This window comes from Nymphaea colorata, chromosome 1 (genome assembly GCF_008831285.2).
Source record: "Nymphaea colorata isolate Beijing-Zhang1983 chromosome 1, ASM883128v2, whole genome shotgun sequence".
In the NCBI taxonomy this organism is placed as follows: Eukaryota; Viridiplantae; Streptophyta; class Magnoliopsida; order Nymphaeales; family Nymphaeaceae; genus Nymphaea; species Nymphaea colorata.
The window spans coordinates 9,928,984-10,001,072 of NC_045138.2; the positions used below are offsets into that span (position 1 = coordinate 9,928,984).

At 36.7% G+C, this 72,089-nt stretch overlaps 4 protein-coding genes across 4 annotated transcripts in view; 2 read left to right on the top strand and 2 right to left on the bottom strand.

The window, feature by feature from the left end:
• Positions 1-9,000: 9,000 nt before the first annotated feature.
• LOC126409836 (uncharacterized) lies at positions 9,001-10,786 on the bottom strand. The gene is made up of 2 exons (XM_050076335.1): positions 10,660-10,786; positions 9,001-10,080 (listed from the first exon to the last, which is right to left on the bottom strand). Exons 1-2 carry the CDS (start codon positions 10,757-10,759, stop codon positions 9,590-9,592), a joined length of 591 nt encoding a protein of 196 aa, XP_049932292.1. The 5' UTR covers positions 10,760-10,786; the 3' UTR covers positions 9,001-9,589.
• A 111-nt stretch (positions 10,787-10,897) lies between these two features.
• LOC116254641 (uncharacterized) lies at positions 10,898-32,763 on the top strand. Its single transcript, XM_031630172.2, has 8 exons — positions 10,898-11,709; positions 11,887-12,010; positions 30,272-30,401; positions 30,493-30,526; positions 30,622-30,856; positions 30,981-31,116; positions 31,214-31,312; positions 32,165-32,763. Exons 1-6 carry the CDS (start codon positions 11,479-11,481, stop codon positions 31,082-31,084), a joined length of 858 nt encoding a protein of 285 aa, XP_031486032.1. The 5' UTR covers positions 10,898-11,478; the 3' UTR covers positions 31,085-31,116; positions 31,214-31,312; positions 32,165-32,763.
• Positions 27,371-28,819, bottom strand: LOC126409835 (uncharacterized). Its single transcript, XM_050076322.1, has 2 exons — positions 27,685-28,819; positions 27,371-27,579 (listed from the first exon to the last, which is right to left on the bottom strand). The coding sequence occupies exons 1-2, from the start codon at positions 28,817-28,819 to the stop codon at positions 27,371-27,373; spliced, it is 1,344 nt and encodes a 447-aa protein (XP_049932279.1).
• Positions 32,764-61,634: 28,871 nt separating the features above from the next.
• LOC116254775 (brefeldin A-inhibited guanine nucleotide-exchange protein 1) overlaps positions 61,635-72,089 on the top strand; it is a 23,649-nt gene continuing 13,194 nt past the window's right edge. The window contains exon 1 of the mRNA XM_031630347.2: positions 61,635-62,923. Coding sequence (XP_031486207.1) covers positions 61,947-62,923 — 977 coding nt within the window. The 5' untranslated portion in view covers positions 61,635-61,946. The remainder of the gene's footprint in view (positions 62,924-72,089) is intronic.

Sequence of the window (72,089 nt, forward strand, 5' to 3'; positions counted from 1 at the left end):
CCTCCTGGTCCATGGCTGTACTGAAATTTGAGCATAGAAATGATACATCATCAACTTGGTGTCATCACTCGATACCATTAGCCCATGGAGTCTAACTGAAGACGTGGGTCTTCACCGTGCCATTGCATGACCAGTAATGTTATGCCTGTTAAAGTTTCATAACTTTTTACTCAAGCTAAGGATTTTACTTGAATTTACTTATTTCTTGGCAATGATGTGTATCGTAATCAAGAAACACAAGTGGCTGATTTTTAATTTGTATATTTAATCCAATAGTACTTGAAACGTAATTTACCGTAGGCATGTTGAGCCTCAAGACTTTTTGTGACAAGCATATATTCAAGTGTGCATTTCTAATCATAATAATTTTGAACTCTAACTACTCTATTGTTGTGTTTGTCTTTTCTTTTTCCTTTTCAATTACATTTAATGATGTCCAAGCAAGAAGTGGGTGTCACCAAGATTGTTAGCGCACACACATATATGTGCGTATGTGTGTGTGTGTGTGTGTGTGTGTATATATATATAGTGAGAGGGAGAGAGAAAACAATTGGGCCATATAACCTGATTGGAACACACCAAACAACTCTCTTTTTCTCTCCCAAGCGAAGGTCGAAAAGTTTACTAAAAGCACCTTAAAAGACCGAAAGGTATACTTGCGAGTCATATATAACCTATTAAAAGTTGAGGAGAGATGCTTGGGTGATCTATTGATCTAAAGATTATGAAAACAAATATCTTAAAACATGATGACAATTTCAATTAATTATGACTATATTAATCAAACTGAATGATTGATTACAAAGTATCCTGCTTAAGATAACATTCTTTAAAGTCAAACTTTTATTGAATAAATGCTTCAAGTCATTTACATTTGTTGCACACTTTAAGTTTTGCTTCAAGGTTCAAGAATATATCCATATAAATGGATAAAATTTTAACGTAAAATATCTGTAAGGGGTGTTGTTTATCTCTACCATAAAACCTTCAGGATTTGAGAGGCATGGATCTACGATCAGACCCTTTCCCCATTCGACTTTGAATCTGACATTTCTCAAGTGTGGGTCTTAATTTTAATTTAAATCCTTAGTTTGATGAACTATGGATTTTACCATGTATTTTTTGCCATACCAGTAACAGCATGCCACATGAGATAGATATATATCGAATCCATGGATGTTAAATTCTAATTAATAAAATGCCTCCTAAAAGTTTCAAAAAATTAAAGCTCTTATCCTTCTCATTTAAAAAAAAAAAAACAATCTAGAGAATTTTTTGTTAATTTTTGTATTTGTATACCATTATGCATTCATTTATATGGTTAGTTTTATGAAAAAAATTTAAAACATTGGAGGACACACTTATGAGGCATGAAGTAATTCTTACATTATGTGTTCCTAAATATATTTTTAGGTGCTTCTTAGTATGTTTTAAGTTGTTTTTGATAAACCTAACTGCATAGATAAGTTAACATGTTCAAGAACTGTATGAGTAAAAAGCCAATCATGAAAATCATCATGTAGCTTACATATTACTTAAAAGAATATAAATCATTATTTTTTTATTTTACATAAAATCTGATGGACATATATGGGGCTTTCTTGCTTGTCTAAAGATTAGATATAAGCACTTCACTTTCATTTGTATAGTTTAAATTTGTATAAAACGACAAACGTTATATGAAAAATTGGTATATCCCAAACCACACAGGGACAAAAAGCACACCTACTGAATTCTTGTCCAAATTGTTCTGAAAAGAATACAGAAATTCTACTATGTTTGTGAATAACAATTCAACATAAAACTTGTATTATTTCAAGTTGTTTTTAAGAAAAACATTTACTTTTCAACGATAAAAAAAATCATTGTCATAAAACCAGTTCAGTTTTTTTTATTAATAGAAAAACAGGTTAAACTAAACACATGCCTGACGTAATGTATAATTCTCATTAAAGCAGAATTAAGATCATATTTATAAGGCTAAGTTATACAAAATAATACTTTAGAAATCAGTTTTAGATTGTCTAATTTTTTGTCACTGACCTAGTGATCTGGGATCTACCGATTATTCTACATTATATACGGAGAAACTAGCAAGGTGAAGATCCTTAGGTGCTAGACTTATCAGGAATAATTTGAGCCTCTAATTTTTTTCACATTGACATTTGAGAGAAATAGGAGGTGGAAAAGTTTTGAACTTATATTAGCTGACCAAATGCCTTATCTTTGTTTATCTTTTTATCTCAACCATTGATTTAAACTAAATCAAGGGTGTCCAATGTCAAATATTGTCATATGCCTAAAAATAAAAAATATGTCGCTAAAAAATAGTTATTACAAAGGGCATCAATGAAGTTTTATGGTTTTACAATGGTTTAAGATGTTTTTTTTTTACTAACTACTTATATTGCATCTAGTGACAAATTTTATAATTTTAGCCATTTACAAATATATGCCATCCGATGAATTTGAATTCTCTTATATATATGTACACACACGTCACATAGACCACTGTTAATGACATTTAGTAGACCAGATCTAAGAATGAAAAGTATAAAATGGGTAAATAATGTTGAAACATATAGTGCCCATATCTTTCATTTTTAGTGGGGTCATTTCAAGCATAATATAAGCTTGAATGCCCGTATCGCTCTTTTATCTCCTATTAATAAAATTTTGTTCATCGTATTAATTGTACAATATATGGTCCATAGAATATATAGCCCGTTTTTGAAATTCTCATAAACATGCCGACTTTTATAAGGACTGAAGACCAACACTTTTATATATATTGAAAACTGGTCCTCATAAAATCACATTAATAGGCTGAATTTCATCAATTTCCTTTTCCAAGATGTCGAACTTTTGAAGAGTGGACTGCTGGCTGCTGGCGCAAGTGGCACAATCTATGACGGTCATCCCACCTCACCTAAAGTCTAGATCTCGTATATATAGTCAATGAATTTAACACTTCCCCGTTTATGGTATGGCTGTCCAACCGGTCTTTTTTTTTTAATCTGATTCATGATGAAATTTGAAGGTTTAAGTTTGTAAGGTATGACGATCTCGTAATATTTGAATTGCATCTCTCTCTCAATAAAATCTAATATTTGAATATAGTCTTCCCTTATGCCAATAACTTGGTGTAGCGGGCGGCCTCCTCTGCGTCGACGCAATGGGCGTCCAGTTGCTGCGAGGAGGCACCGTCGTCTACCCTGCGCAGCTCCGGCGATGCTTGTCGGGGCCTCGCCGGCGGTCGACGACTCTTCCCACAGCAAAAAAAAAATGCAGTGGGGAAGCACCATCGCCTCCCCTGCGCAGCTCCGGTGATGCTCGCCAGGGTCTCTCCGGTGGTCGGGCCCGTTAGACCCCTGAGGCATCGCCGGAGCCGGGCAGGGAGGCAACGGTGCCTCCCGACTGCTTTTTTTCTTTTTTTTTTTTTGGCTGAGGAGAGGCACCGCCACCTCTTTTTTCTGAAGGTGGAGGCGGCCGCCGCTTCCTCCTTTCAAAAAAAAATTGCTCAGGAGCAAATCTTTTCAGAGTAGCCAACTGCATCTCTCCCTACAAACGGTAGGGCATCAGACTTTTTTTTTTTTAAGTTCTTTTTTCCATAACAAGTGGCACACCTTGCTCAAAAACAAGTGGAGTAAAGAAAACGTTTTATATATATATATATATATATATATATATATATATATATATAATTTGAATTGGATGTCTGATGGAATCATTTCAAAAATTTTGGTTATGGAAAAAAAATTAATATCAGATTAAAAAATCTGATTGCTTGGAATTTAAGAAATGAAATGCGATCAGATGTGAATTCGGATATAAAAATATCCGATCAGATTCGGATACAGATTAGATCGGATTTATTTTTAAACAAATATCTTATTTCTAATGCACTTCCAATGCAATCCTGTTGGGGGGAAGGCCCCCGACCATTTTATTGAAGAACTCTGGACAAAAGATACAAAAGAGTGGAAGAAATGTACACAAAAACGTCACTTATAGAAAAGGGCTATGCAACGAGTTCAATTCCATTCACCAGAGGAGGAGTCCCAATGAAGGAGAACATTGGATTACAAGGAGTCAGACAAAATGATATCCAGCTCCTTAGATGGGTTACGACAGCAAAACTTGAGGTGCGACTTCAGCCTACGTATGTTTTGAAAACCTAGTTGTAGTTGGGTTTGATTGCGAATCACCTGCCACATGACTTTAATCCATTGCATGTTGCTAGAAAGAACATGCACTGCCCCTCCATCTGCAACATGGACAGTATATGTTCCAAACAAGAAGTTTCATGGAATAGAGGTTGGGAATAGAACGTAAACATGAAACCTGGAAGTGCTTCCATGTGTTGAATCTGCCTTTTGGTAGATATCAGCGCCCCAACCTTAATGTAGTCATCCACTTTTAAAGTGGTTATTTGGATTAGAATGTCATAATCTGCTTTGAGGAGATTTAGACCAAGAAGGAAATTTGTTTTCACTCAAAGAGAGATCTCTTCTCTGATTTGGTGGCCAAGTGAAGGATTGGTAAATCAAGCAGCATTCCTTTCAGATGTTGTTAATATTTTGTTGTGGGCAAATGGAGCGGTCTTCAAAGACTATTGAGTTTCTCCATGCCCAAACTTTCCAGATCACCACTAGAAAGGTTAGTTGCCAGCACCAGCTCAGCCATCCCCTCTTAAAATAGACCTGAAAGTCTGAAAGGATTTGTGGAATTTATTGAGGATGAGCTGCCAAAAGCCATTAGAGACCGAACAAACAAAGAACAGGTGATTGATGGACTCTTCGTCAGACAGGCAGAGGAGGCATCTATTCGGCAAATGAAACTCTCTCCGTTAGAGGTTGTCCATAGTGCTCAACTTTCCTTTGCTGGCGATGTAGGAGTACCACTGGGCCCTTGGGGGAACAACAACATTCCAAATAGCCTTTTTCCAATAGAGAGAGTTACCTTTCTTTCGGACACCCTCCCAAACAAGCTAGCAAGATACATTTTCCCAATCTAAACCCTTCCATTGCATTGAGTCTTGAGATTGAGAAAGGTAGATAAGGCTTAGATGGGGAAGAACATCCATAGCCAAGCAGTTAACATCAAAGTCATAGTGTTCAACTTTCCTTCGTTGTTGATGTAGGAGTACCACTGGGCCCTTGGGGGAACAACAGCATTCCAAATAACTTTTTTCCAATAGAGAGAGTTACCTTTCTTTTTGACGTCCTCCCAAACAAGCTGCCAAGATACATTTTCCCAATCTAAACCCTTCCATTGCTAGGAGTCTTGAGATTGAGAAAGGCAGATAAGGTTTAGATGGGGAAGAACATCCGTAGCCAAGCGGTTAGCATCAAAGTCATGCTGAATGGAAGTCTTTAAATCTGCAACAGAAATTAAACGCATGACCTCTAAGATATAGAACTTAGAGGAATGGACTTTGAACAACAAGATGCCCTCCCCCCAGTCATCCAACCACACTCGAGCTATAAAGCCATTCCCCATAGACCATCTGACCTCTTTTTTAATGGCATCCCAACACCATTCTATTCCTTTCCAGAGCCATGAGTCTTTAGTCTTGCCCTTACATGTCCAGAGACTATGGTTCATGAGATATTTCTTCGAGACAAGGGACGCCCAAGGAGATGTCGTATGACCAACTTGCAAAGCTAGATTTCCCAAGCATGTTCTATTTAGGTCTGTGATGCTTCTCAAGCCTACACTGCCCTCCCCTTTTGGTTTGCAGAGCTTTTTCCATGCAACTAGGTGATGTTTGTGGCAATCTAGTTTAGAGCCCCATAAAAAATTAGTTGTTCGAGGTTCGACTACCTGAATAATTTTCTTTAGAAGTTTGAAAGGAGAATACCAGAAAAATATTAGGGGTATGAAGGAAGATTGGAGTATACATAACTTGCTCGCATAGGAGAGTAGTCAGGCCTTCCATGCTGCCAATTTCCTTTGAACTTTAAGGACAAGGGGTTGGCAAAGTTGAAGACTGAGTTTTCCCACAAAGAGAGGGAGCCCCAAGTAGGTAAGTGGAAGGGAGGCAAGGGGCCAGCCGGTGGAGGCTACAACCAAGTTGCTCAGGTCTTCATGAGCATTGAAAGTTACCATTCTTGATTTTGCATCATTAACTCTCATACCAACTTTGATCTTGAAATTTGCCATAATACTTTTGATTTCTTGGAGAAACTCAACCTTGAGTGGGAGGAAGAATATTATATCATCAACAAAAAACAGTTCCACCGACGCTTTCCCAACCCTTGGAAGAGTTGGCCCACAAAGCTTTTGAATGTTTACAATGTGCAGAATACACCTATGGAGACACTTCATGATAACAATGAAGAGGAGGGGTGACATTGGGTCACCTTGTCTAAGGCCTCAAGGACTATTAAAGTATTTACCCACAACACCATTGACTAAGATCACAATTGAAGTTGTAGAGACACATGTCATAATGTGTGCAATCTAAGTATCATGAAAGCCCAACGAAAGTAGAGAATTTCTGAGAAAATTCCAGTTCACTCGATCATAGGCCTTTGACAAATCCAATTGGCAGCACACTGACGAGGCATAGTGGACAAACATGGAATTAACAACCTCATGAGCCATGGCAACCTGATCTTGCAATTTTCCGCCATTGGTGAACGCTCCCTAAGAATCTGCAATAATTCTAGCAAGAATAGGTCTCATACGGAAGCAAATGACTTTGGTGATGAATTTGTAAAGGGAATTATAAAGTGCAATCGGCCTCAGGTCCTGTGGCGAGCAAGTGCCTTGATGCTTAAGCATAAGCACTAGAATGGACCTGTTTATCTTCCTGACTAGGCGTCCTGTTTCAAAGAAGCCCTTGATCGCCCTGGAGACATCGTCAACAACAATGTGCCAATAGCGTTGGAAAAAGAAAGCCGGGAAGCTGTTGGGCCCTGGAGCACTGTTAGCCTTAGAACTAAAGACTACATGTTTGATTTCCAAGTCAGAGATAGTGGGACAAGGGCTCTAAGTTTTCCTCCCTAGAAATAGTGGGACAAGGGCTTGAATGAGCAAATATAGAGTCGGTGGCAGCATCATCACAAAGTAGTGCTTTAAAGAATTTGGTACATTCTTCATTGATCTGATCCTGAGCCTCAATAGCAGAAAGAGATTGCCTAGATTTTCTCCCAAATGCAACCTGTTGATAAAAATTAGTGTTTCTGTCGCCATTTCTCAATCAATTAATTCTGGCTTTTTGGGCCCAGAGCAGCTCTTCTTCCTTTAAACTAGCTTATAGCTCAAGCATGATGCAATACTCGAGGTCAGATAGGGATAAGTCCCCACTATCCATTCTGGCTTGGACAATGTCAGCTCTTTCTGTGGGGAGTCAATCTTAGCAGAGATGTTACCATAATGCATATGGTTCCAGACCGAAAGCTTGTTACGAGCAACCTCCAGCTTGCCCAGAACACGAATGAAGGCACACCCTGAGGTTTGATAGCTCCAACCTTCTTTAATGACTTCCTCATATTCGCCTCTCAAACTCCAATTCTTGAGAAACTTGCACTGACTTCTTTTAGGTTTCCTGCAAGAGGTTTTAACAGCTCGGAGGATGAAGGCACTCTGGTCTAAAGCACATCGAGGTAAGATCTGATGAATATTTTGTTCTCCAACTTGAAGCACCCAATCAGCATTAACCATGGCCCAATCCAATTTGCACATGATCGTATCAGAGTTTTTCCTATTATTGTTCCAGGTGAAATGCCGTAGGGGGTCGTCTACAATGCTAAGGTTGTTGTTTGCTATGAACTGATTAAAATCATTACATGAGGAGGAATTTGGAGCTCGACCACTTTTGCATTGCTATCTCTAACTACATTAAAGTCCCCAAGCACAACAGTAGGGAGGTTCAAAATTCCAAGGGAAGTGCCAAGGGCACGGAGAGCATCTTGGCATGCAAGTTGATTGGGGCGGAGGTAAACCCCGAAGCAAGCAAAGGTTGGGGAACCATGACGCTCCTTGGCAATTAGACCAATCCAGTCCCTGCAAAGAATAACATCTGCAACTTGGATGGTTATGGGATTCCAACCGGCAATAACATGAGTCTGACCATCCGCCTGATCGTGGTTGGATACAAAATTATACTTGCTATGCCTATTAAGGAAAGCAGTAATGTGGCGACTAGAAAGCATGGAGTCTAGAAAAAACACTATGTCAGGATTTTGTTCCTACAGAGAGTTATAAATCGCACGTTGGGGTTCCTTTCGGACAAGCCCTCTGATATTCCAATTCAAGATCTTCACAAGAAGTGTAAGGCGTTAGGACAGTACCTTTAATCAGCAAGGCAGATATGGATCAGCCAGGGGGAACTCTATTGCCTCCTTCACAAGAGGAAGGACAGGCTTGCTACCAGCACTCGAATCGCCAGGATTGACTTCCATAATGGGGTCTTGGCTGGAGAGAGTACACAAAATATTGTTATGCACTTGTTTGCCTTTGATCGGAGGCAGGGAAGAGACAATAGATATATCTGTGAGCTGGATCCGGGTGTCGCCTGGGTCAATTGGCCATGAGGAGGGCGCCTAAGAGGTGAGGGCCATTTGGGAGTCAAGGTCCTTCCCATGGGAGGAGGCCTTTTCCACATGCTTCTTGAGGGTGGGAGAGGAGAGAGAAATCCCTGAGCCACCATCCTTGAAGCTCCCTGCGATTTTTTGTGAAGGTTTGGAGTGAGATTTGTGAGCAGAAATCTTAGGATTGTGCAGGGCATTAGAGGGGCAGTATGGTGTGTAGTAGCTGAGGCCAGCTAGGGAAGGCCAAGTGGGCGGCATTTCTTATTTGAGCTAGTTGTGATACTCTATTCCTCTCCAGCAATCCAGACTGCCATAAGGTTGGGTTGCTTTGGTTTGGCAACCATTTGTTGTTGTGGGCCAGGTTGAGGAGAATGGAGACTTTCTCCCTCCTCAATGTTTCTTTAGAGTGCCTTGAACCTATTACTATCCAGAGCATGCTTAGAGGCCTCCTGCACAGCCCCAGGGCATTTCAGATTCGTAGCTTTCTTAGCAATTCTAATTTTAGTCCATCCATTGAGTTTGCAAAGATTTGTTCTCAACCTCCTATGCAGAGCTCACCCTGGACTGGGTACAATTCGAATCCAAATGAGTAAGTGATCCACAATGGCGACAAAATCTGATCATATTTTCATAAACAATCTCAATCCGGATGAAATCCCCGTTAGTTCTGTGCAAGAAAATTTCTGATTGGGGGGAGAAGTAGAGAGGAACTTCAATGCACAATCAATTATAGCCCATGCGAACCAGTGAGCGAGTGAAAGGATCAACGCTGACGACTTCACCTCCCAAAGTCCTCGTAATTCCATCCAAAACCGATCAATTCCATAGTTTAGACGCCAGGTTAGGGATTTGAATCCAGATTGGAATCCATACAGTATGGTCAACCTTCATCTCCTTGCTAGGGCTCCAACGACTGGCAACAAAAGTTTTAGCACCGATGCGCCAAGAGTTCCTCTACAACATAAGTTGTAGTTCAACTTCTGAGTCCACCCTGATGAGGTATAACCCTTTGCCCAAAACAGAGAAACGTTGATAAAACAGACTTATTTTCACTGGTGTCTTAAGTTCTTGAAAACAAAACTATGTTCCATACTGGCTTTGGAACCTCCTCCATAAAAAGCGCCGATGGCAGCAAACCTAAATGGCTTGGTCATTTCCTCATACACTTCATCTGGGATGAAGAGAAACTTGCGCCATTCTCCTCCCGTATCTCTAGGTCCCCAACTTGGGGAGATCCTGTTGATGCTGTTACCAACTATGGGGGCCCCCCTCTTGAGAGGGGATTGGAGAGATGTCTTTGAGTGCTCCTCTATAACTAAGCCCTCAGTTGAAGGGAGGCGCTGCTTTCTTCCACCAGCAGAGTACGTCTCAGACTGCAAATTCAATGGAGCCTCCATCTCACGGTCCTTCATGGTCACCTCTCTTGATGGAGCAGGACTATCCTTACCTGTCCAAAGCTGACGAGGAGCGGCTGGAGGCCCAAGTGCATTTTCTACTAGTGGCAGGGGATTAGAATCTCGTCCACCAACTTCCGAGCAACCTGGGGAAGGAGAGGCGGCCGGCGGCCATGAGGAGAAGAAAGGAAATACAAACCCTAGCGTTATCCCCCTATTTCTAATGCACTTGTAATTTGAAAATGAGCTAAATTCAGTTCAAAATTTGGAATCAGATGTGAATGTATAGCTAGATTTAGATTATGAAATCAGAATTTGGATTTGAATTCAAATATGATTTTTTTGTTCATTGAATCCAAATATGTGAATATCCAAAAATGCAAATACAATTAAGAATATATACAATTTGAATCCGATCCATTGACATTCCAGCACTTTTTTATTTAAATTATATATATATATATATATATATGATAAAATCTTTAAAATAAAATCTTTGGATTGTGAATTTAAAATAAAATCTTTGAATTGTGAATTTAGATTCAGGTTGAGATAGAGGATAGGCTTTTTTTTCATTTGTATTTGAATCCAGATACATAAACGTGCGGACATGTAAAAAGAGTACATCTCATTAGAATCCTATCCTAACATCTCTACCTCTAATCTCAAAAAGCACCGTTAACCGGCAGCACGATGTCAAGGATAATAGTGCTGACTTCACTTACAATATATATAATGTTGCGACGAATAGAAGGGCTCCTGTTTTGTCAGATTGCACTTATTCTGATACCATGGGGCAACAACGTCGTGTCTTCTTTCGGCCATGAGAAGCGTAAATACGTCATACTTATCTTCCGCAGAAACAGCGATGGGAAATGAGGGGAGTTATAGGGGAAGTAAGCCTCTCTGGTTGGGCTCGTTAACCAGTTGCAATAGGGGGAGGGAGGGGAAGCGAAGGGTCAAACTCAAACAGGGGAAGACGCGTTGTCGGATTGTAAGGGTTTAGGGCTTTACGGGGAAAGGGAAACGGGGTTTCTTGTCGTGTGAAAACAGAGTCAGACTGCTCCCTACGACCGACCCCACCATCTCTCTCTCTCTCTCCATAGATCGTATTCGTGGCTCCCTCCTCACTTTTGCCCACCAAAATCCCCTCTTCCTTCCCTCTTCTTTTCTTTTGGCTTCCTTTCTCAAACCCAAAACGGCAAAGGAATAGAAAAGAAAAACCCAAAATCTTTCCTTTCTCTTATGAATTATTGCTCGAGCCGAAACAACAAATACGCCCCAAGATTCCTACTCTTCCGCCCCCTTCCCATGATCGGCTTTTTTGCCACCCCCCATGTTAGATTACAGCCATTTCCAACCAAGCCCTAATTTTTTTCTCTAGGGTTCCTTCCACCAGTGGTGGTGGCCGCCCTTTTGCTGCTCGTGCTTTAAATGATCAATCAAGAACCGACCAATCAACCAAATCGAGACCCCCGTCGTCTATTGTTGCCAAATTCATTCGAGCTTTATTGTCTTTGGTGTCCCGAAAGTAATCCTAGCTCATGGCCGGCCATCAGCATGCCGCCGGCTCGGTTTCCGGCTCGAGCTCCGGACAACCGCACTTCGTGAATTCTCCCTTTGGGGACACCACCTACACCAAGGTGTTCGTCGGAGGACTGGCGTGGGAAACGCAGAGCGAGGCGCTGCGCCGGCACTTCGAGCAGTACGGCGAGATCCTCGAAGCGGTTGTGATCACTGATAAAAATACCGGCCGGTCCAAGGGCTACGGCTTCGTGAGTGGTTTCTGTTTGTTTTTTTAAATCTCATCCAAAATTCTTCTTTTTCATTTCTTATGGAATAGTTGATCCGTTAGTTGGACTGTTACAGCGCTTATTTGTGGATTTAACTTGATTCCTGATTTGGGGTTCTTTGCTTTTCGTTTTGTGGGTTTTCTCCTGTGGAGGGTGTAGGTCACTTTCCGAGATCCTGAATCGGCGAGGAAGGCGTGGGTTGATCCGAGCCCTGTTATCGACGGTAGAAGGGCAAATTGTAACTTGGCATCCCTTGGTCGCCCTCGGCCATCTCCGCCTTATGGTGAGTGATTGATACTCTTTCTTCCAAGGAAGATTGCTTATTTGTTGATTTTGTTATCCAAAATCTATTTTTCAGACATGGAAGTTTCTTTGATCTTCTTGCTGACCTTCCCATTCTTCTTATTCTGCATTCCTGGTTCTGAAAAAAACTTCGGTGATCATTTGAAGTTAATATTACGCTTGGGATTCCACAATTGAGTGGTATTGTGCATTTTTGGTGTGTCACATAGTTCACATTATAGTCTATATTGATTGGCAAAAAATTTTAATTTGTTACGTGCATTTCCTGTTCTACTTTCTTCTGTGGTTCTTGTGGGTTGTCCGAGATGTTAAATGCAGTAGAAACATGGCATGCAACTTATGTGTTGGACACAGAGATTCGTGTGATTATCTTTTGCAATCGGTGGAAACATATTCGTTTCCTTCTTCTACAAATAGCTGTATTACTGATGTCCGTTATGATGGGCTAATCGTAGACACAATGTGATTCTTGCTACTGATGCTAGCTGTTGGCATGCAAAAGAGGTTCTGAGTACCTCTTGTTACTACTATTTCTGTTAAGATGCCAACTTCTAGGGCGCCAAGAAGTGGGTGTTTTTGATATATTTTTCAATTTTACGTGGGTATGTGTGAACAAGAGGCTTTCAGTGGTTTAAAATTATTTTTTGAGAGGATTAAAAAAGGTTCTATTAACAGATGTAGTTGAATTTAAATTGACATTTTGACTTGAAGGCTCTGTAGCTATCGTCATTCAGTTTAGGTAGCATGTGTTATTAGTCCTTTGTGCCAAATGGCAACATATATAAAGTTCATATTGTTAGATGAGAAGGGTGTTCAAAACATGTTCGCATGTTAGATAGAGATACAAGCACTTGACATGTAGCAACAGGCTAAATGAGGAAGGGGTTTAAAGTTTTAAACTTTAAAAACATTGTGATGTTTCATGTTGCATTAGAGCTACAAGTATTGGACATGCAGCGAGGGCATAATCTTTGCATCATTAGTCAAAAACAAAAAATGAGGAGATAAAAAGTCAATAGTTGTAAAGTGTTCTAAGATTACGACAGAAGGATGGATATGAAGGAACCTTGTTTATTTAAGTAAAAGGCAGTAGGAAGATGCTGCGTTGTCAACCTATGTGACTAGTTGGTGAGCAGCAGACTGGTCCATGACCTTCTGGTCAGTTGTCCTATGATTCTGGACTAGTAAACTGGCTAGGTCTGTAGGTCAGCTAACCATTCACTGATTTGCATGTTTTTTTTGGCCAGTACAATGTTTTTTTTGTTTTGCCTTTTTGTTATCATGTCTATGTGTGTATAGAGCGCAAACTTTAAGTTTCACCTGTTTTTAACTAGCTAACTTGCATTTGGGCTGCCATATTCACATCCTAACTAGCTGGCTACTGTAGATACTTGGCAACTGACTTGTTCATTTATCTACGTTTGTTATTAACTTGTCAACTTAATCAAACCACCGTTTGTATTGCTATTCAATACCTCTGAAGTCATGATAGATGAGTGTATTCAAGTACCATCCTGCTGTATGAAACGGTTACTGCCATTGAGCATTCAAATCCTTATCAGTTCTCCCCCAAATAGAAACATATTTACTTTCATCATCACTATTTTTTCTTAGTTGAATAAAAATGTAATTTCACATTAATGCTTGTTTTAGTTTGATGCTATTTTATTAACGAATATAAAATAAATTATATACCTCAATGATTTTAAGTGTGTGCCATAAATAACCATTATCACTCTGACCAATAGATATGCTGCATTATGTCATATTGCAAATGGATCATAAAATTTTTTATTAATTAAAAAAAAGTAAAATTTAAAAATTAAAGAATAAAAAAATAAGAAAAAATTTGTTCTCTATAAAAAAACATGTCAATTGTCACACATAAGTGTATGCTTAAAGCAATGAACATTCATCAATTGAACATCATAATCATAATATCATAAGCTATAACACATCATAAACTAAGTTTAAACTTTAAAGTGTTATATATCTTAAGATGAAATTATTCAATGCAAAAAAAAAAGAAAAACATCATTCTTCATCTTCATTCTCATCTTCATCCTGATTCTCATCTCATTATGGTTTCCATCATCTTTTTCAAATTCAATATCCTTGCAGATGTGTACAGGCTTCCTTTCATCATCCTTTTCTCCCAAAACATTTAACTAATCTAGATTTTTCTCTTCAAATATGGCAGCCAGTTGTTCATCAAACCATGAATTTAACATGTCAAAGTTTTCCATACTCATAGCGATCAATTTAAGATATTACTCTTTGTTGCCGATGTTTTCTAGTAAAATTTGTCAAATATATTGTAAAGCAAGTGCATATAACTTATAAAATAATCTATATTAGCTTATTCCCTTTGCCTCAACCTGTATGTTATATTGAACATAAACAAGGTTATTCAACCTTTTATATTTCAGCCTATTTCTCTTCTTACTATGGATATGTTGGAAAATGCTCCAATTTCTTTCATGTTTACTAACATTGTACAATAGATTGAGGATTTTATTTACATAATTTCGAAGTGTTGGATGTCACTCTTATCCACCAATTATCTAAACACAATTTAAAATTTTAAATATCATGAGAAACAACAAATAAATGGTTAAGTTCTATTTATAAAAGATAACTTGAAATTTTCTGTGTAATAGTTGGACATATACTCGTCCTATTTCGGATGGTTGTATTTCTTACTATGCCACCTATATGATTATCATATATTTCCGTCTTATAGATACCCGGCAACTTAAGTTTCATGACTAATACTTTAATATAGTCCAAGCAACCATGCATGAACAATTCTATTTGTCCTTTTTAAATGTGCTCAAATATCTTAAGGCAGGATTTATATAATAGGCCCTTGCATGAAGGGGTTGATGCAGCTGGTCAATCTACCTCTGATATATAATGTTCACTTCTAAGGTCCACCCTAGCAGGCATAACTTTCTTTTTTCCTTCGTGTTCTCTCTGATAGCTATTTTTGCTTTATCCATAGCTTCATAGAGGCACTCCGTGGCATACTTTCACTATCATCTAACCTGAGAACTTTGACCACTGATATTCAATAACTTCACACATGATTCCTAAAATTCATTATTGAATATAGTATCCACAACCACAACTGCACAAGACTTTCTTTTATGGGCATGTGAATACACCCATTCATTACTCAAAGGATTCCTTTGCTTGACCATACTCTGGATAGTTAAAAGATTTGTAGCAAATTTAGTTTGTGCAGGCTGGATCAACTTAACTCCATATGTAAATTTTTTGATGAAAGCCAATACATAAGAATGATTGTAAAATTTTTTTACATCTCTTGACATTGTTCAGCAGTTGATTTCATCTCATACATGTCGCCAAAATCTTCAAGCATGAGACTCACAAAATTGAGTAGCATATGGAGTCTAACATAGTGACTTGTAATACACAACCAATAACTTATCTGCAACTTTATAATTTGCTGTGTTAATTGTAATAAACTGCATGATATTTTCAACCCCAACTTCTCTTACGACATCATTGAAGGCACCATGCAAAACTTCACAAATCTTGGGACTGTTTAACAGACTAACGGAGTGTACACAAAAAAGTTTATCAGTGTTCTTGACCATATATTAGTATGCATCTATCATAATGCCATGCTCTGTTTCTCTCTATCTCACTCTCCATCATGACAATGTGACTTTATTTTTTTAACTATTGCATCAAATTTTTTTCCTTTGAGCTGATGATATGAAGATCTGTAGGACCTATAGAAAGAATAGCATATGCCATAGTCTAACCCAGTGTTATACGTATCGTACGATATGGGGCCGTATCGTACGATATGTATTGTCACGTTTCAAAAATGCGATATGATACACCACTTGTATCGTAAACAGGTGGTGTATCGTGCTTGTATCGCATGTACCATACGATACAGCACCGTATCGTACGATACAGTTACAATACAGTTACGATATGTTACGATACAATTATGATACAGTTACGATGTGTTATGTACTTATGTTCCTTCTTGTGCTTTCTTGATTGATATTGACATATTGTTATGAATGTTGATGTTTATGAATAATGAAGTAAGGAACCGTAACTTTATAGCAATAATACTTCTGTCATTCTTGAAAACATGTTTTTTTATGAAGAACATATTATTCTTGATTTATACTGATTTATGATTTTTTCGGATTTTTTTCTATTTTTTGATTTTTTTTTTTTAAATACAATACAGTTACGACACATTATGATATTTTATGATACAACGTATCTTAAAGCCAGGCCGATACGGCTTACGATACAATTTTTACAACATTGGTCTAACCAAAAGAATTGAATACATTGAAAGGAATGGATGTCATAAAACCATTTCTTGTTCCGTTATTCAGTTGAATCATGTTTTTTAAGGTCAAAACAGAATGTTAGACTGAGAACTTGAAGCAGTATGAGAAGAGAAGAACTTCTGATTTGTCCAAAAGCACTCAACCTGCCGCTAGGTGCTCTATTATTGGACCCGCCACCTGGTGTACCTCTTCTCTTTCTGGTAGAAGAATTACCTCTTGCATGTGTGACCTCTCTTCCTTTTGCTTTCTGGTTGGCCACATCTGATCTTAAATTAGCATCAAGACCATAGTTGTCAGAAAATGTTGACTGAATGACTGCATTTTCTCTACTACTTGTGTACAAAGCCACATTCTCATGCATCCTAGCTAGATGGTCTTTAGCTGAAGGATCCTTGCTGATAAATCTTTTCTATAATAGTAGTAAATGATTTTTAACCCATCGTTTGGAGCCATGACTTCACAAAACAATAGAAATCTATAGCAATATTTACAGAAAATAAAAATCTATGGTAATCTTTACAAAACAATAGAAATCTTATGGTGGAAACAAGAGATGTTATATGATGAGAGATTTTATGCCTTTTCTGTGGAAAAGTCGTAAACCACCTCTTTCTTCAACCATAAATTCCATCTTTCGTGCACAAATCTTTCTCCAGATCGACCTTTTCGCTCTCCAACTGGCAATAGCTCCCCTTCACTCAACTCTCAAGAGTGTAGAAGTGAGAGGAGGGAGTTCTAAAACCTAACTCAAAAAAAGGGGCCTTGGATCATTTTTTGCGTCTGTTGACCCCTCCATATGACACAATACATAATATGCATCTAGATACAAGAGTGTAAGATAAAGGTCTTCTTGACTGTTATGATCTGTATCATATGATGCAGTAGATAATTGTTCTTTTGCACAATTTATGCTCTTATAAATATAATTATACAACCCATTGCTGGTTTTTCATCACTGTCTGCCATTAGAAGCACTTCAATCAAAGAATCATTCTGAGTAGGGCATCCTTCACACCCTCCTGAAATGACACACCCAAAGTTGTTCTTTCACATGTCTTGCATTGAAGGGCATTGCTAATTTCTGCTTGGTCTACTATTTTGGAAAAATATAGATCTCAATCATGGTTAGATGAATAGATACTGTCAAGTGTTAAGCATCTAGTGCCAGATCTTGTCACTCGCTTTCTCTAAGTCCATGCTCTCATCATTTGCAAGGCTTGGCCATGATTATATATAAATCTCACCAGCTTCTTTGCCTTTTTAGATATATTTTTCAAACGGTTCAGTTCGCCTGGATCCTGTAACATTAAGTTTACAGAACATCTAACACAAGGAGTTGTGAAAAGTGACTATAACAGTCACAAAGAATACATATAATACCAAAAAGGCACTAAGGCCAAGTGAAGAAGAGTAATACTCATTCAATAAACAATATAAAGGCTGTAAAACACAGCTTATCCTTTACAAAGACTGTTACAAGGATATTTATAAGAGAGAATAAGAAGAGATGAGCTAAACTAGCCGTTGGGCTAGTTCCAACAGCTCTTAATAGAGCTGTTGGAACTGCCAACGGCTAGTTTGGCAGAAATAATAAAAAAATCAAAAATAAAAAATAAAAAATAAAGAGAAAAGAAAGAAATAAACTAAATCCTAAACTAATTCCTAACTAATCCTAAACTAGCTCTTAACTAAGATAATACCTAATTAAGAGATAACAACAATAAGAAATCATATTTCTTAACACCCCCCCTTAAACTTACGGTGCTATCACCGAAAGTTTATCTAAAAGAAAGTTGAATCTGGGAGAACATAGAGGCTTTGTGAAGAAATCAGCCAGCTGGAACTCGGAGGAGACATGGAAGTTTGATAGTCTTCTTCAAAAATTCTTCACGAACATAGTGACAGTCCATTTCTATATGCTTTGTTCGTTCATGGAATGTTTGATTCTTGGCAATGTAGATAGAACTCTTGTTGTCGCAGCATAAATCAGTGGGTTCTTCTATCTTTATTCCCATATCAAGGAGCATTTGGCGAAGCCAGACAATTTCCATAGTTGTAGAAGCCATGGCTCGATATTCAGCTTCAGTAGAGGATAGTGAGACTTTCTGTTGCTTTTTGCATTTCCATGAGATGAGTGATTCTCCTAGAAAAACACAAAATCCAGTAGTTGAGTGTCTATCATTAGGATCTCCTCCCCAATCAGCATCAGTATAAGCAATCAAGTTCAAGGAGGAAGAGGAAGACATAAATACTCCCTTGTTTATTGTTCCCTTAATATATCTGATGATACGAAGAACAGCTCCCATATGAACGGTTGATGGAGCATGTTGAAATTGACTCACAGTATGAACTGCATGAGCAATGTCAGGCCGAGTGATGCTAAGGTACATCAAGGATCCCACAAGTTGTCGGTAAGGAGTGGGATTGGCAAGTGGAACTCCATCATCAATCTTCATCTTGCTTCCTACTGCTTCAGGAGTTTCTGTGACCTTATCATCTGTTATGCCTGATTTAGCAATGATCTCTGCAGCAAACTTAGTTTGTGACAAAAAATATCCTCTAGTAGAATATGCAACCTCAATACCCAAGAAGTACGTTAGAAAACCTAAATCTTTCATTTCAAAAGTTTCTTGTAGTAATTTCTTACATTCTCTAATACCTTCCTTATCACTACCTGTAATGATCATATCATCAACATACAGTAGAAGAATTATGATACCTGCAGTAGTATACTTAACAAACAAGGCAGTGTCAGTTAAGCAAGAATGAAACCCATAATCAGAAATAACAGAATTAAAACGGTCAAACCAAGCTTTAGGAGCTTGTTTGAGGCCATAAAGAGCCTTCTTAAGTCTAAGAACTTTCCTTTGAGGAACAGACAACCCTGGTGGTACTTCCATATAAACCTCTTCCATAAGATCCTCATTTAAAAAGGCATTTTTAACATCTATTTGATAGATATTCCAATTTTTAACAGATGCTAAAGCAATAAGGGTCCTAACAGTAGTCATTCTAGCTAGAGGGGCAAAGGTTTCCTCATAGTCAATACCATATTCTTGAGTGTAACCTTTGGCAACAAGCCTTGCTTTATACCTTTCTAGGGATCCATCACTTTTAGTTTTCACCTTGTATACCCACTTGCATCCAATTGTCTTTTTCCCTATAGGTAAATCTTGTATTTCCCAAGTTTGGGCTTTTCTCAAGGCATCCAATTCTTCTAACATGACATTCTTCCACTCAATATATTTGGATGCTTCATTAAAAGTAGAAGGTTCAAAGTGAGAGTGGATGACATTAATTCTAGCTCTATGAGATGGAGTAAAAGTTTCATAAGACACAAACCTATTGGGTTGTCTTACATTTCTAGTGGATCTCCTAAGGTTTTCTCCACTTTGAGTTGGTTGGAGATCAATGGTCTCATGATGTTCTTCTTCACCAACTTCTTGTTGCCGGTTTCTTCTATGATAAGTGATTATATCCTTGGCCATTCTACTATCATTACCACCAGTGTTGCTATCATCACCATCATGCATTTCATCATCACATTGAGAAAAGAACTTAAATAAAAAGGAATAATCATTATTGTGTTGTGACTCCCCACAATTTTTAAAACCACTTTCATCTTCACAAAACCTTACATTCCTTGAGACAATGATCTTGTTTTTAATTGAGTCATAACATTTGTAGCATTTTTGGGTTTCAGAATAACCAATAAAAGCACATTCAATAACTTTTGAACTTAGCTTATCAGCCTTGTCATTAAGAACAAAACATTTGCATCCAAAAATACGAAGTCTATTGAAATTGGGTTCATACTTGAATAATTTTTCAAACGAAGTGGTATTATGTAAAACTTTTGAAGGCATTCTGTTTATAAGATAAACAGAGGCAAGTGCGGTTTCAGCCCAAAAGTTTTTAGGCACATTTTTGGAAATAAGAAGGGTTCTTGTTGTTTCAATTATGTGCCTATGTTTTCTTTCTGAAAGTCCATTTTGTTGAGGTGTTCTTGGACAAGATTTTTGATGGACTATCCCATAGTTTTTCAAATATCTTTCGAACTCATTTGAAATGTATTCACCTCCGGAATCAGTCCTTAAAATTTTTAATTTAGCATTGAATTGTGTTTGTACTAACATGTGAAAATTTTTGAATATCTCAAAAACTTCGGATTTATTTTTTAGGAAATATATCCAACAATACCTAGTGAAGTCATCAACAAAGATCACATAATATGATAGCCCTCCTTTTGACATGATAGGAGAGGGTCCCAATACATCGGAATGAACAGGCTCAAAAGGCAAAGAAGAGAAGAAGTTCCTTTCTCCAAAAGATAAAGATTTCATTTTTCCATGTATACAATCATTACATTTAAAATTTTCAATACAAATATTCTTGGTAGGGTTCATCATAGACAATTTTCTAACATTTGGATGACCTAATCTTTGGTGCCAAACATTGATGTCCACATTTTCAACATAGTGACAAAACTTTTCTTTGGGGATGCATAAATTGTCCATGTAGTAAAGGTCCCCTTTTCTAAAACCTCCCCCAATCAATCTCTCGGTTTGGTGATCCTGCACCAAACATTTATTTGATGAGAAAACAACATCAAATCCAAGATCTGAGATTTGTGACACAGAAAGTAAGTTAAGATTAAGTTTAGGAACATAACTAACTTTTGGAACAAAAATTTTTTGTTTTCCAAATTCTTTTTCAAAATTCCCAATCCCTTTAACACTTAAAGAAGTTCCATCGGCGGTAACAACATTTGATTCTTTTCTTGTTCTTTCAAATTTGGTCAAAGATGATATATTTGGTGTCATATGAAAAGATGCACCAGAATCTAAAAGCCAAGAAAACATACCAGGAGTGTTGGAGATGGATGCCGTTGTTGCTAGTGCTCCGGAATTTGACTCCTTGATCATGGGTTGAAGGGCTGTCATGATTTGATTCAACGTTGTGGATATAGATGATAGATCACATCCTTCATTTGTGACATTTGCGGCCTTTCTTTGATCAAATTGTCTAATGTTGTAATGTCCACCTTGAGGATATGAAATTCCCCGGTTGTGTTGCCCTCCTTGTGGATATGAAGTTCCTCCTTTGAGAAAATTTCCTCCAAGATTCCGCGATTGTCCTTCATTGTTGTTCAACTTTGGGCAACTAGGTCTTATGTGACCCGGTTCATGACAAAAGTGGCAAATAACTTTATATTCTCTTCTAATTTTATTCTTAAAGTGAGGAGGTCTAAAAGACTTGATGTTGTTTGCAGGTCTAGAGGCGGCTAAGGCTCTTTCTTCTTCTTGTTTTGAGACAAGAACACTATCTTTATCCATTTCTTTGGATAGTTTCATTCTAGTTTCCTCTCCACTTAGCTTTGTAAGAAGTTCATGAATGAGTGGAGGAGAGGATGAATAAAGAAGGGCTGACCTTATTTGTTCAAATTCGAGCCGTAGCCCTTGAAGGAATTGAAAAAACCGAAATTCATCTATTTCATTTCTTCTAATCTCATGGCATTTGCAGTCCAACCCTAGTTCGGGACTTAGTTGATCTAACTCATTCCATACACTAGAGATTTCCATGAAAATTTCTCTAACATTTTTCTCTCCTTGCTTGATACTTTGGGCCTTTTGAATCAAAAGATACTTTCGGGCCATATCTTTTTGGGTGAACATTCCCTTAAGATATTCCCAAACTTCACTAGCCTTTTCATAATACATAAGATTTTGGGCAATTCTAGGTTCAATACTTCCATAAATCCATTCTTTAATCCTAGAATTTTTAGCTTCCCAATCGTCTAATTTTTTGTAATATTCATTCATAGCATTTTGTTTTTCCACTCCATCTAGTTGTTTTTCAATCCCATTTTCTATTTTGGTCAACTTGAGAGTGGGAGGGATAGACGTACCTCTTATGAAGCCCCATAAATATTTTCCTTTGATATGCATTTCCAAACATTTTTCCCATAGTGTATAATTGGTTCCGTCAAGCTTGTATGGAGCATAATAGCTTCCTCATTCAATTGAAACTTTGGAGTCTTCCATGAGAGCAATACTTGAAACAATAATCTCCAAGGAAGTCAAGAAAAAACTCTTCTAGAAATTTCACCAAACAGTTGGTGAGCAACCGCAGCAAAAAGGCCTTCAAGAAATTATATCCTCCAGCAAAGAATCTCTTCAATCAAACCAACAACATAAAATCTCAGCAGCAGCCTTTAACAAGCTTTGAGAATCAGCCCAATGGCTCTGATACCATGTGAAAAGTGACTATAACAGTCACAAAGAATACATATAATACCAAAAAGGCACTAAGGCCAAGTGAAGAAGAGTAATACTCATTCAATAAACAATATAAAGGCTGTAAAACACAGCTTATCCTTTACAAAGACTGTTACATGGATATTTATAAGAGAGTAATAAAAAAATAAATAATAAAAAATAAAAAATAAAGAGAAAAGAAAGAAATAAACTAAATCCTAAACTAATTCCTAACTAATCCTAAACTAGCTCTTAACTAAGATAATACCTAATTAAGAGATAACAACAATAAGAAATCATATTTCTTAACAGGAGTCTGCTATAGATGTTATTTCTTTGTTGATTACAATTTCCCTACACTAACAAAGTGGAAGCACTATTCATAGTAACTTGGAGAATACTTGTTTTGCCTGCTTGTTCATCAATTTCTTTCATCTAGTATCTTAAAAGTTAAATTAAATGTGCATCTTTTGCTTGTCTAGATGCATCGTCCGATTTCAAAATATTGTCCCTAGTGGAAAATGAACTAAAAAATTTATGATCCTATTGTTCCATCTGTTACAAATCTAACATAATATGCTACACATATTTTGGATATTTCTGTACTCTGCCACAAACAAAAGTTGTTCTCTCACTTCATGATAAAAGGAGGCCTTGGATCCAGGTCCTAACCTACCTACTGCCTCAAACATTGTTTCAAACAGAAAAACCTAAGTTACACGGTGCGCTAGATTGGTCCTGGTACTCGCGTCGCTATGTGGGTATGCTGTACCGTTTGCATACAGCTATGGTAAGTTTCTTTTTTTTCTTTTTTTTCTCTCTTTCTAAATGTAAAGGAAAGAAAAAAGTGTGATGTAGTTCTTGAAAGAAAACAAAAAAGTGAGAGAGAGAGAGAGAGAGAGAGAGAGAGATTTTGGGGAACGAGAGAGAGGGAGAAAGAGAAGGGAGTACTTGTGTGTCTCCACTGTTCATGATGAGGGAGAGAGAGGCTTTTGGTTTAAGGGTTTTGTCCTTTACTCCCTTTTAAAGAGGTATTCCTTCTCAGTTTTTACTTAATCACCTTTCTTACTACTCGTATTGCAAATAAAAACCTTTTTTAAAACTTGCGAATGAACGATAAAAACTTCAGAAGTTTTTAAAAATTCTCAAATATGATAATAAGCTTTGCCCATATATATGTATATATAACCTCCACCATTTCCCCATACCGACATTGAAAAAATTTTTCATATCCGCACTCGCATTGCTATACCTAATGTTGTTAAAGGCATATTGTAACATGTATCACTCGAGCTACCCTATACGCATATCGTTAACGTAGCATAAATTTATTTGTTAATTAATAAAAAATCAGAAAAAATTGGGAAAGATATAGAAAAAGTCGGAGAAAACCTTGAAAAATCAAGAAAAATGTGTTCTATGTAGAAAAACTCATTATACACACAATGAACATTCATGACCAACACATTAATAAAACAAAGTCTGAACTTTAAACTTTAAACTTTAAAGTATTTTATATGACATCAAAATGTATAATCCATAGTTGTTTATCGTCAAATGAGAATTGAAATAATGTTTATGATACATAAGATCATGATTATTATCAGTCGATACAAGAATCGTTGTCTTGTTCATCTTCTTCCCCATCCCTTCAAGCTGGTGATTTCTCCCTTAAGACAATGATTTCTTTGCGATTTCCTTTTAAAATAGTGAAAGCTCACCTCTCACAATCTTAGAAGCGTTGAAAATGAAATGAGAGAGGAACTAAAGGGGTATCTGAAGATTCTGAACCCTTTTTGAAAAGCAGAGCCATATCATAGATGGCCTGTATCGGCCGTATCATATGATATAGAGGCCGTATCATTGTCTGAAATTCCTTGATGTAGTTTTGTTGAGAACTTGAGATATAGAGGCCGTATATAGAAGCCCAAATCTTCTTTCATATATTGATTCCTTGATGTAGTTTTGTGTTATTGCATTCACACCACTATTTTTTCAGTTTGAAAATACAAATCAATAGTCTTGTGGTTGTTGTGATCTTAGTGCCATTTGAACATTCTCCTGGTCCAGGATAGAGGACGATCTTCCCTCATGGCTCATACATGGCACTATAGCAGTGAAAAACATGAAAAAAAACCTGTTTTCCCTTTTTTTGGATGACCTTTTTTTACGTTTTTGACAATTTTTTTCTTCTATTTTTGGCTTTTTTTAAAAAAAAAAACATGTTTTTTCCCTTCCTTTTTTGGCTGACCTTTACGTTTTTAACACGTTTTCTTTTTAAAAAAATGTGTTTTCTATGCCTATGTCTTATACATGGCAATATAACAGTAGATTCATTTGTCCTTTTTGGAAACTTCCAAATATTGACCAATGGCGATCTTTATCAACTCATTGCTATTTTAGATTCTCATGTTGTCTGTAATTCCAATTCCATTTAACTCCCCATAGGACTGTAAGCCTCCTTTGATTGTGCACGTGTAACTGAATTCATATCTGCAGCACTCTTTATGTCCTATTTCATATTGATCTTCCAAATTTTATAGTTTTCGTGCTTTTGAAGGTTCTTTGTTAAGGTTAGAGCGAGAACCACTTGCACTTGCATTTTGGAGGGCTAATCCACAATCAGCTGGATAACTTGGGCTTGCATCTCTAACGAAATACTTTAAAAAGTAATTAGTAATCAAAAAATTAAATAGGCAAAGCATGAACAGAGGGAGATTTGTGTATATGTATAGTAGAATTCAGATATGCCAGATGCCAGGTGTTGTCGGATGGCTAATATGTAGCTGTCACAGATGTCATTCTTGGGTTTTTGTTCGATATTAAATGGAAGCTTCTTCTTGGGTAAAACTTCGGCATGCGTAAAATTGGAAAATATAAAAACTACTAAAAAATTATGAAATTTTGAGTTTTCTGTTATTTTTTTTTACAAAAAGAGATTGATTAAAATCTAAAATAGTCTTTAAAATATTAAAGGAAATATAAAAAATTAAAGTATATTGAAGCATTTTTTCCTAAACATCGAAAAGAGCCATATTTTAAATTTGGAATTTTTTTTGAAATATTGTGATTTACTCCTTCCTTCATTTTTTCTTTATTTTCTTGTTTTTTGAATGTGTGTGTGTGTGTATATATTGGGGGGAGAGAGAGAAAGAGGCTGGGAAGGAGAGAAAGAGAAAACGAAAGGAATGGAAGAAGAAGGTGGAAGAAGAATGAAGTATCAATATGACCAGTATCTACTTTGAGTTAAAAGAACGAAAAATGATCCTGCATGTGCGTGTGTGCATATGTGTATGATCATGCTTAATTGTGGTGGTACTCTTACCATTATTTATGTGCTATACTTTTGATTTTCACAAATTTAACCTTCGATCTTGCTTAGTTTGATTTGTTTTTTTACTTCCATGTGTTAAATCGGACATTGACTGTTTGAACCCTTTGTAAAGTAACCCATATTCATGACTTTTTTCAGTTTCAAAACTTCTGTATATAGTAAGCTTCAGAACATGTGTTCATGTTTGTCTCAGTATGCCTTATCCTTAATTGTGTTTATTGTTCTTAGTATGGATGCTTTTGTTGTTGAAGTTACTGTTCATGCAAGTTCAGTTCTGATTTTAATGTTAATTTGAGTATATATATTATTATATTATTACTGCTGGCATTTCTAGTGCCTGCCCTGCCCACTTGCCCAGCTAGGGGGGAGGAGGGGTGGGAGGGGGTAATTGGAGAGAGTGAGAATGAGGAAAAGGAGAAAAGCTTTTGTTATTTTTAGATCGTTCATTCTAAAGTTACTTTCTGTATATTAGTGCAACATAAGTTATAATTTGGATACTTGATCTGTAGTATTTGAACATGATTATCGTAGTGGTCATTTTTATGAAAAATGACTTGTAAATACAAGTTCCAAGTCATAGTTATATAATGATATTTTGGTCATTTATGAAGTTTAATCCAATGTTATCACTGCCGTATCGTATCGTGTATCGGTCGGGCCGACCTATACGCCGTATCGTAACGTATCGTAAAATTAATTTTTTAATTTGTAAAAAATTCTAAAAAAATCCGAGAAATTCTAAAAAAATCAGAAAAATTCTAAAAAAATCCGAAAAAACTAGTAAAAATCAGAAAAATACAAGAAAAATGTATTTAAAGGAACATTCATCATTCATGTGTGTGAAGTATAACCTATGAAGTATGCATATGAACAAGACATTCCAAAATAAGAAATCAAACATTCAAAAAACAAAATAACATACTAAGCAACCTAAGAGTATTCAATTACATCACAATTCATAAGTTCAAAAGTCAAAACTCAGAACATATTGACATAGTTTTCAAAACTCAAAACAAAAAGCTTCGTCAATCGTCATTTGCATCATCATCTTCATTCTTCATCATCATCTTCATTTTCTTCATTAACTGCTTTTTCTATCCCCTCTGTTGCAAATGGAATGTCACCAACATTCCATTGCTCTCCCCCAGCCTCTCCTTCACCAATAATCTCTGCTGCTCCTTCAACGTTCAAAAAATCAAGATCGTCCTCATCAAGTATTGCAGATGGTTCTTCTTCAACCCAAGAATCTAATATATCAAAATGGTCAATGAAGATAGGATCATATTGATTGTGATGCTTCCTCATAGATGTTGTTTGTAGTTGCCTAACAAGAGAAAAATTGAACAAATTGTTAGAGATTAAAATATATATTAGAATTTGCTATTTTGTATAACAAATGTTTACCTTTGTCTCAACTTCATATTGTAACGAACGTAAACAAGGTCATTCAACCTTTTATGTTCCAGCTTGTTCCTCTTCTTACTGTGGATGTGTTGAAATACACTCCAATTTCTTTCACATCCAGTTGCACTACATGTTTGGCTGAGGATTCTAATTGCAAGCTTCCTTAATTCTGGGCAATCAGGCCCAAACCTTTCCCACCACAAATCTAATAACAGATGGAAAGTAAAAATGTTGTCAGAATAAATATGTGAGAAGGTAGAATAAAAGCTAAACAACAAAAAAAAAAGTATAAAGTCTCTTTTTCCAATACCTGGACGCATAGTTGTCCTGCATCGAACTGCTGTGTCTCTCGCCATGGTACCAGAAGTCGTATCATATTTGTTGATCGACATATGGATAGCGTCTTGTTCTTTACTATCACTTACTAATACATCAATACAATCCAACATGCCATACTCGACCTCTCTGTCCTTCTTAAAAGTGGGAAGATATCTAATAGCAGGATTTAGGTAGTAGGCTGCTGCATGAAGTGGGCGATGAAATTGTCCTGACCACCTTTCATCTATAATCTTCCATATAGGCATATACAACTTCTTTTTCCCCTTCATATTATCTCTAATGGCCTCCTTGGCTCTGTCCATAGACTCATATAAATATCCAATAGAAGGTCTATCTTCACTATCAACTAATCTGAGGACTTTCACTAGAGGTACACAAATCTTCAATAAGTGCACACATGATTCCCAAAAGTCAGCATCGAAGATGGTATCCACAACTGTCGTTGCCTTTCTTTTATAGGCATGTGGATATGCAGCCCAATCATCACTTGAAAACATCTGCCTGATAGAAGTTCTTTGCTTGACTATACCCTGCACAGTCAAAACATTTGTAGCAAACCGTGTTTGTGCAGGTCGAATCAATTCAGCCCCATTTGTGAATTTCCTCATCAAATTCAAGACATAAGCATGATTATAAATAAACTTCGTGATTTCTTGGCATCTATGAACTGTCAACTTCATATCATCTCTTTCACCAAGATCCTGAAGCATAAGATTTACACAGTGAGCAGCACATGGACTCCAATAAAATGTCCCATATCGTGCTGCTAACATTTCACCTGCAGCTTTATAATTTGCTGCATTATCAGTGATAAATTGTACGACATTTTCAGGCCCAACTTCTTCTATAACTTTATCAAAAATCCCAAGCAACACATCAGCAGTCTTAGGAGTATCAGACAAATCAACAGATTTTAAGAACATAGTACCAAGAGGGCAATATACAAGGAAGTTTACCAATGTTCTGTTCTTGATGTCTGTCCACCCATCTGCCATTACACTGCATCCTGTAGCTTTCCAGCTCAATTTTAGTTCATCACAATATATCTTCACATCTCTAACTATATTGTTGAGAATTTTACCTCGCAATTTATGAAAAGATGGCATTTTATACCCTCGCCCTACACTAGCAATCGCATCTGCTATAGGCTGATAATGATAAGAGTTTGCTGCATTGAAGGGAATGGATGCATCATAGAACCACCTTCCTATGGTTTCATCTGTTGCTTCAACAATATCTTTTGATTACATGGTTATACGAATCTCAGGCTGAGCACCAGCAACAGTATAATTGGGAAAAAAATTCTTGATCGAACCAGACATATTGCTTGACCTCATAGTAGGTACTCTACCACCACCAGTACGACCACTATGACTCCTACCACGTCCTCGTGAAACTGAACTTATATTTGCACCTCTTCTTTTTCTGGTTGCTGTTGCAGAAGAACCACCTCCACGCATGATGCCTTTCCCTTTAGCTGTTCCCAAACTGACACCAACATCTTCTTCTTCAAGCTGAATATCTTCACCTTCACTTTTTTCCTCTTCATGTGGGTCCCCATATCCTTCCTCTGCATCTTCCATTTCCTTTTCAATCCTACTTGCTTTCACTGCATCAAGAAGCTCTTGACACTGGTGCTTTACATACGCTGGCAATGGGTTCTCTTGGGAGCCATTGCATTGAGCCACATCGCTGTGTGTACCAGCTATATGGTGTTTAAAGCGAGAGATCCCTCCTGATATGATTTCCTTACAATAATTGCATTTAACTCTTAATCTATCTTTGGGATTCACCCTTGTACACCACTGCCATGCAGGATCCGACATTATATCTTCACAAAACAAGTAAAAACATACAAATAAATGTAGGAAATAAGACAAACGAACGATTCAATGGCAAAAATGACTTATTTCTTATCTTCGTGGTGTTAAAAACCAAAAAACCCTCTTTCTCCAAGCTTCCCACCGTCCCAAGACTCCCCACAACGAGAAAGGAAGCTTCTTCACCGGCAAATCTTGATGCAATGGAGAAAATCTCTCCCTCCCACGCCTCTAGCAGCGTTGAGAAACAAGAAAAGAGAGAGAGAGGAGCGTCCGTTTCAAAATAAGACGCAAAAAAAGGGGCCCTCGGGCCCCTTTTTTAATTTCACCCCCATATCGTGCGATACGGGGGTGTATCGCACGATACGTACGATACGCGTACGATACGTACGCGTATCGTATTTAAATAGTGGATCGTATAGGTTTTCTTAACCTATACGATACGTATCGTACGATACGCGTCCGTATCGTACGATACAGATAACATTGGTTTAATCAACTAAACTAACAAAGTCAAATAATGGAACTCTGCCATTTCAAGAAACACATGAATACTAAATAAATTTTTTTGCTTGTTCTCAATATTCAAACTACATTTGTAAAAACTAAAAAGTGTAAAATATCATTAGAAAGTTAACTAGCACTAAAATTATTGAGGATCTACTACCTCTTCTGCTAAAAGAAATGTAATTTGCAGAGATGGATACAACATAAATTGCCTGTGTTTGCCTTCCATAGGACGTTTGCGTTCAGGTGGTCCTTATCATGGAGGTGTTCAAGGTGCTCGTGTGGCAATTGTTCGAAGCCCCACATATCAACAACCCGTTCCCTATGGATATCAACAAGGATATGCATATCCTTCATATGGGTAGATATTATATGTGCTTAATTGATATTGAAAATTTCTAATTTCACCGCAACTATCTCAATATAATAATCTTGATGGGATTTTTGTGCAGGTATGCATATGGACCTGAATATCTTTATGCACAGGTTGGTAGTTCCATTGTAAATTTTACTACCTAACAGTGATGCATGGTACCAACCTCCACTGGATAGTAACTATACTTTTGGTGTTTATTTCACAGAATATATATCCTTATATGGGGCATCCATATCTTCCTTTATATGGGGCACCTGGTACATTCAATGCCCCCGTTTACCCAGTCTCACAGTTGAGTCACCAACTTCCTGGTGGACATAGTTATGCTGCAGTTCAGGGATATGCAGTTCCTGGCCACCAAGTCATACAATTGAGTGGCCCAAATGTCAATGGAGTGACTACGTCACCTGTGCCTGCAATTCCAGCACCATTTCCTGCAGGTAAGTGATTCTTCATTCTATCATTATTGATGTTTTGCCTTCTGGTCACATAGCATCTGCTCGTTATTGATATCAAGTCGTCATGTGATTAAATAACTGTAACATGCCATGTTTGAAACTCCAGGTATAGCATCACCACTTCCAGCAGGGCAGCCACATTTTTTGGTTCCTGCACATTCCCCACAATTTACTCAAGGTACCAGTGGTTCGGACCAGACAGCAAGTTAAAAGTAGCAAGGAGATGAATTCAACTTATTGAGGTATGTTTGACTACATTTTTGTAGTTTTTGCTGAAGATTATCTATGCCTGGTGCCAGGTTTAGTTTTAAACACAGTTATTCTATGTCATTATTACAGATTTCCTTAGATTGCAGCAGGACTAAGAACAGCAGTACTGCTACTCGAGTGGCGGGCTACAAATCTAGCCTTGCAAGTTATCAACTTTGCATTCTAGAGGTGATTAGTCCTGTGTCCTTGAACCATGCATTGCAGCATCTTTCATATTATGATGATGTATGTTTTAGGTCTTTCGTGATTTTAAGTTCTATTTAGACTTAAAAGTTGTGGAAAGGTTTGTGATAATTTATGGTGAATGTACAACTTGAAAAGAAATTAGTGCAGGGGAATATGAATGATATTGACCTGAAGTCATCAGTCTGGATAGGAGTGGTCAGTCTAGATGGGAGTGGTAAAAGCCAAATCTCAGATAGGGCTTGAAGTGGAGAACTAGGGCTGGTAAACCCACAGTTCGGATAGGGTTTGATCATGATGATAATGACCATATCACCACCATCTATGTTGAACTTCCTAAATGTTGTAAATTTCCTTGATGAATGGAGAGTTAGGAATGGTAAAGCCAAAGTTCTGATACGGCTTGATCATGATGATAATGATCATTATCACCACTGCCTTTATTGTGCCTCCTAAATTTTGTAGAATTCACATTCTTAATGTCCATAAATGAGAGGGGAATATGCAGTTAGCATGTGGCCTTATTACCATGTAATGATGTTTCCATTCCAGTGGCATCGTTTGTCTAGTTAGAGCAAGAAGTTTTGTTTTGTAAAAGAGCGGACATTCTAACTTGGAACAGTTGCTTGTTGGTTACTACACTTGGTATTTTTCGTTTTATGTCAACTACTGTTGGGTGAAGCTGTGATTGATATTTTAATTCTGGTATAACGAGCATTTACAACCCTTATTGTTCGCTAGTTGCCTTCATGTGCAAGATCGTTTATGTAGGCTAACAATCCATGCTATCTATTTGTAGGAACTGAAATTTTTGGCTGCCTTTTAATGTTACCGCAGGTCATCCATAGTTGTCAGGGTCACCAGGAGATGAGTCTGCTTTACTGCTGTCTGGTCATATTCCTTCGATTGTTGGGGCAAAATAGATACACAGGATCATACATGTTAGTCATTCTGTTGGTGTCTGTTAGTTCCAGTTTTGTGATTCTCTAGATCAAGTGTCGGGTTGAAGGTGGTGTGATGCCTGTCAGTCTCAAATTTGTCAAGGAATACCAGAGGTGCACATATACAAGAAGGTAAATCCTTTTTTTTGTCTTGTGACACAGATTGTTTGTAAAGGCTGAGAGACGTTTCTCAGTGGGTTGGGTCTGTCTCGGGATACTGTGAGATGCTGCTGTATATTCATCTCATGGTTGGTCATTGTTGATAGTAGAAGTCTAGTAATTCGCCGTCACCTTTTGGTATGTTGTATGGAGTCATTTGGTTTTCATCCAATGTTAAAACCAACGGTTTTAGTAACTATTCTGGTTGTGCTGATGTAAATTCCATTAGCCTTTATGGGATTGTGTATGCATGAATGTAATTATAAGTCGTCACTTAACTAGCTGTGTTCGGCTTCTTTGTTAGTTTAAATATCTAAATTCCTATCTGCTTTCTAATTGTGCATGTGATTATGTCAGATATACTCAACAGCGATATATAGCGCGTGGTCTGATTCTCACGTATCATCTAAACTATGGGGGAAGAATCCAAGAAAACTATAGAATGATTTTAATAAGAAAAAATGACAAAAAATTTGTTCGTACCAAGAAATTGAAACTTAATGAAATGCATGCATATCAAATGGTTAACCTTTTTAAGTTAACATGTTAAAATAATCACTGGCTTGCTACAATTGGTTTCAATCAAAATCGAGGTGCAATTTGCGGACGTTTCTTTCCTCATTTTTTGTTACAGGGACAATGTTGCACTTTCTGTGTTGCGGTGTTCAAAATTTGTTCGTGGGGGTCTCTAATCAAAATCGAATGTTCCCATTTGTTCTAGTATTAATCTTTGACTCCAACTGAAGGATATCTCAAAAATCCTATGAATAGGTAAACTAAAAGGTATTTCAAATATACAAGCATGTTTGAACATTTAAATTTATTATACTAATAAATTTTCCTTGTTTCTTTGTTGGTACAATTCAGTAGCTTGTCATTTAAGAATCTTGTGAACCTCTTCGATGGAAACTATTATTCTAAGTTCATTTTTTCCGTTTATCTGTAATTGTTTCCCTCAAACAGTATCTTATTAATTTAAGCAATTATAACTAAAATCGTTTATATTAAATTCAAAAATAACGTATCAAACAATTTATTGCCTTTTTAGTATCTCAAACTGGTCAATCTAAAACTAAAGATCTGTCCTAAGCAAATTAAGTTTACAATATGTTGGCAACAAGGTGGAGATCAGAGAGGGAACAAAATGGATTTTAAAGATTGTGTTAGGTCAGAATCAAATGGGATACAATAGGAAAAAAAACAAAAACTTCAAATCAGATCCAGGCCATTTACAGATTTGTACTCCGAGATGGACACAATGTATATCGTTTCATTGATGGCAGTCCGACTTGAAATCTTGTAAAGATTTGGAGATGCTGCACTTATAATGGTGCTTTTCCTTTGTTCTCGGATCGGCACAGTTGAAAATTTTTTGATCTGATAATTTAATATTCGATTCCCATGGTTTCATATACATGCCTGTGAAACACAATCTAAAATTGCCTTAAGCCCAAGTAGGACGGGCTCCACATGCATCAAGTGCAAAGGATGATATGGAAATAATTTATGGATCTCATATAACTTGGTTAAATTTGAAATAAAAGGTGCTTTTATTTCCCTCTCGAGATCTAACCTAACGGTCCTAACCTGAGATTCCCAACTTTGGATCGGACGTTTATCTGATCTTCAGTTCAGTCAGGTCTTTTATATAACACAAAAACCAACCCCAAAGAACTTTGATTTTGGCATAGATCTCTAGTCAAATCACAAAATTCTGCAGCGTCAGTACTCAAACTTAAAATGTAAGGCTTTCAAATTCAGTTATCTAAAGTTCTGTCATTAGATTCTATCAAAAGCCAAAGTTCTACTAAATCCCAAAGTATGTAAATATCACTTTGGTTAATAGCCATTTTTGCATTGAATCTTTCCATTTTTGGAGGGATTGAAATTACACTATGAAATCATTTCCTTTCCCCTGCATCCAAAACATGTTTTGTTCTTTTCTTCTTCTTTCCTTCCTCTAGGAAAATGTCGAGACTTGAAAAGAACTCCAGCTGCTGAATATCCTTTTAGCATATTACATTAAGGAACCCGTTCAATTATTACTTTTGCAGATACAAAGGGATGCAACTGTCAACTTTAAACACAAGCAAAATTCAAAAGGAGAGACAAAAATTGAAAATCTTTCATGCGTTTAATTTATTCAAATGACAGCTAACAATTTAGATGTGTTACTGCCTTTAACAAGGAGTTTCTTAGTCACATCCATACATTCTAGCCTCCTAGTTCATCTTCATAGTTCTTTTCGTTTTGGTTTATGTATGATAACCTCAAATTGCTATGGTTGCGCACTTAAATAATATAGTACTCAATTTGTATAATAAGAAACAACAATACTTGTACTGACTAAAGTACATCATGATAATACAAACCGTAGCCTACATTATAACTTTTGATTTTTATTTTCTATGCTTTTCTGATGTGATCTTATGAGGACATAGGCAAGCATCAGAGCTCGTTTTGACAACCCTTAGATTTTGTTCCTTATCAAAGGAAACCATGCATTAATCAAAAGAAGATTGTTTACACCAACATGTTAGATTTTGTTCCTTATCAAAGGAAACCATGCATTAATCAAAAGAAGACTGTTTACACCAACATGGATTTTGTGATTCTCAATTATTAATAAATCATTATAAGTTGTAAGGTTGTGGTAGTTTGGTTCTAGTTTTTCCAGCTCCGTAGAGACTGTATCTTGGCAACACATCGTATTTGAGTTTAATCTGCCATGTGTGGAAGTTATCTTCACCAATTAATGACGATGACATAGTTCATATTATCACATGCTTTCCTATCACTTCCAGTGAAAAGTTGCTGAGAGAGGCTCCGTAACTCTACTGCAAATGATTTAGCTGTACAAACGGATACAAGGGAAAAGCCAAGGAATGCAGGGCATCATTAGACAGTCAGACCCTTGGCGGACCAAGACACAATCGCCCTTAACTATCAAGAAAGTCACTATTTACCATAGGTGCCTATGCCTCCGATTCTGGGATTATCCCAGCTCATAAGCGTTGTCCAGCTCTCTACTGTTAGTTTATACGCAAGTACATGCATATATATGTATACGTGTATGTTTCAACATACATAATATATGTATATATATCTACACACACACACATATATATATATATAACACATAATCCAATATATTGCAGTCCTATCTACTTAATATACATAAGTATATGTGTTATATATATATATATATATATATATATATATATATATATATATATATATATATATATATATATATATATATATATATATATATATATAACACATATACTTATGTATATTAAGTAGATAGGACTGCAATATATTGGATGTTTGTGTTTTTTTTTTCTAGCTGTTGGAAAGTTCTTAGAATTTTTATGTATACCAAATTAAAAATTTTCAAAACTATAAGCATATTCTATATTCTTCCCAAATTGTGAGGAGGCCACATGGCCCTGCCAGCCCCCGTTCACTCCACCAATTAGTCTAACATCAATGTTATGGTTTTTAAAGTCAGTTTTGTTTGATTGCTTTGTATGAATAATATTCAGTTTTCATTGAGAATTGTTCTCCTCAATATACTTGTATGAGAAGATTCTTTTGGTGATTGGTACAATTAACATGGTATCAGAGCCAGGGGCTTTATTCGATCTGATTTTCTCTTGTTTCTCCAAGCTGACTTGAAGTTTTTGCTTACCAATTGTTTAGTGAATTTACTATTCGAAGTTCTGTCGTTGTTTTTATGTCTTGCTAGAAATTTTTTGGTTGTTGGTGCTTGCTGTTATGGCGAACAATAATCTAATCAATATTTATTGAAGAAATCGATATTTAAGCTTACGCTTCTGCCTACTAACTTTCAATCGTTGGATTAGAAGGAGTGAGGGGATTCACATTGGCAATTGGACTTCATAGCTTGATTAATTTTGCAGCTGAATTTGCTCCAAAACCTATAAGTTCATCAACTTTTTTGCTGTCTTCAGATTAGTTGTAGGTAATATGGATGAGAAAGTCTCTACAATTACCTTTCTAAAACTCACTTCTACTAATTATGCTCAATAGGTTAGAACCATGAAGCTTTTGATTAGATGTAAGAGTCTTTGGGGATTAGTTAATGGGACCAAAATAGAACCTCAACTAATATTGACTAAAGTGCTTGATGGTAAGGCCCAAAAATTAGAAGATAGTGAATAAGAGAAAGTTATAGCTGACTATGAAAAGAAATGAGATGAATGGAAATTTTCCATCACAAAATTATTAATTGGATCCTAACTTGTACGCATAATGCAAACAGAGGACAAATTCATGAACTCAACCATGCTGATGAAGCATGAGATTTTTTGAAAAGACCCATACAATGAAGGACATGGCCTATATTTGCAATATCCAAGTTAAAATTACTAATATTCAATAAAGGAGATGAAATTATTAAGGAGTATGTTGCCGAGATGGATCAATTATGAGATGACATGGCTACATTTGAACCAAATTGGGTGGACCTGCATGATGTGGTCCTAAGAGAAACAAATTCGAAGGAAAAGGTATAAATTTGTTACTGATTTGAAGCCAAAAATTAATGATTTAATGACCTCCTTACTTCATTGATTCAAAGTTCTTTTTTTGAATAAAGCCATTATTGAATTACAAATGGAGGAAAACCATCTTAAATTTTATAAAGAAAAAAGTAGTAATACTCTTGCAACTTCACGTCTTGGATCTCATGTGAGAGCATATATACCATCACACTTCAACAAGACAAGTGAACAAGGAACTATCCATTGCTGGAGGAAGGACACACAAAACTTGAGTATCCAAAATTAAAGAAGTTTGGAAAAACAGGAGGAAGTGTTGGAACCATGAATAAAGAAAGCAATAATGAATCATCATTAGACCTTGATAAATTGGTTAGTACTTTTTAACCTAAGTTCTTGGATGCACTTGGGGAAAATAACAAATATTAGGAGCCCATAGTTGCATTCATGGCCTCGAGTAAGTATCCTTGGATTATTGACTCGGAATGGTCCCTTTCTTACTAAATGCACCAATAATAATTCTTGCTCTTTTGTGAAAAATGCCGATAGAACACATCTTCCTATTGACTTCATTGAAAATATTGATTAAAAAAATTTTAAAGTACCAAAAGTAAGACGTATTCCCAAATTAAACATTAATCTCTTATATATTTTTTCACATAGCTGATCATGGTTGTGACATAACCTTCTTACAAATTAAATGTTTAATATAGGACCAAGCTTCCAAGAAGATAATTGGGGAAGATATGGAAAAGATAATCTATATTACATGGATTATTTGGACGTGTCCAAACCTTTTTACAGTCTAGTTAAGAAAACCCGATGTAAATCTTTATCATCAAAGATTAGGGCATTCAAACTTTGGAAAAATATCATGTATCTTCTTTTTGAAAGTAAAAAAATGTCACATATGATTGTATTAAAGTGAACATGACTCATTACATGTCAATCAAAAAACTTTTTTTTCACAAACTCCTTTTGAATTGATACATTCGAATGTATGGGAGCTCTATCCCGTTAGTCAAAAAAAAAAAAGGTGGGGGGGGGGGGGGGGTTGTTTGATTATGTAATATTTATAGATGGTTTCCTTCACTTTACGTTTTTTTTTTACAATATGATCAAAATTCAATTTGATACTAAGATAAAAACCACATGACAACCACAACGATTTGTTTCTTATGATCTTTTTTTCCTTAGTTTAGGGTTTGCCTTCTAACTGTGCATTCCTATGAAGAGCTTGCATTATTTGTAGAAGTTCAAAGCCAACGTAACTGGATTGATGCCATAAAAGTGAACTTGATGTCCTTGAAAAATATATGACCTGGGAAATAACAAGTTTATCCATAGAAAAATGACTATAGGTTGCAGATGGGACTACAAAGTGAAAAATAAAATGATAGATCACTTGAAAGGTATGATGCTAGATTAGCGGCCAAATGGTATACCCAAAAGTATGGTATAGACTATGATGAAACATTTTCATCTATTGCTAGGATGACCTCTATTAAAATGTTAATTGCAGTTGCATCCATTAAAAATTGGCTCATTTTTTAGATGGATGTCAATAATGGTTTTTTTAATAGTAATCTCAGTGAAAAAATCTACATGAATGCTCCACCTTGTTATGAAATACCTAAAGGTAAGGTTTTTAGACTTCAAAAAAACTTTCTATGGCCTAAAGTAGGCTTCTAAGACATGGTATGGCAGATTTAACAAAGTAAAGCTTGGTCAAGAGCTGGATCTTGTTACCCTGATATAACTATGTTCATTAAAAATGCTTTTGCTGGTAAAATTATATTACTATTGTACGTTAATGAAAAGTGATGATCAGAGCATTAGACGTGCCAAATGTTTTTCAAAAAATGAGTTTGAAATAACTGACTTGGGGTTTCTTATTTTTTTGGGTATTAAAGTTGCACATATCAAAAGATATTACCTACTTTCATAAATCAAATTTGTAAATGACTTGATAGATACGTCTGGACTAACATATGATGAAATTGTGAAACACATGAAGCACTGGCGGTAAGATAAAATCAACTGATGGTGAACCATTAGAGAACCCTACTCCATATTGACAGCTGATTGGAGGCTTGACCTACGTGTCTATAAATAAGTCTAACATAGCGCATGTTGTTCACATTGCGAGTTAGTTTTAATAGGCACAAAACATCTGAACATATGGGAGTAGTTATAAGGATCATTAGATATATTAGAATACCACAAATACAGAGTTGTGTTTATCCTTCTCTTCCTACCTTAATATTATTGTTTATATATTGATGTTGATTGGGGTGGAGAACCAAAAAATAGACATTCCACCATTGGTTTCTATGTAATTTTAGGTAAATCAATGATCTTGTGGCAATTCAAGAAACGTATTAAAATCTCACTATCACCTACTGAAGCAAAATATCAGGCTATAGTTACTAAAAGTATGGAAATTGTGTGGCTGAAGAGTTTGTTGAAAGATATAGGAGTTCACATTTAAGAAGCCATTAGATTATGTTGGGATAAGAAAAGCACAATCTACATTCCTAGTGATCATACATTAACTGGCCAACACATAGAGATGCATTGTGACATTGTTTGAGAAGATATAATATCTACAGAAGAATGTTAAGTTGTCCTTCATTTACTCAAAATATCAAATTGAAGATTTTTTTTAACAAAATATTAGGGTCAAACAAATTTTAGTTTCTTCTAGGCAAACTTGTGGTGCTATCACCGTAAGTTTGAGGGAGGTGGTAGTTTATATGTAAGTACATACATATATACATTTGTATATATGTTTCAACAACATCACTGCATTTAAGTGTTTGCATGTATGCATATGTATTTATGTACATATGACTACAATATATTGTGTTTTTTATATTTTTCTTGGGATATTTTTATTTTTCTGTTTTTACTTTTTACTTTTCTTTTTTGTATGTTTCTAGCAGTATTGAAAAGTTCCAATGCCTAGTTTTCTAGCTATTAGAATTCAGTCCAATAGCTAGTTTCTGTCTCTTTTGTCTTTCTCTATAAATTTTGTATTAGTGTAAGATCAATATTGTGGCTTGTGAAGCCCATTTTGTATGAACAATATTCCGTTTTAATTATAAATTATTTTCCTCAATATACTTGAGTTTGATAAGACTTTTTGGTGACTTGGGTATAATTAACATTTACATGAAAACAACAACTTCTCAATTGCTAGTGAAGCCTCCATTCAGTAGTTTAGAATTCTACCTCTTTCCTTCTCAATCTCCTTTAATCTCTCCTTCTTTTCCCCTCACCCATTCTCTCAACTTCTTCTATCAATTTGTGTTGTTATAGGTCACCAAGATATCTTCCTTTTCTATAAGCAGCTTCTTACCAGGCTGAGCTCTACTTCATGTCCCTCTTCCTTTCAAAGTTTAATCTTTGTATGTGATTGCTGCAAATATGGTAACCATATTGAATTTCTTGATATTCACTTTTAGACTTAGCTCTCATTCAAAATCTAAACCTCTTTCTACTTACCCTCCTTCCCCTCAGCTCTTAGAATAAGCCAAGGTGTAGCATATCTTTACCAATTATGCCTCCTCTTCCTCCACCTTATCAAGTTATAAACCTAGTGGCATGCACCCCATATAATCAAATCTCATCCCCTTCCTTCCTCCTAGGTTGCTTCTCGGTTGCTTCTCTTGTGCATCACAAAATTCCTTGCCCATGCATCATAACTTTCAACAAACCACCTGAAAAGACACCAACCAGTATTTTTCTTAGCCATATTTCCTTTGAAGATGGTCTATCTCTATATTTTGTATTCTTTCCTAACTGCTTATCAATGAATTATTTCTTTCCCAAAATTTTCTCACATGCTATAGTACATGCCTCATGATTTTGTGCTCGATCATGTTGTGCTTATTAGTTGCATCTTCTTTACCGCATAGATGACAACTATTAGATACTGCAGTTTATATTTTATTTAGCTTGTCTTGAGTGAGTAGCTTTTCCTACCAAGCAAAATATGGAAACCAATGTATTTTTGTGGGGACATCATTATCTTATATATCACTTCATCAGCTATCTATGATCCTTGCATCATATTCCTTTTCCATATATGTTCATCTAGTAGCTCCATCTTCTCCTTACCTCTCACTTGACTAGGATATCCATATCTTTCTTTAGCCTCATAGTTTGTAACTCTATTTTGATTTAATATGATAACCATGTTATTGAGCTAAAGTTGTACTTGACCTCCCTTATACTTGTACCTAGGTTAAAGAGGAATCAATTACAACACATTTCTTCTGTCTCCTTCACTACAATTGATCTATCCACAACAAATTTGATCATCTCTCTGTTCCCTGCATGTTTTTCCATTCCTATAATCGTTTCCATTGTTTTCCATCTGAAGTTCCCCATGCATGATTCCAACTGCTGTATGACTACCCAAAAGATTTTGAAAATCTGCATCTAATAGATGGATATCATTGCTATGTTATGCATAATCAAAGACAACCTCTTCTATATGAGAGAAGATTAGCTTTTTCATCTCATTAACTTCCATTTTTTTTCATCACCATCTCTATGTGCATTGTCTTTCTTAAGTTATCTTCAAAAATCAAAACCCCTAAACATTTCATTGGGAGTTCCTTCACATTTTATCCTAGAATTGCAATAAATCTTGTGACCTCTAATGACCCCATTTTGAGAGGAAGGGACTCTAGATTTTTTCTTATTCACCTTCAATCTCATTCTTTATTCTATGTCTTTGAAGAATTTATATAATTCTTTTATTGGTTTCTCGGATGCCTTGCTAAAAAAGATTACATTGCCAATGTCACATAATAGTATTTATTTTCTCTTGCATAAAATCTATATGGAATGGGACTATCATTCATTCTCCAATTTGGAGTACTATGATGAGTTCCTTAAGAAAATTAATAAAAGAATAAAACATGTGATTCATCAATTGATGGGCTATTGGATTATGTCATTCAAGCTCCCAAATGCAATTACCAGCAACCAAGAGAGGATTTGTTGTCGCTTCATAAGGAGAGATAGTGAACAAGGCAGAAAGTTGCATGTCATTGGCTAGAAGCTACTTTACAAGCCCATTAATGAAGGAGCAATTGGAATGCCAACCTCCATATATACAAGAAAACTTCATCACTGTTCCTGGCCTTCTAGATTTCCAGCTCCCACTCTTTATGGGTGCAGCTGTCCCAAATCAAATACTTGAAAAGATGTAACTTATGAACTAGCAAAACTAAAGCCACGCATTGTTAGGCATGGAAAGGCTTTTAGTAGGGATGGGAAGAAATTATCACATGCTTAGCTAAAATATTGGTGATGGTTACAACACACAGTTTTGGCTAGATTATTAAGGATGAGGCATTGCATCTTATTTGATCTCACATGAGGATGACGCCTTATTTGATCTCACATGAGGATGATGCAATATACATGAAGTTCTTGGGGTGCATAATAGCACAAGTAATCAAAGATTACTTGCAAGAGGATTTGCATACTTTGAGGTATCCTTGGATAAACATATCATTGTGTCACACAACTTAACACTGTGAGAGACATATTGATATGGGAAAATGAGAACATGAGACACATTACAAGAATGGAAATTTACAAAAAGATTTGGGAGTTAGGGGGACATATAAATTTAATGTTTCAATATGGAACAACACCATTGCAAGAGCTAACTGGACAGCCTTCTTAGCAATTAAGGGCTGGCTGGACTTGTGACAAACTTCAAGAGATTAGATTTCAATTCCTAAATAGAAGTGATGTTTAAATGAGGTTCAATGAATCCCAATGCATACTTTTTTTAATTAAAAATCTGCCTCAGAGGTGTGGAGATTTTAATTTCATAAATTCAATGTGGAGATCATGTCTATTGAATCTCTTAGTGAATTATGGAGGTGGGGCTGTTAGAATGTATGTATATATATATATATATATATATATATATATATATATATATATATATATATATATATATATATATATATATATATATATATATATATATATATATATATATATATATATTAGGGTATCTAAGTTGTGTATGTAATTTTCTCTTTCTTTTTGTACTTTTTCCTTTTTGTATTTTTTTCTGTTTCACTTTTAACCTTTAGTTTTTAGCTTTTGACTAGAAGAGGACTAGTCCCAACTGCTAGAATTATAGCCGTTGGAACTAGTCCAACGACTAGAATCTCCTTCCTCTTCTTGTTGCCTCAGCTATAAATAGTGTCGAGTTCTCTTGTTTTAGGTATGGTTTTTAGCCTCTTCTTGTGTAATTTGTTGAGATTAATGTATGTTTTCTTCTCCTCATGTTTGAGGTCTATTAAGTGTTATTGGAGTTGGTGGAATCTTCAAGGGTGTATCTCTTGAAACATTTGTCTTGTCTTGTTTGGACCTAACTTACATGGTATCAGAGCCTTGTTTTGGCTTTTCGACTTGGTGTATTTCAAATATTCAAGAATCAACTCGTATTGCCCTTTTGAAGCTGTGTAGTGCACCAAGTGTTTGATTTTTTGCTGGCTGCGGTTTGGGACAAGAAGGTGTTGTTATTCTTGCTGATTGCTGGCTGCAGAAGGAGCTATTATTCCTGTTGATTGCTGGTTTATTGGTGATCTTCGTGACCGGCTTTTGTGCTTATCGTATCAAGCTTCTTTGGCTGTTGAGATTGTGGTTGTTTTTATATTGTGGCTATGATTGTTTTTTCAGGTAGCAGCAAGATTCTCCAAAATTTGTAAGTGGACTTTCCTTATTGATTGTGCTCTATGAATGACAAAGTCTCTTCTCTTCCATTTCCTAAACTTTCGTCAACCAGCTATATCCAATGGGCTAGAACTATGGAACATTTCATTTGTAGTAAAAACCTTTTACGGCTAGTTGATGGAACAAGAATTGAACCACAACTAGTCTTAGCAAAAATTGTTGATGGAAAGACTGTGGAATTAGATGGAACGGAGAACAAAAAAGTTGTGGCTGAATATAATAAGAAATGAGAAGAATGGACAAATTTCTAAATTAAATTGACTTGTGTTGACTTGTGTTGACAATGCTACTAGTGGACAAATTTCTAAATTAAATTCTACCTAAGAGACTTGAGAATATCTAAAGAAAACCCATACCATGAGAGATATTACGTATATGCATAATATTCAACTGAAGGTTCACAACCTTCAACAAGGTGATAGATCTATTAAAGATTATGTGGCTGAGATGTATCAATTGTATAATGAATTAAGCATATATGAACTACATTGGGTTGATGCATAATATCTTATACTTAGGGAAAGGCAAATTCAACGTGACAAATTTTATAAGATTGTCATAGGCCTAGGACCCGAATTTGATGGTGTTAAAACCTCTTTGCTCCACCATTCTAAAACACCATCCATGAATGAGGTTATTGCTGAATTTCAAATGAAAGAAAATCGATTTTGTCTTGATAGAGAAAAAGCAAACAATGTTCTTGCCACATCTAGGCCGGGGCCTACTTGAAGCCTTATAGACCTCCACACTTCAACCAAACAAATGAAGAAGCAAGAAGAAGAATTATTTGTTATCATTGTCAAGAAGAAGGACATACAAAACTCAAATGTCCAAAACTAAGAAATTTTGACAAGAGAAGTAATGTGACGGCTCCCATTCAAGAAGAAAAGAGAGAACTAAGCTTCTTTCAGCTCGATCAACTTGTAAGTGCTCTTCAACCTAAGCTCATTGAAGTCATTCAACCGAAGCTTAAGGGAGGAAGCACACCTTTCATGTGGAATGCATATTCTTGACTTGAAGAGGAGAATCCTTTTATGGACATGGTTTTCACATTGATTTATTTTGTTTCCTTTATAAATAATATATTTGCATTGAATTTCCTAAATCTACAAGCTATGATAATGGATGATTAGCATGATTCATGAAAAACACCTTCATGCATCATCTTCATAGCTAGTTATGCCACAATTTTTTTTTTTTGTTTCCTTATCATGTATCCATGAATTATTTCTGCTATTTTTTATACACGATCAAGCATTTATCATGGTGTTCTATGATTTTCAGTGTGATCCATGTTTTAGAGATATGGATCCTTTAGTCCGAGCCAAATCTTTTTTCTTAAGAATTCAGTTTTTCGGTGAACCTTGAAAAAACTATATCTCTCAATCTATGAACCATATTGATGAATTGTAAAAGCCAATGGTTTCTCCCATGTGTCTAGTTCGTCTTCATTAAATTTCATTAGTATCTAATTTGATTCGGTTTATTTTTTGTATGTTTTTCTAAAACATAATTTCTATAGTTTTTGGATTGCAGGAAAATTGGTCCTGAAAATTTGTGAACTTTGGAACTCAACAAGTCAAGTTCCATGACTCTGATTCTCATTCTGTAAAAGCCATAGGTTTCTTATGTGTGCCTATTTGGCACACCAAGTTTCAAGTGAATCCAAGTTGATTTGATGAGTCATTGAATAAAAAAAGTTAGAATAGATTTTTATCACAAATTTCTAAAATGTTCCGTCATAGTAGTTCTGGTCAAAGTTTCTTATGCCATAACCTTTTTTTCAAACATAGTTTCTTCATGTTTTAAATGGAGACTTATCATTTGTTATGCCAAAATTCTTTGGCCAATATCAAGCCAAAGCAGGTCCGTTTTCATAATCAAATTTCATCTTATAGGAGGTTTGTTGAACATAGTTTTTTGTTATTACTATACAATCATATTTTTGTTTTATGTTCACCATGCCCTCACTTTTCACCCTAATGGTGTTTTCAAATCTGTCAAATAGGTCTAATTCTTTGTTAAGGAAAGAGTTTATCTACCAAATTTCAAGACAAACCGTGAAGTTTTGGTTGTTAAAACTTGCAAACCCAAACCATGAAAATGATTGAAAAAAAATTGTTGTTATTAAGATCTTCTCTTCAATACAAGAGTAGTAGCACTTGACATCTTGCTGCTGAGAAGAAGCAGCAACTCCATGAGGGTTGTAACCTGAACCTATTTACTAAATAAACAACAAAAGTCCAGACTAACCTCACTAGTGAAGAGCTTTTCAATATAAACCTAACCCTTAGACATAATAAATAATAGAACATACAACATAAATACATACAAATGGACAATCATAGACTTTGACACTAGCTTAAATAGAAGACTACTCAAACATTTTAGCACTCCCCCCAAACTTGGCATGATTAAGGGACAACATGATAAGTTTGTCAATAAAAGTTCTAAATTTTGATGGTGATAATCTTTTAGTAAATATGTCCACAATTTGAACTTCTGATTTTGTATATTCAAAAGAAATTAGCAGTGCTTGATATTCCCTTCTTGTAAAGTCAGCCAATCTCAACATGCTTTGTTCTCTCATGAAACTCTGGATTTTTGGCATTGTGGATTGCACTCATCTTCTCCACATCAATCTGGTTTTATTATTAGTTGGAACCCTAATCTCTCTTAACTGCCATCTTATCCAAATTATTTCAGCTATAGTTTGTGCCATATCTCTATACTCAGCTCCAGCAGTAGATAGAGTTACTTTTTGTTGCTTCTTACTTTTTCATGAAATCATAGTACCAAGATACAACAACAGTGGTGAAAATTATATAACAAACCAATCCATTAAAGTCGGCATCACAATAATCTAGAAGATCCTTGGAATTTGAAGAGGAAAAGAGCATACCATAGTCCATAGCATCTCTTGCATACTTGATACTTCTTAATACAACAGCAAGAAAAGTTGTTTTGGGGTCACTCATAAGCCAACTCACCACATGAACTGCATATGCTATGTCAAGCTTAGAGATAGTGACAGCTTCCAACAGGTTGCTTATAATCTATAGGATCTTCTAATTTTTTTTTTCCTTCAAAAGGATTTAGTTTTCACATTTTCATCCATCAAAGACTCTTCCTTTTTCTTCCATTATGTAATCTAGCCATAGTCATGAGATCAGCTGCGTACTTATGTTGCGACAAGAACAAACCCCTTTGCAAATAAGCAACTTCTAGTCCTAGGAAGTACTTGAGAAACTCAAAGTCCTTCATCTCAACAATTGTGCTAATTTTATTTTTGTTTCATCAACAACATCAAGATAATCTTCAATAATGATCATATCATCTACATATAAAAATAACAAGTATTTTCCTGTTTTGTGGAGGGTGCAAATAAGGCTGGATCATGAAAGTTTTGACTAAATCCAATGTCTTTAATTGTTGAGCTGAACTTTTCAAACAATCTTGGAGCTTGTTTTAGTCTGTATATGTCTCCCTTCAATTTGCACACTCTTGAAGAGTCCTAATAGTGGTCATATGCGATATATGGGGCAAATGTCTTGGAATAGTCTATCCCAAGCTGCTAAGCTACTGAGTATAGGCTTTTGCAACTAGTCTTGTCTTGTAGCTTTCAATTGTTCTGTCTGCCTTTGTCTTAATTTTAAACACCTACTTGCAACCAACAACTTTCTTTCTTGGAGGAAGTTTCATTAGATCCCAAGCATTCATTCTTTCTAGAGCATTCATTTCCTCCACCATAGCAAGTTGTCATTTCTAGTTAGATGCAACTTCCTCATAGGACTTGGGCGGCTCTACTAATTCTCTATCCAATGGTTTAGATTTCTTGAGAAATGGTACATGGATTTTTTTTTTCATTCTTTGATAAACTTAATTGACATCTCTTTCTTTTCTTGTTTCACTTTGATCATTCCTTTTTCTTTACACTCTAACTGTTTTTTTTTTTTTACTATTACTCTCAAAGGAATATGCCATTGGAACAGGCAAGTCTACATTATGAGTCTTTTTCATTCATTCTACTTAAGCAAAATATAGCTCATGCGCATGAAAAGATACGTCTAGATATTCACATTGTTTTTACAACTAGATCATTAACATTTGTAACTCATTTTATCTCCCAAGAATCCTAAGAAAAAAACACTTTGAAGCCCAAGGAGAAAGTTTATCTCTTAACTATTTTGGTATACGTATGAAACAAGCACACCCCAACCTTTCATCATGTTATAATTTGGTTTCCATGTAGGCAACTTTTTATAGGGGATATTCCATTCAAGACTTCTGATAGCATACAGTGAAAGCAGGCATTAGCCCCTGGGCTGGCCTGATTTTGATAGAGGTAAGTCTGGCTTGATTGGGTAATTGTCGGGCCCGTGGATTGGGCCAGGCCCAAAGTTAGTTGGTATGGGGCCCAAACCTTCTGCCCGACAGGTGGGCCAGCCCAACTTTTTTTCTAAAAACCAAAACTTTAACATGCTATCAATAGGCCGATCCATTAAGAGTCGATCTGATCCATCAGACCTTGTCACACAAACTAGGTGAGCCTTGCCCTTATTTATAAAAATTATTGAGGCAAGTTTTTTTTTTACTAATATCGATACAAGAAATGTTCAACAAGAGATGTGCTTTCCTTTAATTCTTAGATAAAGGAATGAAAAAAAATCTCAAAAGTGGTGCACCATATAAAAAGGAAGATCATTTTCTAATATCTTGAAAGGAAAGGCCACCTTCTTTAATGTCTTGAAAGCTATAATTTACTTTTTTGGAAAGGGGTAAGAGAAAAGAAAGTAAAGAAAAAGATAAGAATTTGAGAAATGCCAACCGAAAAACACATTATACAATGAGTCATCTGCCTAAAGAACGTATTGTATCTATTGGGTCTATTGAGGCCCATTGGTAATTCACTTTTTTGGATAGGGGTAAGAGAAAAGAAAGTAAAGAAAACATAAGAATTTGAGGAATGCCAACCAAAAAACACATTATACAATGAGTCACCAGCCTAAATAACTTATTGTATCTACCGGGTCGGTCAAGCCCCATTGGGTCCACAGCCTAGGCCCGAGCCCAGCCCATTTGTTTTCAAGTCAGGCTATGCTTGACTAATCTTGGCCTGAGAGGCCAAAACCAAGGCTCAGGCCTATTTCAGGCTAGGTATCGAGTACTCGATAGGTATTCAACCCAATGCCTAGCCTTACGTACAATTTATATGATATACCTCCATCTACATAACATCAGCCCAATAGCACTTTGGAATACCAACAGCAAAAAAAAAGATCTTTTCAATATGTGTATGTTTTTCTTTTTTGATATGTCAGTCTATTTATGAGTATAAGGACAAGATTTGTCATGCAATATGCCTTTCTTCTGCAAGTTGTTTCAAATGATTGATTAATATATTCTCCCCTTGAGTCTGAGTTGTAAAAATTTTATTTAGTTGGGAATTGAGTTTCAACCATAACATATAAAATCTTTCAAATATTTCAAGAAGCTCATTTTCATTTCTCATAAAATATATTCATGTAAACCTTGTACAATTATCTATAAATTTTACAAAATAAGTAGACTTTCCCTTTAACAAAATGGGTGATGGACCCCAAATGTTAGAGTGAATCAGATCAAATGATTTTTCTGACTCTATTTCTCTACAATAAAAAGATAAGGCATGAGTCATTGATAGCCTACAATTTTCACAATTCTTTCATCATCAAATATCACAATCTTAGATCCATCAAAAAATTCCAAAATGTACTTCAGTTTACATGCAGAAATATGACTCATGCCAAAGTATTGATTCATCATTTGCTGATACATAAGCTATGCCTTTCTCTCTCTACGCAAGGCTCATATCCAACTTGTCAAGATAGTACAAATCTCTTTTCTTATGGCCAATTTCAATCCTCTTCTCTGATCGTTGATCTTATACAACACAATCCACAAGAGAAAAAGTAACCGTACAATTTTGTTTAGTAATTTAACCAATAGAAATTGAATTCATGGTAAGAGAAAGAACGTGATATACATCACCAATATGTAGATTGCTCCCATGACAAGATTTTGGAAGTAATAGAACCTAATTTGGTAATAGACATAAGGGAGCCATTTGCATTTTTGAAAGAAAAAAAGCCAAAACAAGAATGACAATTAGTTAGTAGGACTTTTGTATGTCATGTGGCATGAGGTACCTAACTTTAGTAGCTAATTAGAGTTTACTTGGGAAACACCTGCAAATGAATCACCTTGAGGGGACACAGATTATGTAGAGGGTTTAAGACCACTATGCACAAGAAGTTGTTGAATGCTTTCAAGAATATGGGCATGAGACAACTAACTCTTATCTCCAAAAGAAGAGTCTTCTTTTTGCTGTATTCCAAACATATGCTTTCTGTTATTTGTTTTTTCATCTCCAGATAGACTAACTACATAGACTCCGCTTCTTTTCTTTGGAATTGGACAATTAAATTTCAATATGCCCCAATTCTTTACATAATTACACCGAACATTGTTCATATCTCTTTCAAACACTTTACCTCCCCCTCCTTTTCTACAAATGATTTGGTTAAGGAATCTTCAATTACCTTCCTACCAAGAGACTTATTTTTAGTCTCTTCAGCCATAAGTTTGGGTATTGTCTGGACCAAAGAAGACAGATTTTGGCGATGCAAAATTCCATTTCTTATGCTTTCAAACTCAGCCCTCAAAGCCATCAATAAGTCTATAACATGTTGCTGGTTTCTCACATTAGATTCTAGCCTTGTATATTCAATACATTCCTTACATTTGTTGCATTTCGCATTGGAAAGTATCATGGCTAAATCGTTTGATATTTGTTGAAACTTTACAAAGAATGCTTGAATGGATTCATCTCTTTGCCTTAGGCTTCTCAAACCTTGAGCCAGTTGGTATCTCCTTGCTCAATTAAACTAAACCTTCATTAGTTAGAGATATTCCCAAATATCTCGTACACTCTAAATTTAATTATACTTAGAGCCATACTAGGCTCCAGGCTCTAAGTAGCCAAGATTTTACTTTTGTATTGTTCTTGTCCCACTCACTATAAGAAGTCTCAAAGTCATCATCATCATCCTCTAGTTTCCTCTTAGACATGTTATGTATTTCCAATATTTGAAACCTTTCAAAACAACTTTCATATATTCTACCCAGTATGTGCAGTTTGACCCATCAAATTTGACTATCATTACTTGCAAAACTTCTTTCTTATCCACATGTACACAATTCACTAGTCAAACTACAGTTGTAGAAAAATGACATTGACTGTGATATTATCAAAACAAAGCAATTGAGATGCTGACAAGTTGTACAGTCTGAGCAAAGACAGATATAACTGATACCCCAACAAAACAAAGTGGCTATGATATCAAAAACATAAAATATTCTAACCTTATGGCATTAGAATATCACAAGATATCAACCATAGGCAGGCATCCCTCCAATGACAAAGACATGATGGCATTATGGCCTTGGAGTAACACTAAACAAGAATATAAATTGGATGCAATCAAATAGTTGGTCAACGACTCAAACTACTAGGCTCTATTATATAAGAGTAAAACACAGCCACAACAAGGAGAATAAAGAAGAAACTACAATGGGTGCCAAAATGAACTTAACCTAGTTCCAAGCATAAACAAAATAAGGTTTGACAACCAGATACCTTATCCAAGATTGACCCAAAACAAACCTCATACCTCAAAATCCACACTCAACTATAAACTAGCCACCTTCATAATAGAAAACAAAGAGTCTTCCTCTAAAATGAGATAGTGTTTAGTCCTCCCACACAATATTATATGCGCACTTGCTCTGGTATCATGTTAGATATTGCAAACCCAAACTATGAAAATGATGAAATTTGCTATTATTAGGTTCCTCTCCTCAGTACAAGAGGAGCAGCACTTGACATTTAGCTATTGAATATAAGCACCAACTATATGAGGGTTTGACCCTAACTTATTTACTAAATATGACAACAAAAGACCAAACTACCCTCGCCAGTGAAGCCCAAAATAAAGTCTAACCCTTAGACATAACAAATAGAAGAACATACAACAGAAATGCATACAAATGAATAATCAAGGATTTTTTACTGTAAGTCAAATGGAAGATTACTCAAACATTTTAACATTGATATGGTTTTCATTGTAACGCTCGATTTGTTTTGGCAGGTGGGTTGGATCGGGCCCAGATCCAGACCCGAGCTCCACTCATGGAAGGGAGCCCGACGTCGCCTTCCTCTCCCTCGTCTTTCCCTCGTCTCCCTCGTTTCCCCTCTTCGTCTCTCCCTTTGCTACGACCACAACGCAGAGAAGAGGAAGACAGAGGTCAGTGTAGCGGGCAACGGAAGTGGACTGCAGCGGCCCTTAGGTAAACCAGCTGTCTCTCTTTCTGTCTCTTCCTCTCTCTCCTGTGTTATTCCCCTTTCTGTCAGCCCTCTCTCCCGCACTTTCTCTCTGTCCATGCTCTCTGCTCGAGCCCTCTCCCCTCTGTCTGAGCGCTCTCTCTGCACGCCCTCTTCCTCCCACGCATCCTTGCATACTCTCTCTCTGCCTGCACTCTCCCCTCTCCGTCAGCACCCTCTGCCCATGCCCTTTTCCTCTCTCACAGCCCCTTTTACCACGACCGTGGGCCTCTTCTAATGACAGACCCCTCTTCTAAACCTCCTTTTCACCGATTTTGATTCTCTTATCGCTGTTTGATCGGATTTCAGCTTGGGGACGTGTTCTTTCCCCTCATAACAGTGGCTAGAACGCGTTGGTGGTGGAGGCAGCGATCAATTTTGGGCATTGGCACTTGATCGAACGCTTAAAGTAGCTGCCAAGAACATTGCGGCAGTTTGGACACTAAATTTGGTGTGAGCAAAGCCTAATCGAGTTTAGATTGTTATAAATTTTTTGTTGGAGTACGTATAATTATTGTTTGAGCATGATAGAATTAAAAATTGATGATTTAGAAGACATGCTAGAGATGTCGCTATTTTGGGGAAGGTCTAGGACTCATGTGGAGGGACGATGATCCATGTCTACAATGATCTAATAAGCATGATGGGTTGATTTTCGAAGCAATTAGGAAGCATGGTAGAGATTGTATTGTTGTGGAGAACGTTTAAAGTCTTTTTAGCGAGCTTGAGAGATATGTTGCTATTGATGTGCATATATGTTGTATGTTATGGTGGGGAAGAGCCTCAACTAAGGAAAACAAGTGAGAATCGCACATGTGATAAGTCGAATATAAGTTTGAGTTCTAATCATTGGTGGCAACCTCGAGGGTTGGGAAGAGACCCTTTTTGGAGGGCTTCGTGGGTCGACACCCATTTGAGGCGAAGACATGCCTCGATGATGGTATTTTCAGATTTGTATCGATTGTACAACGATGCGAATAGAGAACTTATCGTTTGACTGTGGTTGCAGGTACACCGAGCACGTCAAGTAGGCCTTGAGCAAGGTGGGTTGTAGTTCGAAGTGTTTTGTGGACGTGCGATAGGTATGGTGACATTCCAAGCAAATCCCTACCTTGAGCCAATTTGTGAATGTGTGTTCCAGGATTGTTGGATCCTCAGATTGTGATGTGATTGAATGAATGTATACATAAGATTGAATATATGTGATTAGTTTTGTTTTTTTGTTAAATGACTATGAAATTGCATGTGCATGCTAGAATTGATAACTGCATAGGACAGATAAGGTGGGGTATCGAGTCGAGTGTCTCTTCGACCCCAAGCATGCATTAGAAAGCATCATAGAATGATAATTGTCTAGGACAACTACGAGCTAATCACGAATCGAGACTACTCATAGTGGTTTGGCTAAGTTTTGAAAGATGCGACTGACGGGTATGATTATGAATGTTGTGATTTGTTGCACATGCATTGCCATGGACAATGATGCAATTAAATGAATTGAATGGTAGTTGTACCCGTATTGTTATGACGGCTAGCTAAGACCGTTAATGTTATGTGTAGCCCTCGTATGGAGGCAATTGGAGGTGTGGGTGCACTTGTGAAGTGAACCAACCTCATGAGCTAGCTAGTCATGTTGTGAATGATTTGTCATGTGACAAGTTTTGTTTTGGAAAGCTATTAGAAACTCGCTTTGAAAATTGTTACGCATTTATATGTGCATGTTAGAATTGACAACTGTTTATGACAGATGAGGTGGGGTATCAAGTCGAGTGTCTCCTCGACCCCGATTGTGCATTAGAGAGCATCATAGAATGATAATTTCATATGACAGCTACGAGCCATCACGGATCAAGTCTACTCTCCGGGATTTGGCTAAATTTTGAAAGATGTGAATGATGTGTTTGATAAGATGTGAGTGCTTATGAATGTGAATACTATGAATTGTTGCATATGCATTGCCGCGGGCAATGATGCAAGTGAATGAATTGGAGGGTAGTTGTACTCGTACTGTATGACGGCTAGCTAAGACTGTTAATGTTATGTGTAGCCCTCGTGTGGAAGCAATTGAAGGTGTGGGTGCACTCGTGAAGTGTACCACCCTCATGAGCTAGTCAGTCATTTTGTGAATGTACTATTATAATAATAATGAAAGAATAAGAAATGAGAGGCCAGTGGGATGTGGCTATGTGTTTAGGAGACGTCCCGCTTTCGCCACTGGTCTTGTCTGTTTGGAGTGCAGGCGGTGCAAGGCCCCAGGGTACTTTTGTATGATGTGCTTGGAGCGTTGGGCTCCCGCCTTCCCAACCTAGGTGTCCTAGGGAAGACTGAGTATCTCTCCTTGGAATTCACACATCCATGGATGAGTATTCTACCGCTGCAGCAGATGAATGGATCCATACTGGTATGGGCCACCGCGGGGGTTGTCTCTCGGCTATGGGCCACCCACCCATGGTGTGCATGTACTTGTGTTTGCACCCATAGGAACTGTCAATTCACTGAAGTTATTGAAAATGAAAAGTATATGAATGAAATGTATATGATTGATGTGCATGTGAATGACATGTTTATTTGTGCCTTACATGTGAATTGAAAACATGTTACTATGGCCCTTTAGTGGCCTTTACATGTCGTGGTATATGTTAGGGGCCTTCTTGGCAAATGATGTGACTATGCCCTGACACGACATGATGATGATTTGTTTTATGATTGTATATTCTCATATTTGAGCCCTACCTAAGAGGGCTTGGGATTTTCCTAGCTTGGCTTGTAGTCATAGTGCGAAGGCTAAGCCTTCAGTTGTTTCTTTTTTCAGGTTTTGGCGGACCCGGGGCAGCAGATTGATCAGATGGCTTCACTCACATCCTACTGGGGAGGTTTTGGGTCGTTGGTAGTGCTGGTGCATCATGGTTTGGTCTCTTTGATGTCTTATTTTTGTTAGGCATCAAAGTTTTAGTTTGGGGCATTTCTGTCATACACATAGATGTGATTTTGTATGAATTGAAATTGTTATATAAATGAAAGTTTACCACATTGTTTCAAATGACATATCTCCCTTTTTTTTTTGAATTGTTGTGCAGTCGCACCTCAATGCTTTATGTTTAGAAAAAAATTTGGGGTGTGACATGCATTGCCTCAAAGTATGTTATTTTACCAACCTACTATTTTTGTTGTGCAGAAATTTGTGTTTCCTATGCTAAGTTTCTGGCCATGTCTAACCCGAATCCGAGCTAAGTTTGTAAAATCAACACCCAACCTAGTTTTTACCTCATACAGAAAGTCTCCACACCACACCAAATGTCAACTAAAATCCATGTTGTTTAATATTATTTTTACCTTTTCAAAGTTGAGACTATTAAGCCAAGTTTTTTGTTTTATGGTTTTGCAGAAATTTAAGTTTTGACTTCTTGATTCAACACAAAATTTTTGTTTTAGGCATGATATGGAACCTAACACATATAGTCCACCTTTTTTTAGGTATCTAAAATGTTATTGTTAAGTTTCATGGTCTATTAGGTGCGTTTTGTCTTAATCATAGGTCATATTCCTTAAGTGGTGTATACTATTTGACATTTTTGTAACAAGTAGGTAGACCAATGCATGTTCTACCTTCTTGTTCGTGTTTTAGGATAATTCTTTGCACGATAGCACTAAAGTTGGCATTCTCAATGTGGATAGATAGGATTCATAATGTTTCATATCATTCTATGTCATCTGGTAGTCCGTTTAGCATCATCCCTTAACATGTTATGTTACGTTTCGTCTTGAATAGATTCCATAACATGTTTGGAAAATGGAGTCTTGTTTGTGCTACTAAGTATTTTCACATATATTTAGGGTTTCATAGCACTTGTCTAGCTTTTGTCATTGTCATGCTTGCAAACTAAGATTTTAGCATGCTATGTTACGTTCATTAGTGTAATAATATATTTCATCATGATAGTTCATAGTTCATACATTCATGTAGATTTTAAGATTCATTGAAGGAAACAAATCATGCATGTTAGAATGACTATTGGTGATGTTGTTGTGTCATTAAGCAATCCTAAAGTGCATACATTGCATTTTTTTCGTACTCCTTGATTCCTTTTCTATGTAATGCTCTACATTAGTTTTGCATTGCATTAGTTTGTTTTGTATGCTAATTATGCAAAATAGTTTGTCATGCATGCACACACTTGATTTTTTTTATCTCTTCATATGTTAGTCAACATGAACTTTGTCGTACACATTCACTTTTCTCTTATAAAACTATGTGAGCTCAGTACCATCCAAGTTGTTAGATTAATTTTCCTATCTAGAAAAGGTCGAAGGCCTTGACATCTTCTAGGAAAAAATGTAAACTAGCATCATGTCTTTCAACTTGTTCTAAACAAGTCTTTCAACTGAGTTTTTCAAGTTTCTAAGTTGATTTCAAATCTTATCTTTCAAATTGATTGCTTAAATAATTTTCAAACTATATCTTTCAGTCATATTGCAAATCATTTTTACACTAATATTTCAACATCGTTTTTCAAATCCAATGTTCATATCAAATTTCAATCATAATTCTCTCTTTCATTTATAAATATAGTTCCATCTTTCAAACTAGTTTTATAAATTGCATGCATCATGTAGATGTAGATTGCATGTAATGACCCAATGATGACATGGGCATTTTAAGTATGTTATGGCCAATGCCCTGAGGATCCCTTTAGCTTTTAAAATCAATTTCATTTTAACTTAGGTTCATATGCATATGTGTTATATGTTGTTTATTAGGATTGGACCGTAACATTTAGAATATCAAGCATTAGACATAGTTGTTTTAGACATTGGACTGATTCCCCCTGGTAAATGTGCTAAGAACGGTCAATCATCATATCAACAAAATGGGTCCCGTCTCATTTCAATCGGAATGGAAGCGGGTCTATATTTTTTATCAAGATTGTGTGCATGTTTCTTTTCAAGAAATTTTACACGTAAACACTAATGCAATGTTTGGATTGTGTGTGTGAGACATCAAATGGATGGATGACTGTATATATATTTATATATATATATATATATATATATATATATATATATATATATATATATATATAAAGCCTAGAAAATAGGCAACGATTGGAAATGAAGCAAACCTTCTACAGTTAGTTAAATACATTGAGAAGTCAATTATTAAGTTATTGGGAATTATCCTTTAAAAATAAGCATAAAAAAGTATGTTTAATTTTTTAAATACACCTAATCTTTTCTTGCATGGCTTTTTTGCATTAATAAAAAAAAATCACCTAAGTAATTTTAGTCTTTATAAAAAATTATAACCAACTTGGATATAGTTAATAAGAACTATTAATATTAATTGATATAGTTTAAGAAGATAATGTAAGCCAATTATTAATATGAATTTGTTTGTATCAACTATATTCCAGTAAATTTTATTGGTTTCACTTAATTTAATGGCAACTTAGGGTTCGGTTAGTGAAAAGTATTCTTTAATAGCATAGAAAAACATACTTGCAAACTAATTTATAAAGCCATGCCAATTTCTCTCTTATGTCCACACACATGGATGTTCAATGCTTGAAAAGTGAAAAATAAAATGAAATTATAATAATTTAATGGCTAGGTTGAATTTTACATATTCTTAAGTATCATAATCTATTTAGTTTGTGTTCCTTCTAAATAGAAATTGAATTATAAATTATATGTAATTTGGATTGAGTTTGACCCAATCAAATGCAAATTATTTATTAAAGATGAATTTGCAAATTTCAGATTAGGTCCGATGGAAGTCTGACCAAAAGCTACCCACTTAACGGATATGTGATCCAAATAGGGCAATGGCTGGATCAGAAGGTCCAATAACTACATTCAGAGGGTGTTTGAATTTTTGTCCTAAATCTTGTTCCTGGTGTCCCGGGAACGGAAAAAACAAGTGTGACTTACTCGTGCGGATGTGTCCCACGTGTACTGTGTTTGCAGATGTTCGGATGGTGAATCAGACGTCCTCTTGAAAGTCGTCCGTTCTCAAAAATGGGCGTTCACACCCTGCCCGGGCCTAGCGCAACGTCGTCTACACGTGGGCCCCACCTTTCGATGAACGCCCGGTTCCGTGGAAATTGGAATCTGCCGTCCTGTCAATGTCTGGATCCGCCGAGGATTTGATACAATGTCCACTCCTAAAACCGCCCAGTAAAAGTATCTAGTATTTGAAAGAGTTCAGTACCGATGAATCTGGTGAAACCCAACTTGGATCCGGGATTTACATATGAATATTCTTGAGATCTTTGTTATTTTACATCTTTGAATAAATTTTTTATAAAAATATGTCTGGATTTTGATGGAACAAAAAAACACACTCAAATTTTATTTCTTTTTTTAGCTGCATATATTACATAGAAAATAGATGTTAAATACCCAAAAAAAACCTGAAGTCTAATCATGCTCTGCATACACCATTAAGGAAACGGCATTTTTATGTAAAAAAAGTTCTTTGAAAGATTAAAATTGGCCTGAATAAGCAAATTGGAATCGATCAATTATTCATCAAATTCATTTAAGCTGCCAAGTATGACTGGACGGAATTTGATATGGTCAGTTTTCTGACTTTCAATCCGAAACCTTTAAGTCCAAAGAAAGAGGTGGGTACTAGTAGGTCAAATTTGGCGCTGAAGCTGGCGTGATTGTGTCCAATAGGATATGGCAGTAGAACGATAAAAACTAATTATGGAGCTAATATCAATTTAGTACGATGCATTTCTATTGATGGTTCATGTTGTGGGGACAAAAGTTTTTAGTCATAGTATTGTATTATGAGGGCGAATTGTTATATATATATATATATATATATATATATATATATATTGAATGGTGATTTTCCGTATCTAAAATTACCAACTCATTCATGAGGATCCATCTATCATGAATGACAGATGAAAAAAGAAATTCATATATTAAAGGTTGTCTTTTTTTTCTCTCTCTCAATTATACATCATTATAAATCAAATGAGCTAGGTATCTCTGAATAACCATAGTCGTCATTTATTATTCCTGTATAGAAACTAGTAGATGTTAGACACTTAGATATTAGATGGATGAGGAACAACCTCAGTTGTTGATCTTTTTCCAAATTAACCGTTGGGATAAAAACAAAGAAAAAAGTGTGAACTAAAATACTATATGATAAAAATGTCTCAGATGTCCTTATTTTCTTTCAATTGTTAATCTGAAAAATATGAACAGTTGAGATTGCTCTGGTCCATCTAGCATCTACCAATATGTGTGTGTATATATATATATATATAAATTGGTAGTATAATTTCTGGATTTCTCCGTTTAGGTCTAGATGGAGAAATTCTATGGTCTCTCACAACACACTTGTTGACATATGATGGTGTATTTAATCATTACCCCCATGTAGAGAGAGAAAATAAGGATGAAGAGGACAATAAGTAACCCCATCCCAAAACTACTGAATAACACCTTTCAATCATTAAGCGAGTGCTGTCCACACAAGTGGAACAAGAAGAGATGTGCCTGATACACTGCCTGACCACTTGTATTACACCCCTTTTAGCTAGAGAGAATGAACGTGTGTGTAGGAGGTAATGGGTTATTATTGTAAGGAATACTTTGTCTCTACGGCTTGTTTGGTGACAGCTCTGTTAACTGGCTCAAACACGAACAAGAAAGATTACTCATCCACTTAGTCCTGCACGTCAAAATGAGGGGAAAACAGGTCGGACTTTCTCACCCTGTTAATGGAGACATCCCTTTGGCCTTATTTACAAGAGTGACCCTTTTCTTTTCTCCTTTGAACGTATGCAGCTAGACTTCTGAAATTGAAAGTAGCTCTGCAGTGGTTCCACGTGCCCCGTAGTTTTTTCTTTCTTTCTTTCTTTTTCTTGCATTTTCTAAACATTGTAAAGTATTTAAATAAAGTATTTCTGTGTAAATGTATCAGGACTGAACTGAATATGTGGTGGCAAAATGTGCCCTTAAATTTTCAATCAAGTTTATCGGTTGATCAAACCAAATTATGCAATTTATAAATTTATGAACATGATGTTTAATATGTAGAATATACAAAATGACTGGGATGACACCCCCCAAAAAAGTTGTTTTGTGAAAATTAGTTTTGTAAAAAATGGTTTTTAAGCATTTTCTAAAAAACTGATTTGTATGTCTAAGTGGCACAAAACATAATCTTTTTTGAAATGATATAGGGGGAAGAGAGGTTCAAGGGACGAGGCAGAAATTAATTTTGCTTAAAAAATGTGAGGGGAGCAGACTTTTCAGGTCCTTATAAAAGCCAGGCTTTGTCAAAAATGAACAAGCCTGAAATGAGTTTTGAAGGCGAAACTGATCTCGAGCTGTCATCCAAATGCCTTCTCAATCTCTTTGTAGAAATCAGGCTTTATTAAAGGTTAGTTTTTCTCAAACCCAGTTTTAATGTCTATCAAATACTCTAAAAACACCTATATTTGCCTCCAAAACAGTGTTTTATGAGTGCCATTCGAACAGCACTTAAGTAATTTAAACAGTGTTTTATGAGTGTCATTCGAACAGCACTTAAGTAATGTAATTTAAATGACTTAAGAGTGTTGCAAGTGTAAATTCATGTTTTTAAAAAACGAGTAATTATTATATTTTGATTTTAAATAAAGAATTTGATAAGTGGTGCCTGTCAAACATTTCAAGTAAATTTCTATTAATACACGTGTGTACATGCACGCGTGCATACACACACACATATATATATTATATAGTAGAGTGAAGGGCATCACTTTATCCATTTTTTTGTAATTATATAAATTTTAAGAAAAGAACTAATAACCTATAAGAGTTCTCGAGATAATAATATTCAAAAGAAGTAAAATCGATTTTGCATTGGTTTAAAAATAAATGGTTTAAGTTTCTTGATGTAAACGACTATTTGTTCACATTGGAAACGAATATCTTTGTATATCTTCAAATAAAAAGTTTACGAGTAAGCTTGGAAATGTAGCAATATAATAAAAACATACCTACACCTAAAAAAATTCTACATTGCCAAAGAAAAGTGGTGCAAGTCAGAGTACCCAAGGGAAATTTGAGCTTATAAGCAAAAAGAAGTACATTGGAAATGCCAATTTTTTAAGGCCACAATCGGTCATTTCGTATGAATTTAACAATGGACCTAGCAAAAATAAATAAATTTAAGTGCATTTTTCATAATTTAGAAAAGTTCATATGCCCCGTTTTGAAAAAGTTTTCCTTTCTTTTTGTCCATGAAATAAGGAAAAAGTATTAGATATTGCCTGAGTATGTTTATTCTATGTTACGGTACAATACAATCCGATACGTTACAAGGTTCTGCATGTTTTTATTATTGAAAATCAATTAAAACTATTTTAACTTAAATTTTAAATTTGAGTAATATACATACGTTTATATATTCAATTTAGTTTTATATAACAAGGGCGTAGCAGTCGCATTAACGGACAAACTAAAAAGTGGAGAAATTAAGAAAAAACTCAGAGGGTGACACAGGCGAAGAAGGGTACCCGTCTGTGTGTCCAACTGACGTAGAAGACCCGCAGAGCCTCTTCCCGGCCACCACCACCACGGCCCATTTCTCCGCACTGGAGTTCTCTCTTCCTCCCTCTCCGCATCTTTGTTTACAAAGGACCAGAACGACCGGAGCAACAGAATTCTCCAATTTCCGTTTGTATGACGTCCCCCAGATCTCCCGTTGCTTCCTGAGATCTCCCCTTCTCTCTCCCTCTCTTCTCCTATAGAGAGAGAGAGAGAGAGAGAGAGAGAGAGAGAGAGCAATGGCGTCGTCGGGTTTGTCTCAGGGGCTTGGCGGCCCTTCGAAAGCGGGGAGGGTGCTTGGGCCGTCGCTGGACAAGATCATCAAGAACGTGGCCTGGAGGAAGCAATCACAGCTGGTGCAGGCCTGCAAGTCATCTCTCGACCGCCTCCAGAACCTTTCTACCTCGCCCGAGTTCGCAGGCTCCTCCGTTCCGGGTTTCCCCCCTGCCGATGCCGACCAGTTCCTCGCCTCCCTTACCCTCGCCCTCGACTCCGCAGCTCCTAAGGTCATTGAGCCCGCCCTCGAATGCGTCCAGCGACTCGCCCTCCTTGGTCTCGTCCGCTGCGACGCCGAACAGATCGACGACGATCCAGCCTCCTCTCCTCCCCCCGCCCTCCTTATCAATTCCGTCTGCAAGTGCACCGCCGTTGCCGACAACGCCGTCGAGCTCGCCGTCCTCCGAACCCTCCTCGCATCCGTCAGATCGAGCTCGCTGGGCTTCCATGGCGACGCGTTGATCCACATCGTCAAGACATTCTACAATGTCTACCTCGGCAGCACCAGCGTCGAGAATCGGATCTGCGCCAAGGCGGCCTTGGCGCAGACAGTCGCCATCGTGTTCGCACGAGCTGAGGCTGACCGCGTGGAGGCGAGCGCCGATCCGGTGTCCGTGCCGGCGTTGCTGGAGCTCTCGGACAAGAATCTTAACGAATCGGGGCTAGTTCAGTCGGTTCAGGTCTTTCTCATTGAGGTCCTGGAGGGATGGGAGGGCGATCGCGGCGGTAATTCGACGGCGAAGGAGGAAACTGGGGAAGGGGAAAGCAGGATCAGGGAGGATGCCCTTTATCTGTTCAAGAACCTCTGTAAGTTTTCGATGAAATTCTCCACCCAGGAGAGCCCAGAAGACGAGCTCCTCCTCAGGGGCAAATTGTTGTCTCTTGAGCTGATGAAGGTCGTGGTCGAGAATGCCGGACCGGTCCTGCGGGTAAATGAAAGGTTAGTCATCTGCTTCAATTGTTTCCAGAATTTTATCTCGGAAGCATTCATCCTTGTATCGATTTCTGCATGGTAGTTTGTTTTCCTACTAGTAGACTCTCTTGCCGAAATTCATGATTAGTTTTATTTGTGTGAGATGTGAGTTGGGATCCCCCGGGACGCCTACGGAGTTCCCGTAATACAGGTCCCCGCTTTTAAGGATGGAACTCGACGTCCTGCGCCCAAGGAATAGCACTTCTTCAGAGACGACCTCACCTCACCAATTTCATAGGGTTCAAAAATATTAAAATTAAGTTATCTCTATACAGATAATGGACATTTTTAGTATGAAAGGGGGAATTGTGGTGTTCCCAGCATGCTGAGTTGACTCAGACAACCATCCATGTAAGAGCCAATGTAAGGTCTTCCTGGTTTGTAGTTTTAGGCACCACAGTTCATCCTCAAATGAATAGGTTGACTTGAAACATGTAAGATTATTTCTTCAGAAACAGTAATAATTGAGAATCCTGAGAAGAGGACCAAATATTTTCCCATTGTTTGAAAAGGAAAGCCTTCTTAAGTTCTACAGAGAGGAAATCAACAAGTTGAGGCACGCGGAATGATAGAAGACTTGTCCCTCCCAAGGCCAGGGTTCAGTTTTATATAACAATGAACATCCTATAATGAAGATATACAGTTTTACCTATAACCAGCCCCATTTTGGTATTGAATTTTCAAGTTCTTTTTCTTCTCTGGGATTTGCTGATACTATGGTGGAGAGGATTACTAGTGGAAAAGAAATGAAAAAGAAGGGGTGAGAGGAGGAGAACGTGAGAGGTGAGAGAAAAAGAAGCTCTCCTTTTCTCTCTATATTTGGATATATATATCCATGCTAATAACTCATAGATGGTAAATCTATGTTGTACAAGTTGTATGACTAAATATTAGAAAGGTTTGAATATGACTACATATAAGAAAGGGTTTCATGAAAGACAAATATTTGAGGAACTCTGATGCTTCCAGTGGACCTTCTAGAAAAAGGAAGAGACTTCTTATAAATCGGTTTAAAAATGTTTTTCTGCTCTAGTATGGGTTTAGATATGACTACATGTATTGAAATCATTGGGGGAACTAAGTTAACGATTATCATCATTTGTAAAAGAAATCAATTTATCATTCCCACAAACTTCATCAACAAAGCAAAATAATTCAAATAAGAATGTATATTCATCACTAACCTTGAACTTACTTGATACAAAACCACTTTCATTTTCAACAAAGATACATTTCTTGAAATGTACAATTTGTCATTTTTTGACATCATATCAATCATGCCTCTTTTGGTTTTTAATATCTTATTAAAGCATATTATATAGCCTTGGATGATTTTTATCCACTGGAGAAAAGGACTTATATCATAATATTATTGTCTGGTTCAACATTAAATAGTTTTTGAGAAGGGGAAACTCCATTGAAGGTTTTGGATGACATTCTATTAATTTCATACACTGATATGTCAGGGTATTTCAGCCCAATTATTAATTTTTTTTTGGAAACTCTTGTAAGTACTGTTATAGTGGTGTTTGTAACATGTTTATTCTTTCTTTTGGCAAGTCTTTTTCTTCTGGTGCTGTTGGACAAATTTTGGTAATGAATTTCATTGTCTTTTAAATATTTTTTGAGTTTCTTAGATAGAGATTTTCCTCCTAAGGCATTCCCAGAGTTTCTATATTGGTCTCAACTTGATTTTTAACCACGTGAGATATTTTAAAGTTAGAGAACACTTTTGATTTAAGTTTGAGAAAGTAAATCCAGGAGTATCTAGTAAAGTTACTCAAATATCACATAATACAAGATTTCTTTAGAAACTACAAGGAGCGGGACTCCAAATATTGGAATTACAAGTTCAAACTGTCTTTTAGCACAAAAAGTTCTATTGGAGAAAGATAACATTTTCATTTTTCCCATGAAAGTAAAATTATCTTTGCAACTTCTTCCAAGAAAGGAATGACAATCTCCAAATGCTAGAATGCCCTACTATTTGGTGCCAAAGTTCCAATAAGTTCTTATGATCACATTAAATGAAGATTTTGGAAGGCCCAAGAGGTTCATATAGTAAAGTTCTCTTCTTCTAGAGCCTTTAGAAATAAAATAATCATATATAGCGTTTACTCTTTGGTGAGGAAGAAATATTCCGTCCATGTCAGGCAGTTCGAGCAATAGATAAGATATTAAGGTTTAATCTTTGGGAACACTATGACCTAACATTAGAAATTGTAAAGTTTTTGAATTTTCGAAGACTTATGTCACATGGGTACGGGTACGGGTGCTGGTACAGGTACCGGTACGGGTACGGGTACAGACCATTTTCAAAAAACTTGGGTACGGGGGTACGGCCGTACACACACGGATATATATATATATATCAAAAAATTTCAAACAGAATAACATATTCACATTTCACACATATATATCAAAAAAATGCAAACAGAATAACACACAAACATAAATCATGGTCCAAAACACATAAATCATAGTCGAAAACACATAAATCATGGTCCAAAACACATAAATCATGGTCGAAAACAAACATCGGCATGAGTGCAGCACTCATTCGATGCCCTGCCGGCAAATGCAATCCAGAATCGACATTCAACAATACCCTGCCGGCAAATGCAATCCACATTCAACAATATTCTACGACAATGAAGAATGAAAAGGCCTCATATTCTAAGACAGTGAAGATTGAAGAATGAAAAGGAGGCATCTATTATATTTGAAAGGGATTTGAAACCCTCTCGGATTGGTGGTTGGTCATCAAAGATTTAGGGACGTCGAGGCCTACGATTCAACATCTTGGTTTGTATTCATAGATTTGAAACAGAGAGAGAGAGATTTGAAACCGTAGAGAAAGGGCGAGCTAGAGGGAGGGGTGATGGGTTTTCACTTTCATGCGAACAGCACACAAAACCCGTCGCCGGTCGTTGCCGGCGGCGAAGGCAGGGGCCGATTAAAATGAAAACAAAAAATGTAAAAAACTTCAGTCACCTCCTGTCTTCGCCGCTGTCGTCGCCGTTGCCGCAGCCGCTGCCGAAGCCGCAGTCGTCGCCGCTGCTTCTTTGGCGGAGAGGTAAATGTTGTCGGAGAGAGACGAGATTTAAGGAGTCGAAGGTTTCGGTTTCGTTTTACCTTTTTCTTTTAACGTCAAAATATTTTTTAACGTTAAAATCAATTAAACGTTTTAAAAAAATGGACAAAATTGGACCCGGTCAATGTTGACCGTGTCCAATTTTGGACGGATATGGTCCCCGGTACGTTGACCGTACCTGGTACGGTCAACGCGTACCGGGGCCATACCGGTACCGGTACCGGTGTCGTATCGGTACCGGACGGGGGGGCGTACCCATGTTACATAGCTCTAAAAGCTTCCAACACTTTTGATTTTAAAAGATGTGCCATCAACTGTTGAAACAGATAATGAGACATCAAAATTATAGCATTTGAAAGGGTTTCTTCATTTAGGGTCATATGGGAAGAAGCTTCTGAGTCTAAGAGCCAGGCAGACATACCTGGTGGTGAAGAGTTAGAGATGGTGGCTTTTGATATGGACGAATTTGCTTCATGAGTGGTTCAAGAGCCTCCATGAATTGTGCAAGAGATATTGATCCAACTGATGTTGATTCTTCTTTTGCACTCTCTTCAGATTCAGCAATTATGAACAACTCCCTTATCTTTGAAAGGTTCATCTCTTCTATGCTTAGGAATCTTGGCTTGATATGTCCTACTTCACCACATCGATGGCATGAATTTTCTTTTTGAGAAATCATAAAGTATGGAGATTTACGTGCTTTAAACTTTGGAAGTTTTGAACGAAAACTTGTAATAGCAAGGAGATTATCATTCTTGGTTTTAAGATTAGAGTAACCTATTCTCCTTCGTAGAGAGCTCAGCAAGCCTCTTGAATTGAAAAAAGTGCTTGCTATGAAGGAGAGATGTCCTAACCAATGTTGTAAAAGGCATATCGTAACGTGCGTCAATTGGGCGGACCTATACGTTGTATTGTAACATATCGTAAATGTAGCGTAGCATATCGTAAAATTAAGTTTTTAATTCAAAAAAATAAAAGAAATTGAAAAAAATAAAACTTCAAAAAAAATAAGGAAAAATGTATTCCATATGAAAAACTCATCTCACATAAAGAACATTCATGATTCATCATTTATAAACCATAGTATATCAATTATCAATAACACATTCAGAAATGAGAAATCATAGATTAAGAATAACATAATAAGCTTCAATCACAAGTTTAAAATGTTTTAAATTGTATCGCAAGTCCACAACATATAATTGTTCATTGCCAAGTGCCAAATATCATGATTATCATCATCAATCATTGATAATCATCATCATTTTCTTCGTTAATTGTTTCAATGCCTTCAAATGGAATGTCCTCACCAACAAATGATTGATTTTTCTAGAAAACTAGTAAAAACTCGCCCTCCCACAACCCTTAGAGATGTTTAGCAAGCAGAAGGGAAGAGCTATTTTAAAAAGAAGCATGGAAAAAGGAGTTTTTTTGTTTGTCCCTATATCTTACCCGTATCGTAAGATATGAAGCGAATTGCCCATATCATATGAGATGGCCCCCATATGGCACGATACGAGCGTTACACCTATGATACACCGACGTCTCGTGTATTATAGGCCTATCTTATAGGTTTCTCAAACTTATATCCATATCATGTGATACAGATAACACCGGCCCTAACTCTCGTAACACCTTTGTGTACTTGTTGAAGGACCGTAGTGAAGTGCCCAATGTCATTGAAACTTTCATAGTTTCATTATTCTTGTGGAAACTCAGTTTGAAGCCTCTGTTAAGACCTTTCGCTCTGAAAATTCACATGAGTATATCTGTCATTTTGTCGATAGTTTTTTTTCGGCAAAGGAGGATTGTTCATGAGACATCTTGTAGTTATACCCCTCCTCAAAATGGGGTTGCCGAATGAAAGAATCGTCAGTTGCTAAATGTCATGAAGGCTCTTTTGTTCCAATGACATCTTCCAGAGAAGTATTGGGAGGATGTTGTGCTAACCAGTGCATATTTGATTAATCGTATGCTAGTATGCCTAGTTGTGTGTTGAATGGACAAACGCCTCATTCTATGTTAGCACAAAGTCGTGAATCTTTTTTCTCTTACACCTCGGGTTTTTGACTGTCTGTTTTATTCACAATCATAGTCCTAATATCAGAAAACTTGATATAAGGTCGATTAAGGGAGTGTTTCTTGGTTATTTTCTTATTCAAAAAGGATATAAGTGTCTAGACCCTTCCATTGGTCGTGTATATGTAACCAAACATGTTTGCTTCCTGGAACATGTTTCCTATTTTGGTAGGAATTCTCTTCAAGGGAAGAGGTCCATAAGAGAAGAGTATTCTCCAAATTAAGAGATTCAGTTTACAGACTTTCTGGAGTACAAAAAAGAATTTACAGATCTCTTGGAGCACAAAAAGGATGATGGTTGCTCCATTAGGAATGAGGAGCGTGACCTCTTGTTTGGGCAGGTTTACTCCAGGAGAAGACTGACTGCAAAAGAGGTCCCAGGTGAGTTGATTGGTAACAAGAATCTGAGTCTCAATCCTACACCTTCCCTGGATGACCCAAATCGTGCTTGTGAGATGTCGGTTGAAGGTGGTCAGAGAAAGGAAATGAAGAGTTACTATTGCTTTCAGAAAAGGTATCGGCCTATTAGGTCATGTACTCAACACTTTATTGCTAATTTCATATCATATTCTAAACTGAGCAAGAACTATAAATGTTTTATATCGTCTCTTTCTATAGTTGTGATTCTCAGGACTGTTACTGAGGCTCAGAGCAATCCCAAGTGGGCTCATGCAATGCAAGAAGAAATGGAAGCACTAAATAAAAACAGAACGTGGGAGGTGGTAAATATCCCTGAAGCGGCTCATTTGGTAGGATCCAAGTGGGTCTACACCATTAAATATAAGTCAGATGGAAGTGTGGATAGGTACAAAGCTCGCTTGGCTGCCAATGGGTTTAGTCAGAAATATGAGATTGACTACTTGGAAACGTTTGCTCTTATTGCAACGTGGAAGGCAGTCAGAGTTATTGTTTCCTTAGCAGTTATAAATGAGTGGATGATGTACCAACTTGATGTTAAGAACACATTTCTAAATGGAGACCTCGAGGAGGAAGTATATATGTGCATGCCTTTAGGATATGAGGAACCTGGAGAATGCTGTAGGTTGAAAAAAACTTTGTATGAGCTCAAACAATCTCCCCGGGCATGGTTTGAACAACTTAAACTTGTAATGAGACAACATGGATATTATCAAGGTAATGGAGATCACACTCTCTTTGTAAAGAGAAAGGAGCACAAGGTCACTCTTCTGTTAGCATATGTTGATGATATGATTGTCATAGGTGATGATGAAGTTGAAATAACAAAGTTAAAGGAACTGTTGACCCTTGAATTTGACCTCAAGGACAAGTTGAAATATTTCCTTGGCATTGAAATTGCTAGGTCTGGCACAAGTCTTGTGTTAAATCGAAGAAAGTACACTCTAGATTTATTAAAGGAGACTGAGAAACTTGGGTGTAGACCTGCTCCTACTCCTATAGATGCTAGAAACAAACTTAGCATTAGAGATGAGGAGCTCCTCTGTGAAGAAGCAAAAGGAAGATCTCAACGTCTTGTTGGGAAATTGATTTATCTCACTCTTACTAGACCTGATATTACTTTTGTTGTGAATGTGATGAGTCAGTTTATGCGTGCACCGACATATGTTCACTTAAAGGCAGTTGACATAATTTTATTTATTTGAAGAGGAGTCCTAGCAAGGGCATCTTGTACATTAAGCAAGACTCTCTTGAGATCGAGGGTTATTCTGATGCTGACTGGGCAAAATGTGTTGATACTAAGAGATCCACCTCAAGCTACTGTATTTACTTGGGAGGAAATCTTGTGGTGTGGAGAAGTAAGAGACAGGACGTTTGCTCTCGCTCTAGTGCTGAGGCTGAATATAGAGTTGTGATAATGGGGCCTTTGAGTTGTTGTGGCTGAATTGACTGACATCAGGATCAAAACTAAGGGACCAATGAAGATGTATTGTGATAACAAGTCTGCAATCGACTTGGCCAACAGTCCGATATTACATAATAGAACGAAGCATGTGGAGATTGACCGTCATTTCATTCAAGAGAGAATTGATGCTAAAGAACTTGTTCTACCTTACATGAAGTCCGAAGGCCAGACAACCGATGTTCTGACCAAGGCCTTGTCATCAACTTCATTTAAGAGAAATGTATCCAAGTTGAACATGTTTGATCTGTACGCCCAACTTGAGGGGGGGTGGTGACGTGTTTGTATGTTTGGGTTTGGGTCTGGACCCTGTCTGACCCGCTATTCATGTTGAGCTCTATCTAAACTGTTGCTTATTGGAAGAAGAAGGGGCGAGAGAGATAGAGGGAGAAAGTGAGAGGACGAGAGGGAGAGAGAGGAAACTTTTTCTTATTGCTGCACGTAACCCTAATCTCATATTAATATGAGACTAGGGTGTGTTACCAATTTACAAAAATAGTCCACTCAACATAGGATAATAATTAAGTGGACCTATTTCAACTTTCTAATGTTTTAGAAAGCCTCCACCCGACTACTATAAGTACTTAACACTCCCCCTCAAGCTGGAGCATAGATATCAATCATGCTCAACTTGTTACATCCTCTCAAGAAATCGCCAATGGGATGAGCCGTAGTGAACATATCAGCAGCTTGATCTTCAGAAGAGACATGAATGGTGTCAATGACTCATTCTTGTACCAAGTCTCGAACATAATGACAATCTACTTCAATGTGTTTAGTCCTTTCATGGAAAACAGGATTATTTGCAATGTAGGTTGCTGCTCTATTGTCACAGTACATCTTCATTGGGAGTGTCACTGAAATCCCCAATTCTAGAAGCACGGATTTGACCCAAGACATCTCAGCCGCAGTTTGGGCCATAGCCCTATATTCAGACTCAGCACTAGATCTAGCAACCACATTCTGTTTCTTGCTTCTCCAAGAAATAAGATTCCCACCGACAAAGACACAGAAACCTGTAGTAGATTTCCTGTCATCTACTGACCTAGCATAATCAGCATCACTATATGGTTCTATGTCCACACATGCTCCCTTTTTGAACCATAACCCCTTTCCCGGGGCTGATTTCAAGTATTTTACCACCATTAGAGCAGCCTCCCAATGAATTTTCTGAGGTTTTTCCATGAATTGACTTAACTTGTTCACAGCAAAGCTGATATCTGGTCAAGTGATAGTCAAGTATAAAAGTTTCCCTATCAACGATCTGTAAGGACGGGAGTCAAAAGCTTCTGAGTCATCATCATGAATATGAATTCGAGGATTCATAGGAAGTGTAGCCGGTTTGGCTCCCAATAACCTTGTTTCCTGCAAAAGATGAAGAACATATTTCCTTTGAGACATCACAAGTCCTTTATTACTGCGAGCCACTTCAATGCCAAGAAAATAACGAAGTGGACCAAGATCTTTTGTGACAAAGTGTTTCTGTAGAAACTCCTTTGTCTGAGCTAACTCGTGAATACTTTCTCCAGTGAGGACAATATCATCAACATATACAATCAATATCACTATACCAGAAGTCCCCCTCTTGATAAACAACGAGTGATCAAACTGGGACCTATGAAATCCACAATTAGAGACAACCACACTGAGCTTATGAAACCATGCACGAGGGCTTTGTTTAAGCCCATAGATAGCCTTTTTAAGTTTGCATACCTTGGAACACTCCCCTTGTCGTTCAAAACCAGGTGGTTGTTGCATATAGACTATTTCAGAGAGATCACCATATAAAAATGCATTTTTCACATCAAGCTGAAAAAGGGGCCAATCCTGCTGAACTGCGAGAGATATAATAAGGCGAATAGTACCTAACCGTGCCACAAGCGAAAACGTCTCGAAGAAGTCCACACCATAAGTCTGTGTATAGCCTTTAGCAACAAGACGAGCTTTGAAGCGCGCTCTACAGACCCATCAGAATGTTATTTGATTGTGAAAACCCATTTGGAGCCGACAATGTCACAATTCATCGGTGGGTCCACTAAGTCCCAAGTTTCCCTAGAAAGAAGAGCATTCATTTCCTCCTA

Bases quoted from the DNA above. Each gene is read 5' to 3' on its own strand.
- LOC126409836 (XM_050076335.1), bottom strand. From the start codon at position 10,759: ATGGCCGAAAGAAGACACGACGTTGTTGCCCCATGGTATCAGAATAAG. The intron at 10,081-10,659 runs GTAAGTGAAGTC...CTCCTTCCCCAG, and splicing joins GTCGCAACATTATATATATT to GTTGCTCGGAAGTTGGTGGA.
- LOC126409835 (XM_050076322.1), bottom strand. From the start codon at position 28,819: ATGCCATCTTTTCATAAATTGCGAGGTAAAATTCTCAACAATATAGTT. The intron at 27,580-27,684 runs GTATTGGAAAAA...ATCTGTTATTAG, and splicing joins CAGGACAACTATGCGTCCAG to ATTTGTGGTGGGAAAGGTTT.
- LOC116254641 (XM_031630172.2), top strand. From the start codon at position 11,479: ATGGCCGGCCATCAGCATGCCGCCGGCTCGGTTTCCGGCTCGAGCTCC. The intron at 30,527-30,621 runs GTTGGTAGTTCC...TTTATTTCACAG, and splicing joins CTGAATATCTTTATGCACAG to AATATATATCCTTATATGGG. The intron at 30,857-30,980 runs GTAAGTGATTCT...TTGAAACTCCAG, and splicing joins TCCAGCACCATTTCCTGCAG to GTATAGCATCACCACTTCCA.